Source organism: Musca autumnalis, unplaced genomic scaffold (assembly GCF_047663935.1).
Source record: "Musca autumnalis isolate F117 unplaced genomic scaffold, ASM4766393v1 scaffold_2, whole genome shotgun sequence".
NCBI lineage: Eukaryota > Metazoa > Arthropoda > Insecta > Diptera > Muscidae > Musca > Musca autumnalis.
The window spans coordinates 269714911-269786999 of NW_027411755.1; the positions used below are offsets into that span (position 1 = coordinate 269714911).

At 34.8% G+C, this 72089-nt stretch overlaps 1 protein-coding gene across 2 annotated transcripts; it reads left to right on the plus strand.

The window, feature by feature from the left end:
- Positions 1-16018: 16018 nt before the first annotated feature.
- Positions 16019-51129, plus strand: LOC141392048 (T-box protein H15-like). Of its 2 annotated transcripts, none has more exons than XM_073964983.1 (6): positions 16019-18430; positions 35811-36094; positions 36165-36295; positions 45935-46220; positions 46327-46571; positions 49925-51129. In XM_073964983.1, exons 1-6 carry the CDS (start codon positions 18034-18036, stop codon positions 50454-50456), a joined length of 1875 nt encoding a protein of 624 aa, XP_073821084.1. In that variant the 5' UTR covers positions 16019-18033; the 3' UTR covers positions 50457-51129. The 2 variants fall into 2 exon arrangements, with proteins under 2 accessions (XP_073821084.1, XP_073821083.1); XM_073964982.1 differs by having other exon boundaries at positions 16994-18430; positions 35811-36106.
- The last annotated feature ends 20960 nt before the right edge of the window (positions 51130-72089 follow it).

A 72089-nucleotide genomic window follows, 5' to 3' on the forward strand; every position in this document is an offset into this window, starting at 1 on the left:
GAATTAATTACAAATTTTTTGTAGTTTCTTTGAAAAAAAAATCGTAAAAAATAGTTTTATTTGGTCTGCAGTTTTAGTTTTGGTGTGCACAACTAGGGATTAATTGAGCTATCATAAACTAAGGGGGGTTCTATAAAAAACGATATCTACCGAAATTCGTCCAAACATATTTTACACGATTATTTCTATCAAAGTGTATATATCCCTAAATGACACAAATTGTGCTTTACATACTTTCTTGATCATTTACGCCTTTCCTATGCCTTGAAGGTCCACGATATAAATGAAATGATCAATTTCTTCACCGATTGTATTCAAAGTGTTGACAACAAAAGTGGTGACGTGTCAGCGATAAATTCTGTGTCGATCTAGCCAAATCCGGTTGTCAGTTGAAGACAGTGCATATAACAATGCCACCTAATTTAAGATTAAGATTTAAGCCATCATTATAAAATCGAACTGGATGTAATTGGCAATTTTGACTTACTATTGGGAAAATTACGTCATGTATTTTCACACTGGTATAAATTTTGGTAAAGGCATAAACAGTTCGGACCAGATGAAATTAACGTAATCTTTTGCTTGTTATATTTTAGGGAATAAATACAAATAGAAGTAAAGCTGTCCCTATATTCCCGCAGGCATTTTTCCAAAGTCAAAGATTATGGCGTGAAGGCTTTACTATGCTTTCATTCCTGTACACAACCTCTGGATTTCTTACACCATAGGGCTGTCTACTTCCTGCTCTAATATTTCAATATTCGCTAACTGATACCCCACAACACTTACACATATTCTTGTAATTTAAGGCTACGAATATGCTCCCTGATGATTTTGAAAATAACCATATTAATTCAGGTCTTAAAGTTATTTGTATTTTTAGTATTGCACAATTCATTCATACAAAAGACAATACAATTACTAACGGATAGGACCACACATTTTGATAATGTTATTTAAGGAATAAACATATTCAGCGAGTAGGCGATACCCTCAAACTCAACACACCATCTAAGAGTTTATTACAAATTAATAATCATTTAACTCAACAAAATTCAATGTTACCAACGAAACAAAACAGTTAAGGGTCTCTCTATTTGGCCAAGTGACAAAATTCCGGTTAAATTTCAAAACGAATAGATGGTTCTCCCGTTCAATACCATTAGGTACGATTGACGGGAACAATAGGTTAATTGTCAGAAACCAAAAGTTAACGACAACGTAAATAAAACCCCAATAAAATCATAATTTATGGCCATCTTTTAATAACCAAGTTACAAACGAAAGAAAACAGGTTGAATGTTTATCGCTTATTGTTTGTTTTGATAGAGGTAAGAAATGTCACAACTCACAATCCCTCAAAAATAATCACACCTTTCTCGATTCATTCTTTTCGGGAAATCATTGTCAATTACACTGAATTTGTTGCCTCTTCACCATTGTCCGACCATCAACGAATCGGATGATTAATGCGATTTGTATCTAATTTCTCAAAAAAAAAAATCAAGGACTCCCAGAAGAGAGTGAGAGTTATTCACCAAACAAAAGGACACATTTTCTTTGTCTTATAAACAATGGCAGACTGCGAGGAATCGTTTGGTAAGCGAGTGTCGAACAAGCTGATGTGTCCACGGACAAGTGCCCGGTAAGGTGGTTTTGATTTTACATGACTTTATCATAAAAACGAAATCTCCGCCTAGACATGACTTGGGTTTGAAATGCAAGTGGGAAAAGTCTTTTTGTCTGGTGTTTGTCTAAGAGTTTGCTGAAATCGAAAGGTAAACGTGAACTGCTAGACAAACAGACATTCTTCGTCATAAAAGAGAATTCTCAGATTTGAAGACATTTCTAAAATAAAATAATATTTATTCAAAGGAAGCTGAAACTTAACGGTTGTGTCAAACAAACATTTTAATCTTTTCAAATATTTTGGAATATAGAATAATTCTAATGTTTGAATGTCTTCAAATGAGAAACAACAATATAATTCATTTTTATTTTTGAATATGAGAAGATTAATTAAATTGATATATTTTATAAACTAAATAAAATTAATAGGCCGATTGCCTCGTATTCCTATCATCCTTTCATACAATAACATAACAACTCTTACAGCGCAAATACGAGTATTTTCTGTTTGTGGAACCAGGTAATTTTTTGTATGAATATCAGAAAGAACCATTGACGAAATGTGATCATGCATAAAACACATCTGTTCAGACAGTGAACAGACAAGTTGTCTCCAAATCGACAAAGAATGAAACCGTTTAATACACATGAGCAGCAGAAGCTTTTGTTGCACTTAAAATGTTTTCCTTAATGAGAGGTGTGTCTGAGCGATCAGCATCTTCATCGCTCAGTCTTCACCACAACAATGGAATGATTCTGTGTAGAAGGGTATGACGTTTGCATTCAAGGATACCTTCAATGTCCATCTGTAGAAGATAATGCTTTAGAGATCAGCCGCCACCACCTCCTTATTTGCACACTCAACACTGGAATAGGATTATTCAAGCTTTTGGTTTGTAGCCTACCAAAGAAACATGAAAACTCAAAAGCGTTGCCGCCTTATATGTTTTCAACGATTTTCGCTATTTTACCACACGCTCAATCGGTTTAAAGAAGGTGGAGGCTGTTGGTGAATGAGTCGGCAGGCGAAGGCGTTAACATACATTTTGAAGAAAGAAAAAAAGACAATATTTAAACCTCTACAGTGTAGCGTATGTCTGCTTCCAAAGATTCTAGATCATTTTGCAGAAACTCAAAGATCTTAACTATCTGGATTCGATTAATTTGTGCCATAACGTTACGTCGTCCTCTCTCGCAGGCTGCAAACAAGAAAATGTGTCTTGGCGCGGAAGATTAAAAAGGGAGAATAATCGCAAACAACTCCTCCTTTTGTGGTTTGTTAATGCCATCGCTATTCCACCGCTGTACATTACAAATACATTCCGGTCTTACATGTGTGCATTTGCGCCGATCCGCCCGCACAGCATCTACTCTAAGCTCTGACCAAGTGTGTCTTGTTGCGATTTCTCTGGTGGGCGCGGTAATGAAATCAAATTAAGCAAGTGCAACCTGCCCACATCTTCTTATTTTTCTTAGTGTTTATTACTTGCAAAGCGATGAACATTGTTGAACACATGATGATGGGCTAAATAAGTATTTGTATACCCGGTGTTGTTCAAAGACGTAGACATACATACATATATACCACCAACGTATGTAGAAATTTGTTTCGGGGGCGCACTAGAAAACGGTCTTTTTAAAAGGAAATGTGCAAAAGCGTGTGAAAATGATAATTTCGATGGGTGAGCCAGTCCCCTGTGTGATTCCTCAGGGTACGTCCCTGATACATGGGTATGTACATTAGGGGTTATGATTTTTTAACTTTTTTACAAAAATGATTTACTGATGAGAGGAAGAATGGACTTTTGCCTATAAATGATTAAATAACTTTATGTGTGTTCGTTTACTCAAAATTTGTACAAATCGTTACTGGATGTTGTTCGTTTACTCTACAGTACAATGCAAAAGACCTTTTTCTCAACATTTCGTTTTATGGAGTTAATCGATGTGTGCACTGGGCGGCTCATATCGCTCATTTACTCAAAGAGTGACACATTTCAAAAAATCCAGTTTCGAGAAAAACGCATTTTAAGTTCGCGATTGGAATTTGACTTCCCAACTTAAAAAGATTATTACACAAAAATTAAAATAACTACTCGGACCATATTTCTGCAAACAGCTAGCCAGATATCAGTGCTAAATTTCTGTGCAAGATCAAGCGTGATTTGATTTGTTTTAGTGCTTCATAAACTCAAAAAACTGTTGTGATGAATTATGCGAAGCTTGTAGTAAATGAGCTGTAACTCGTTGAGTTTTTGAGATATCAGCATGAAAATTTGACACAAGATAAAGTAGAAGCTTTAGAAATTGCTAACTCAGAAATCGCATTTTTTGGGTTATGCCACTCTTTGAATAAATGAGCGTTATGTATATATGCTTACAGTGACTTCAACAAACTGAACAAACTGTACATCTGCTTACAGTGAATTCAACAAACTGTACAAAGTGCTGATAAATAAAAGTTTAAAAATATTTTTTTTTAAATCATTTTTATCGAATCTTTCTTTTTAGTTTTTTTACAAAACAAATAATTTTCGTAAAGTCCGTGATTTCTGCTGTGAAAAATAATAAGGACAGTTTTTCGTTTTAGTAAAAATAAATTGATATTATTTTTTTGTGACTCTTTCCTGTCAGTAAAAGTTTAAAATGAATTAATTTATATTCATTAAATGTTAAATCTACCAGTATTTTTTAGTTTTTCTTTGCAAATATGGGTAAAAATACGCATTGTTATCACGCTACTCGAGAAATCATTAAATGTTTACATAAAGAAGGAAATTCATACAGAAAAATTACAGAAAAAGCTTAGAATCTTTAAAAACAATGGTGGAGGATGCAGCTAAGTGAACTTCAAAGATAAAAGTCGTAGCAGAAATTCAAAAATTGCACCTGTAATAATTATTCGATGATTAAAAAAGATCCTTTTACCACATCTTTACAAATTAAAAACTACTTAAATATTAATTTTGACGCATCAACAACTCCTAAAACACTCTGTGATGGCCACATTAGAGCTTACAGTGTCAGAAAAGTATTATTTTAATCGAAAAATTACACACTTCCCACGTAGCGGTGTAGGGTATTAAAATATTCAGCAAATAACACAGGTTGCTAGAAATCACATCGCTTGGTCTAAGAAAAATTGCGTACCATTCTTTGGTCTGATGAAACCAAATATATTTTTTTGTTCCGATAGAGGAGTTTATCAGGGTTGAAGACCTAAAAATCAATAATATAACCCAAAATATACTCTGAAGTCGGCTAAATATGACAGAGGTAACATAATGGTGTGGGGCTCATTTTCTTACTATGCTGTGGGGTCTCAATACAGTATTCAAAGTGTTTTTGAAATCACCAGATTACATTGAAATTTTGAAAAATATAATTCTGCTGTATGCTGAAGGGGGTGTGCCTCTCAAATGTATCTTCAGCAAGGTTAATGACCCAAAAATGACGGCAAAATGACAAAAGGTGTTCCAGGATAATTAAGTTAAGTTGTTAGAATGGCCCATACAATCCCTTGATTTGAACCCGATTAAAAAATGTTGTGGAATGAAGTTAAAAAATCAAGCAGGGGAAAGTGTCCATCAAATTATGGCGAGCTTTGGCAACTTATACAGGTTGCGTAGGACGCGATACCAGTAGAGAAGTGCCAAAATTTGGTCGACTCGATGCCCAGACGATGCGCTTCCGTTTTAGAAAACAAAGGATTGTCTACAAAGAATTAATGACACTGAAACACTTTATCTACCATTATTTAGTAAAAACTTGCATTAATTTCTTTCAAGTTTGGTCCTTATTAAAAGATGTCATGAAGTGTCCTTATTATTTTTCACACACCAAACTACGACAATTCGCATAAAATATAAAAGATAAATAAAATATGGTTACAAGCAATCAAAATATTTGTATAATACTTTTCTTAACATTTTAAGAAAACAATAAATTTTATAAACTAATGTAATTTTCACTTTTTTAGTCAGTTTTCAATGTAATCTTGGTTATGGATTGAAGTGTCCTTATTATTTTTCACACCACTGTATTTAAATATTTTTAATACTACAGTGTGCTAAGGATTATGAGTGAACGGTGGATTACACTTCTCAACAAAATTGAAAAAGTTGAATGTTTCAACCGAAGTTGTTGTTGTTTCTGAATGAAATCGGCGAGTTATTTTCAAATCCGGTCTCGGTTTTTCTCCATCAGCTCTTGTTCTTGAGATATAGCTCAAAATCGGTTTTTACGAGTTTTACCCAGAATTTCGTTATTTCCGGATACAAACAAATATTTTTTGTGGGCTTTTCGGCACAAATATATTAAGTAGATGTTGTACGTTCGATACAAACAGTTGTTGAAATAAATATTGTGAACATATATCAAGAAAATACAGAAAACATACGACGGACCTTGTAAAAATTTTATATTTTGAGTACTTTAAGCTGTAATTACGTCATCGGGGGAAGTCATAGGATCTTCATATGGCATTCCGGACATGCTTTGGGTGTCTACTATATAGTCCAGTATTCAAATATTTAATATAAAGTTCATAGCGCCCATGATTCGGTCATTACCTAAAAATCGTCATGAAGACTGCTAAAGAGAAATCATTTGCCAGTCATATCACTACCACATAAGCCATTTCCTTTTCAATGACAGTCTTCATGCTGATTTTTAGGTAATGGCCGAATAGTGTGCGCTATGAACTATATAGTAGACACCCTAAGCATATCCGGTATGCCATATGAAGATCCTATGACTTCCCCCGATGACGTAATCACAGCGTAAAGTACTCAAAATATGTAATTTTTACAAGGTCCGTCGTATGTTTTCTATATTTTCTTGATACATATTCACAATAATTATTTCAAAAACTGTTTGTATCGTACGTACAACATCTCCTTAATATATTTGTGCCGAAAAACCCACAAAAATATATGTTTGTATCCGGAAATGACGAAATTCTGGGTAAAACTCGTAAAACCCGATTTTGAGCTATATCTCAAGAACAAGAGCTGATGGAGAAAAACCGCGACCGGATTTGAAAATAACTCGCCGATTTCATTTAGAAACAATTACAACTTCGGTTGAAACAAATGTCGTGTTGACCAGTGTTATTGGTTAAATTTGTCTGGTAAGATCATTTTAATAGTGAGAATGGGAATCATATGCTGAGTTAATATAAATTAAGATTCAGCACAATTCTAAATAAAGAACATATTAACACGAAAGTTGTCACCTAATCTTAGGATTTATCGTGCGCTAATAAAATTATTCAGCTGTTTTGTAGATCGTTTTCGATACATCCTACTTCAGTGATATGCAATTACTTTGGCGACGTGTTATAAAACGCATCGCCCAGTAAGATTTCAACTGAAACGCAGCTGATGAAATGACATCGTAGACCTCCATCATGCATTTCCGCGGCTCGTAATGCCTTTTGAAGGATATTCTGCAACACAAACGCACACACACACAACAAGCCGTGCCCTCGTTGTGTGTGTGTGTGAACAGTGTACCAGTGCAAAGCTATTTATTCAGTTGGGTTTTTAATTGGTTTCCTTTCACACGCCATTGTGACAACGTTGACTGCTTTGTCGTCTTACCAACCAACAATTTATCCATGTTTCCAGTTCTTGTTCTCAGTATATTATTCCTTTGTGCAACATTTACAACACAGCGACAATAATACAAACAACAACAACGACAACACCAAAATGAATACTTTTAATATCAGTCTTGACATAGAAGAAGTATTTGCATATTTCGTAAGTGCCCGTGTAAGTGTACCAGTGTGCGTAAAGTACGTGCCCCAGCAGCAACAAGGACGGTGGTTTTTTCCGCCTTCGTTATGACGATAGTGGTTGAATGTCACTGTCTGCAACATTGCTTGCTGCTGTTTTTGTAACATTGTTTGTCGGTATGCCTTATTCCGCCGAGCATGACAATAATGGTGCTGGTGTGATGGTGTTGTGGTGGTTGGCGGTGGTGATATTAATGTTTGTGGTTGTGCACACGCCTCAATCATTATGTTGTAATTGTATTTGTTTTCTCGTCAATTGAGACACTTTTCTTTTTTATGTTTCTCTTTGGGCTTTTTCGGGCTGTCGTTCTGTTCTACTGTTGGCGGTATGCAAGTTCAATTGCTGTGTGTGTGTGTGCAGAATGTGTATGGATTTTTGTATTTTCATCGTTTAATTTAATTGAATTTGGGAAAAATATCAGAAAATTGGAAAAATATTGTTTGTGTTATAAAACATCAGATGAAGCAACAACGGCAGCGACAAGGACATATGTACATACTCGTATAAAGTTGTTTGTAAGAGTGTGAGTTTTATTTGTATTGGACCAACATGAAATGTTGCCTTCTTGTAGCTGACACTTCGCTACAGATGTATGTAAATATGTATGTATGTACTTAGGTATGCTGATGACTCTGTACTAGCATGTACATATGTTTGTACGTCTGTATGCTTAACTTTCAGTCGATCTATCTGTCTGTATGTCCATGTGAAATGTCTGCATTTATTAATGGTTGGGGTGGTACGGGGTGTTTGGTTTGATGGCATTGATTGTGGTTGAAATTAATATGAGGGGAGTGAGAACTTTACCATGGCATTGTAATAAATTTGTTATGTCGCATTGACAGTTTATGTGATTGTATGTAAATGAGGTTCCAGAAGTTTTTTATTGTTTCGCTTCTGTTTGTTTTATTTTTTTAATGTACGTTATTGAAATATGGAAGCAGGTTTGTTTGTTTTTCAAGCTCTGTATTTAATTCAGGACTGACAATATTTTTGTACCATTTAAGAGGGGTTTGTTCAAGTCATATATTAGGTGTATGTACAAGGATATGCCGCTGTTATATGTATTTAAGTTGGGGGTCAATGTAAAAGGCAAACGTTTTTATTTTCAATTTTATTCAACAATATCAGTACCGCGTTTTATATTAATATTCCTTTTCAATATTAGAATTAAAATAAAAAATAATTGCAATTGGTTTATTTACTTTTCTAACAAACATATACACAAAACACTAAATAATTGTCCCTTATTGCCGCTGTTGTTTGGCAGACTTTTCCTTTGCAAAAGCCCAGAAGAAACACGAGAAATATATCTCATGTGAGATCAGTCCAATTATATTGAAAAAACTGTGGTATAGGCGGTCAAACAACTTTTATAGATGTATGATAAGTGATTTAAAAAATTTCGATTCAAATATCTTACCATGTATAATAAAAATTTGACGCGTCAAAATAAAGTTTACACTTTTGCCAAACTTATTCCTTTATTAAAACAAAGGCATAGTTTGCTTTTTAAACTTCTTTTCTGTAATCCGGTGATATTTCCCCATTGGACCCGTGTAATTTTGGCATAAAATAGGACTCTATTTAACTTCTTGTCAAATATTTTCTTTAAGTACTCAATGGATTGAAGTCTAGAGACTGTATTGATTGGAGTCAAATATAGCAACATGTTATTCATAAATATTGGCGAACTCTTCATAACCCTGCCCATATATTACATATACCTTTGACATTAGCCTCATTCCTCTACACTATATAATTGTTCCAAAAACATCCCGGAAGGGACAAGGGAGACTACACTTGGGTCTTTAATATCGTGTCATTAAGATATTGTTCTCATATCCCTGAATCTATAAAAAGCCATTTATCCGTTACATTCTTGCACGCCCTGAACATATAGGAGACATAATAATATGTCAAATTAAATTTTAATTAATTGGCTATAAACTACTTGGAGATAATTTAATTAGATGTTGTATTCAGAATAAAGCGTATTATATAATTAACAAAAATGTAGCAAATATAAGTATGTATAATGATATCTAGTTTACAACATAGAAAAAACTTGGATAATCCGTAAACAATTTTACATAGGTTTTTTTTCAACTCCCCAATTTATTTTTTACTTTTTTTACATTTTACCAAAATTTTAAACATTTAACATTCATACTTCATGTAAGTTAAAAAAACACTTCCTACTAAAAATATGAACAGTTAGGTCAAATTTTCGATTGACTCCATAGAAGGGGTTCACCGCTTTCAGTAAATTTTGACGGGATTTTTATGGGATGTTTTTGTTTCTAAAAAGTTTTGGTTTCAAACCTTGGAATTGAAACCCTAATCTAGAAATCCCGGTTGAATATGAGTGAGTTTCAGACAAGGAAGCTTTCTAATTTACAATAATTAGCGAAAATAACAAATCTATTTGTTTTTTATTAACGACAATATTTTAACTCCTCTTTATTTGCAACATAATATCAGAATTATGAAAGTGGAATTTATGTAGTGTGAAGTGACAGACACCTCAAGAAAAATTCCTCATATAGGAAAAATCCGACCCCGGAATGAGAGTTGATTCTGGCTAAAAGTCAATGAATTTAAAACAGGCGACCTTTGGTTCAATTTGAAGTTAAAGGAATATGGTAATAGGAATGAGTTATCAATGCTTGGAATAATTTCGATACATAATGTACCTATTCGTAATTGGTATGATATTTTAGATACTCGCACATGTGTATCTTTTAAATTGGGTTTATTTTCAATAAAGTCGAATGTCTTATATTTACTGCTATATACACTTTTTCCTATGCAATCAAGGCAGGTTGACTTAAAATGGCAAATTATACAAATACTCGTACATATGTATTTACATACATTTGTATTATATATCGACATGCAACATACATACATTCATTCATAGTTTGAACCTTAACCGCAACACGCCAAAACTATTATAGCAAAATATTTACAAAATTACATTCTTGAAGATACACATGTGTTTCTAATGGCCAATACTAATATCCTGCCCGCCTCCCATTTCGTACCAAGGATGTTAAATGTCGAATAACAAAAACAAGTCGTATCTCATAAGTATTCGCCATATGAGTATACCCCCGCTGTCAAATGTTTCACATAACGTCAATTTAGCACAAAAAGGATTTGTCTATCGTTCTCCTATGACACGACATCCATCGCATGATGCATTTCAGTTTCAGTTTTTCCCTATTCCACGGTTTGACAGGATTAAAAATACCTTCTGCGGTACTATTTTTTACTACAACAATGCTGCAATTTATTCTCGCTGGCATCTGTGTATGTGTCTGCTTCTAATCCAATGTCGAACAAACAAATTCAACTATCATGCCTTAGTTGTTTTCCATTATTGGTTTTTCAAAGTATGGTTTTCATTCTTTTTTTTACTATTTGTTATCAAATTTATTGTTATGTGCGTATTTTTGTAAATTTCAAATTGCTGTCGTTTGAGTATTGTACACCAATACTGTACATGTGTTGTCAAATAGATGTATACATACATTTATATATGTACATGGCTATATGAACGTAGGTGCATACATATTTATATACATTTTTTTGTTTGTTATTTTTAAGTTGTGAAACTCTATCTCAGTACAGAGTTTATTTAAAGTTCAGTTTTAAAATTGAAGCTCGTTGTAGTGCGATCTTTCGCTATGACGATTTCTGAATTTTCAAACAAAAATTGTGTTAAATAACGAAGCTCTTAACTTCTTAAATCATAGGTACATATTTTATTTTGTAATTAGAAATCAGTTGTTTTGTCATAGTGTCCAGTCTATTGGTTCATTTCACCTTTGACATATTTATATTTGGACATTTTAGTAACACCTTTATCATATTTTTCAAAATGCGTAATATGACCTTGACGACAATCAAAAATGTCCTAACATCTTTTTACTAAATTTTCTCAATGCCGTATGTTTAAAATAATGTTAATATTAACAGTTTGTTTTGATTATTGTTTGGAAACAGGAAATGTGACACACTTCTGACCTGATGTAAACATGCCACTAACTAGTTTCCTCACTTGTTCGTCAAGGACTTTCTTTAATCACAAGGAATGGGTGACCGTGCACTATCGATTACCTGACAAATGTGTAGTCAAAAAATACAATGAATTAGGCGTATATAATTTAGTCAATGTCATTATGACAATGAAAGACATTGCCAACTGAAGGTGCACTGTTCAGTTTCGTGCCATGGTCAAATGCTTTGGCACACTTTTAGCATCACTTTAAATCAAGAGAATAAATGGAGAGCAGATACTATGTTTTTCGTATTGTAGTCTGTGTTCAAATTATCTTCGATATATTTATTATATCCTTTGGTTAGTTCAAAATTGGGAGAACGGATTTTTTACTGGTTTAACTTCCCGACAAAATTGAATTTATTCAGAAACGTCTTTACGCCTATATTTCAAAAACATGGGAATAATTGTAGCTAAAGATTAATTGAATATGAATAATCTCATTTCATCTGGATGCAAACATTAATAGATCTCTAGTCTACCACATTATCTTCTTTGAAAGTGTGAGAGCTCTTTCTAATATTTGGGAGATTATAACACCAAATAGGTGGTAGTCGGCACGTTTACATTTAAAATTAAGTAATAAAAATATATCTACAAAGTTATGTGATATCTACAAAGTTATAATTACACTGTGCAACATTTTTGAGCCAATCGCGTGCAAACAACTTCTGTCCAGAATTTTATGAATAGGCAAAAACAATATTTGGGTTTTGTTTTCTTAGATCGGGTTCGGTTTTTATGGACTCATCTAAACATGGTTAAATATCGAATTTTTAAAACAAATCGGGGCTGTAACTCTGAAACCAATCCGAATCTTGTTTTGACATCTGCAGCAAACTTGTAGATAAGAGCAAGAAGAAAATATTTGGAGGAATAGTGAACTAGAAAAAATGCATTTATTGCCTAATTCTATAATTTGTGTATATTTCGCAGCGTATCTCTCAAAATGTTAAATTGTTCTTAATGTTAGCTTTTGAGAAAATATTCTCTGGAATGTAATACACAACTCTTCAGTACATTATGTTGTTCTAAAATGCCTCTATCGCCTTGTTTATAGCAAACTTTTCAACAACAATTTGGTAAATATATCAATAATTAATTGAAATCCCCAACATGAGAATAAACAGCCTGTATGAACATTGTTTGAAATAAGTTTTGTAAAAGGTTTGTTATGAAATACCCCTTAAACAACGTGAAATAACCATTTTAGAGTTTCAGAATGTTCTGAAGAATTGATGGTCACATTATTTGGAAAACTTTTAGATTGGCTACTTGTTTCAACTTCCAACAGTTTAGTTTTTATTGACCAGAATTTCAGAAATTATGTAAACTTTTCTATATTTTAATGAGTTTGATGCGCTATATGCAGCTTTTCCTAGTTCATCTGTTTGACACATAAGCTCTACTACTTTATGTCTACAATATTGCTGAAGACTGCAAAGCAAAATTCTTATTAGTTTCGGAGATAATCGTCCGATCACGGGAAAAAGGCTCATTTTAGGTCGGTTTAGATGGGGCCATAAAATCTAAACCCGATCTAAGAACACAAAACCCAATTAAGGTTTTGGTAGTCTCAATGTGTACTTTGTCGAATGACAAAATTCCCATTAGAAGTTGTTTGCATTTCCAGTGTTGCACAGTGTTATTAAAAAAACAACTATTGGAGATGTCTACATAACAAGGTCTAATTATATTAAAATCGGAATAAGTTATAGAATAGTTACGAAAGGTAAAAATACCACATTGAACATAAAATGTATCATAACTCGAAGGTTTTGCTGTAGACAATATGGGGATTTTTATTTTAAAATTGAGCAGACAGTTAAATAAGACTTTAAAGTTTTAAAGATCATTTGTTGAGTTACCGACAAATGTCGGTAAAATTAAAATGCTTACAATTTCGGTAATTAACGATATTTGTGGGTAAGTTAGCGACCAATAAAGATTAGTTGTAATGTTCTAACGATAGCAACAGTGTTGTCAATTTTTAATCGAACTTTTCATTCATAATTTTGCGTTTTGATTTTACCAATTTTTTGTCAGTAACTCAAAAAATGAGTTACAGAATCGCACTATAGGTGTGGAAAATTTCAGACAATATAAATCTGGATTAAATGAGTTCGTTGCAATATGCCGACCGTAGGTTCATAGTGTTCCTTAAATCGGTATTTTTTATTTGCAATGACTAATTTTATTAAGGGAAATTATTTAACATTCTAAATTTGGGGTTTTTTGGTTACGGAATTAACCCGGGAAATCGGGAAATATTAATTAGATATTTCTCGATTTCTCGGTAAATAGTATTATTACAATTATTGAGTAATGAATAAACAATGTAATAAGCTAAGAACCTATGATGAGGATTTATATGTACGTCCCTTTTATACCATAGAATCAGAAATTGATTAGATTTTACAGGACCAAGAAATGACAATAGATTTAGAAATAACTTTAATCCACAAAAGTTTCTTTTCAGGGAAAAAATTATAATTGCCGCACCAAACGACAATTTTGTCCTGCTTCACATGTAAGTGCGAAAGGATATTTTTCTATTTTAAAATCTCATTTTTTGAAGCAATCTTAAACATAAAATCGTATTTTTCAAAACTTGCGACATTGTGATTCCCGTTTTACGGGAATGATAAAAAACGGGAGAACCCAAAACCCTCATTCTAATTTTCCTACATTCATGAAATTAGAAATTAGTGTGATGGATGGACAGAAATCTGAAGTTGCCTACCATTTTAATGATTATTATATTGTTCTGTACCACTCCTTAGTATATACGATCACTAACCGTTGGCTCCTGACTTCAAGCCCATTATGTTCTTACAGCAAAAGTTGGACCAACGCCGAAATAAGGGCCTATTTCATGCCAAAACAAGCAGTATGACGCGACCAATGGAGACAATATTATCGGACTTCACCGAAATTCTTGAGGAGTTATTGATTAGACACACGATAAGATGGAAAAAGAGTTGGAAAGTTTAAAGAAATGCGTCCCAAATATTAAACAAGAAACATACATACATATTGTACACTTAATTTTGACATGTAAATATTCCTTCAAATATTTACACGTCAATTAATATTTTCAATCATCCTATTCATATTTCAGTCCAAAAATAAAATTTAAAAATCAGTGTAAATTGCACACTTTATTTTCTCGCTCACATTATTTTTTTATAATGTTATACATATTGGAATGTAATGTACTTTCGATGAAGAGTACCTATTGGGTAAGAAGGTATCTTACGGTATCTTACTACTTGAATCGTTTACTATAGATGGAACTGTAGGAACAAGAGTTTTATATTTTTACAATGTATTATTTAATTTATTTTTAAAAGTGATTATTTAATAATAAGATTTTATCGAATGACGTACAATTTAAAATTAAAGTTGGGTACACATTGTCAGTTCTGAATGACAGCTTTGTTGTTGCTAGCAAGCCGCTCATTTTTGTCATTCATCATGCAGCCACAAAATATTTTGTGGTTGCTGGACGGTTGGACAGTTATCGATAATTGCAAAAAATCGTCCTGTACTTAACAAACCAGGAAAATTCAATATAATTATTGAAAGCTAACTTAGTGAAACTACAGTGTTCCAAGGAATTGTTTTCACAATAAGAAATTAATTATTGAAAAATGAAAAGTTGTGACAAAAATGTCTGATTTTTTGCCAAAATTGGTTGGTCGACTTCTTTAATATAAGAAGCAGTTCAACAAAAATAACAAAAACCAATAATTACATGTAATGCAATGAGCCAAACAAATGTTTTAAAAGTGTAGTGGATGTTCCTTAATACCACGTGTTTCAGTAAATATTTGAAAATCGTTTCATTTTATGTGTTTTATTGTTAATGCGAATCAAATACCATCAACTAACAAGAGCATTAGCTACATGATAGCCCCACTAATATGATTACCATGTGCACTGGGAATATCTGAAAAACTAAGCCTTCTTATTAGTTTTTTAGTTCTCGAAGAAGGACTACTATAAATTATAATAAATATTAGCAGTAGAATAACTCGATAAGAAGGCCTGCTATATTGACTAAAACAAGTAGGTACCTACCTACCAGTTTATATTTACAATAAACAAGGCAATCTAGGTCTATAACCAGGGCCCAAAAGTGGTTTATTCAACAATTACAATTTTAAAGTATGTATGTATGTACATATTTATCAAAGTACAATCGTATGTATTTTGTCCTTACAGATGAATTTCCACATGGGAGAACATGCCAATCGTATTAAGGATAAAATTCACAATAATAAATAATATGCATGATAAATAAAGGAAAAAATAAGCAACTTGTAAATTTGACAAATATAGAATATTTTTATATTCGTATTTATGGTACATAGTTTACGTTTAAACCCTAGTCCTGAATTAGAAACACACACGAATTCAGGAGTGTGGTGAATTCCTCATTTATGAGGAACGATGTGGCATGAAACATATAGACTTTTCCCAAAACAAGAAATTGAATGAAGCGAAAACACACAAACTCATTGCACAAATAAATAAAAAAGACACAGCTGTCAACGCAAAAACAAAATGACGAATTTATGAAGTAAAACAACTGCCTTGCCTTGCCTTCCAATTCGAAGGAGGAATTGAGTAGTCTCGGCCATCTGTCGTGGATGAGGGAAAGAGAAAGGCCTAGTCCACAGCAGCAGACATTTTTAAAATACATTTCCTATTAGATTATTCGAATGAGTCCAACCAATTGAGTGGATTTTGAGTGAGAGATGACAGAGAGATAGAAATAAAATTGAGAAGACGGAATACCATATAGTTTGCTCTTTCTTTCATGGGCTAAACTAAGTCCACTGACTTAAAACGAGAGAGCGGGTGCAAGAGTGATAATAAGTTTTGCTGTTGACGAGTGGTGTGTCGACAACGATGATTTGGATATTCTGCGGTTACCTTTTAATGCTCATATTTCTCATATCGCGTCAGCCGTTGTTTTGTTGTTGGTGCTGTTTCTTTTGGATGGTTTTGTTTGGTTGTTTGTGCCCAAAACGTTTATCATTCGCTAACAATGCCACCTTTTAATCTAAGGCATCTTGTTATAAACACACACAAACGCTGCAACCTTATAAATCATCATCACTCCATTGGACTTTTTGACGACGCCTTCGAAACAACACATAGCTTTGGTGAATGAAACGAGCGCTCATGTGGACGGACAGGCGAACGATGATTATGAATTGTGAATGGGCATTGAGGTATTGATGGATGCTTGGAGGCACTATTTGTCTGAATGCAAGTCTCCCACATTTTGTGGAGTCTCTGTCAAATCGCTCTCTTTCACTTTCTTAGTTTTTGTTTATTGGCCTTACAAAAGTTCCGTGATGTGTGTATGTATGTATGTTTGTTGCCCTGTTCTGGTTTGCTTGCCAACGCAGTCCACAGAGCACAGCAGCTATTATTGCTCACGATGGCATTTAACTTTCAAACAATGTTTTGAAATGCTTTTGCCATCAGTTAGGTTCCGTATGCGGTTGCTAAAAACGTCAAAAGAGAAAACGGATTTGTCTTTGGTGTGTGAACAATTGAGGGAAACAACAACGGCCTGTTGTACAATGCAATAAAGTCAAAGGTGCTCTTGAGTAGAAGTAAAGAAAACGAACTACGTGTGCCTTGCTCTATAGCCCTTTCTCCGAAACGGGTCTGTTCCATTCAAATTCTACTTTGCAATTTTCCGACCTCTGCCACTGAGAAAAGTTTCGCTGCCTTTTAAACGTTTTTCTTCGTCGCTCTGGTTTTGTTTTGTTGTTGTAGTAGGTCGATGATGAAGTGTTGAAAAGACGGATTTCTTTTCACCAAAGCAATGAGTGCGATTGTCGTGTAGGCAATTGTCGACCTGCACACATACACATGCATCCTAACACACGGACATACATACCTACAACGACAACATATCACAGAACCGTAAAAAGCTCTCAGTCACAAAGATCAGCTGTTTAGCTGACCATTACACCATCGGAGTAGCTCCTTCTGCTGGATTTCCATGCGTAACATCAGACCGATGCGCATTCCATTACAAAGCGAACGCTGGCCTCCCCCAACCAAAGCCACAAGCAAGACAACAGCAGCACCCCACTTGGTTGCCCCCTAACTACCAACTGAATGCACAAACATCTGATTGTGTACGAATTACGAAGCAAATAACAAACAAACAACAAAGTTGGCAACTTTACGCGTTCACATAGGGGCGCCGCCACCTGACATTCTGATAACTGCCGTCGCTTAGCATCTTCATTCAATGGTCAGCCAGACAATGGAACGGTTGTCGCAATAATAACGGAAGAATAGAAACCCCCAAAACGCGACCGATTGTAAAAGCCCGTGCTCTAGCCGGTAAATTTTCGAATTACGTAAATTTGTACAAAGTGTGTAAATCGATTCGATCAGCGCGAAAATTTAATACAGTAATGAACAAACATAAATAATAGAAGAGATGCTCATATTAATTGTATTTGTGTTCCAATAACTGTGTTTTATGTAGATTTCTAAAAAATGCTTTTGAGTCACATGAATATCAAGCAAGAATTAAAAACGGACGAAACGCAACAAGCCCAACATCATTACCAATTTCAATCAAGTCAATACAAAAAATCAGATTTCGATAGCGTCTCAAAAGTTGCTCATATCAACAACAACTGCAATTTATCTTCAATTCACTTGAAACGTGAAAGCCCCACAACAGTTACAAGTTTAAACCAAAGCCTCGACAATAAAATTTATACCATACTTAATAACAGGACCGGCGATAAAATCAACTGTCCTTTTGTCCTCGATACAACTAACACGACCACCAGTTCCTGCATCGGCGCCGCCACGGATTTCTCAATAGCAGCGATAATGGCGAGAGGCGGAAATGCCTCGAGCCGCGAACCATCAGAGAGGAGTTTGAGTGAGTAATGTGATGTGTACTTAATCGTTCTTACAACAAATAAACGCAAACACACACGTATCCATATATCCATAGAACTAGACACACATTTTTTTTCACGCTCATTTGAATATCCATCCGAAGAATCCTTTCGTTTATAGCCTGAATGCTTCCTTTGAAAACTGCCATTGCTAGTGTATGTATGTATGTGTTTCTCTTGTTGTTATGTTTGCCGGCAGCCATCCCTTCCTTTTCCGCTTTTACGACATTCAGCACACCAACACGTAGTCAGTCAGTCGTCCTCGTTTCGGACCAAATTCCATTATCTGTGATTAAATGCGATGTGATTTTTTTGTGTAAAGTGTGTGTAAAATGCGTACCAATAGTCAATTTCCCTCTAAACTTTTCCGTTTCCTTTTCCTATTGTTGCGAGGGTGTTAGACCATATACATATGTATGTATCTTCTGTTTGCCATTTTAAAGTAATAAATTTCGCAGATATTGGTCGTTGCATATTACACGAAGTAATATAAAACATTAATTCATACATTAATCAATGGATAATGTATTCGAAATCCTCGATGTTAGAAGAAATATATGCTGATAGATTTAACAATTTTCCCATGGCTTCTATGAGTACAGGTCCATACATTGCGTGGTACACCTACCATTCATACACACTCTTTGACTTAAAAAAATTATCGCAGATTTCAAACATTTTATTACAAAGCCGCAATTTAAAATCTGTCTTTTTTCATTTTACAAATTATTCGACAGGTAATCTACAGATGATTCAGAGAACAAATTCGATCCAAAAATAAATATATAGTCAGACGGAACCAATCTTATTATACGATAAATATGTTACTGCACTTGTTGTTGTCTGTACAAAAATATTTTCCAAACTGCCAGAAGCTACTATTTTTACTACGATAACATTTTTTCCTTTATGTTATCGGAAAAAATAGTAGATTCTTGCAGTTCTGAAACAGACAATACATCTACAGTTTCAGTTCAATAAAAAAAGAACATACATAGGTATATTAATTTATTGATTAATAACTAATAACTTTAGTATCTTCCTAATTTAAAGAAGACATATGTATGTATAGTAAGGTTATAACTTTTCTGCATTTTTACAAATATTGAAAATACCACCACATAGCCGTATAGAGCATAGAAACATATTAAGAAATACATTATCACTTTTCCCCCTAAAAAGTTTCCTCACCGATTGCGTACAAGTATTTCATTTCAGTGTTTTCTTATATGTTTTCCATTATACGAAGGGCACTAAAATCCTTCTGGCCTAGGCAACACGCAGTGTCTCCAGGAGTCATTTGACAATGTTTTTGGAAAGTTTGACAGTTTTTAACCTAAGCGTACTCAGGACAGTTTGACATACGACCATGCGTTGGGTTGTTTACAGTGGCTTGATTGAGACACCTACAAAACATGTTTTTGAATGCTTTTAAAACATCTTTTGGTGATTGCTGCTGTCAATACAGGATCCGAGGAGAAAACCCCATTCTTGGCACCAAGTGTTCATGCCCAAGGATGCCTCTATCTCACGGTACATAAAATGTCGATCTTGCATTATCCGTTCACGTAGTATACGTCCAATATATAGATTTCAAATTGCGATATTTTATGCGTTTATTTTAAAATAAATAAACCAAAAAAGTTTTACCAGCGATGAATCCGAGTATAACCCTCTCAGAATTCGCGAACTGTTGACATATTCTATATAACATGAATGAATCTTTAAAATGAAGTGTTTTAGGAGGGTCTCATAATACGTGCTGGAAAAATGGGTACAAATGGGTTGAAGGCAACAAGTTTGTTTATATTCCTTACCGATTCCTAACTAAAACGAAGCCTGACATTTTGAAGCCTAAAATTCGAGGTTTTTTGAATTTGTTTAATAATCCGGTCGCGCAACAAGATAATATTCAAAACTGGCAAGAGGATTATGGAACTCGTGATTTTACGTCGTTTAATGTATATCTCATGAGTGTTCTCTGTGCAGCATCCTAGCAATTGGAGTCCAAAGGCCAAAATTTGATGCGTACATTAAAAAAAACTGTTTTTTGCATATAAAATTTACAAGTGTCATTTAATTTCCGATAAAATACACGAATCCAACGCTTAGATTAATTAGAGAAGATGTGAAAGTATTATCTAAAAATATATACACCAAGACCTCGCTTTGCGTCGTAGATACGTTCCAAAAAACACGACTCAAAGTGAAACGGCGCAAAGCGAATTAAGATTTTCTAGGGAAAGCCATGTAAAGTTCGGAGATATGTTCCAGGGTACAAAAAACACTATTTTTTCTTATGCACACAATTTTAGGTGGAGAAATTAATTGAACAAATAGGAACCCTAAATGCTCAATTGGAGGTATTTTGGTCTATTTCGGCCAGAAAATGTAGCTAATACAAAATAACTGAAATCTGGCGATACCGCTATATGAGGGCTATAACAAAACGTTTACCTATGTTCTTCATTTTTGGTGGAGAAGTTTCTGCATCACTGGGAACAATAAATACCAAATTATAGCTAATTCTGAAAATGTAGCTAAAAAGGCCAAAATATCTGAAATCGGGCGGTACCGTTATATGAGGGCAATACTTAAACGTGGGCTGTATAACACAGCAAAGTCAGCTGTACTTTTAAACGGACAGTGTCAAAATCCACTGCCGTACATTTGTATGGGAAATTGGTGTTTTTTGCAATTGTGGATAAAGTAAACATACATTTTAATAATGTGTACGAAAATATCTCATAAAATGGGAGGGTTAGAGACTATTTTTAAAAATATAAAACATTTGTCTTTCTGTGTACGACTAAAACTAAAGTTTACTTTATCCATAATTGTAAAAAACAGCAATTTCCTATACAACAATTTCCCAAATTCCGGGAAAACTAAAAGTTAAGAAAGTATATGTGTATATACATACATATCAAATTGGGACAATGCACTGACTCCGCCTGCTTATAAAACAATGTCATAGCAGCATTTTCAGGAAGCAGCCGATGTCCCAAATTTAACTTTTATATTTCAAAAATGGTAAAAATTTGGAATAAAACCACAAAGGTTAATCTTGTAGAGAGTTTCCACAGCTACAACATTAGATCTAGTCCCATTCCGACAGAACTTGTCGTTTTCAAAATCCTGAAAACTTTAATAACTCTACAAAATGTGACGCTTTACCTCGATTTATTTACAAATCACTCACTCCTGCGATTTGTTTTTATTTTTCTCTTTATGAACATTGTAGTTTTATAATCCGCAATAACTTTCGATGTGTAAAACGGCGTTTGCACTAGAGCTTTTTGCCGGATTAACCTTCTTTATGAGGATTTATTTAATGTTTACGCTATGGAATTTACATTTGAAACTCAAACTCACTGGGTTAATCCGATTAAGGGGGTATAAAAGGGGTATAAGTACTTCTTATTTAAAGTTAACTAAGGTGATAATACTAAATAACTTTTTATATTACGCATAAGTTATATAATACTAAATAACTTTTTATATTACGCATAAGTTATATAATACATGATAAGGTTATGTCTTCATACAGTACGGATAATTCAGGAAGTTAAAATACAACATGGAATAAGTAACAGAGGCACCGAAATAGACTTCATTCAGTGATAAATAATAAAAAATATAATAACACCGCTTGATTTAAGGCAAACTTAACCAAAATATTTAGAGTCACACTTTCTAAATCACCGTATTTCCATAAATATGAATAAATTAATTGGTTATGTTTTACAGAAAATTTGAAGAACTAGGACAGCAGTATGGACACAAGCCATATTAACTTAAGTATTACACTTACACAAAATTTGAACTTTTAATTACAATTATAGGCCTTATCCACTATTTGGTACAGGTTTAAAGCTATGGAGTTTATATTATTCGAATATACATTTTAGGAGCAGAGATACATATTTATCTCTACAATAAAAATTTCAAAATATTGAATAATTCATCGTCTTTTGCAAAAACTCTCATCTTTGTCCGTTAATGTCAATATATTTGGTATTGATTTAATTCTAGGTCTTATCAAGATTTTCCCTTGAAATGGGTTCAATGAATGTCGACATACTTCCGTCATCAAAATAAATATTTCGAAAATGTCGATATTTGACCACATTCAGTAACATAAATTTAGGTTCAGGAGATATTTAATATTGGTTACTTTTATTCGAAATCCTCTAACTAATCTTTATTGCAATCCTCATTAACTAAATTGCAATTAAAAAAATATGTATATTAAGCCCATTACGAAACAACGGAGAGTTTCCACTTATGGAAACATTATTAGCATTATTGTAAAGGTGAGATGTGAGATAATAGAAGCGGATAACACTATGCAACACTGAAAATGCAAACAGCTTCTAGTATGCATTTTTTGAATGTACATATTTAGACTACAAAAACCCTAGTAGGGTTTTGTCCTGTGAGATCCAGTTCGGATTTTATGGCCACATTTAAACCGGGCTAAATCTACACTTTTTTGCATTTATCAGGCCTTTATCTCAGAAACGAATAGGAATTTGGCTTTGCTGTCTTCAGCAATATTGTAGCCCTAAACTAGTAGAACTTATAAAAAACCACATAAGAAAAACACTATCTAGGGTATCAACATTTATAAAATACTAGCTGAACCCGGCGCGCTTTGCTGCCCCGACTATGATAAAATATAATGGAATGCCATAATTATATTAACGTTTTTAATATTTTAACTAATAAATATAGGAGATATGAAGGAGTTATATACCTATTCAGGGTTGTTATGGAGCTACTATGGTACTTTTTTAAGTTTCAGGAGGTAACACTCCTTCGAAAGCCTATAAGTATTCCTAATGATTTAGATATATCATAATAAAACATAAATCTTAAGAAGTCTCTCAAAGATATGAAACTTAACAGCCTTGGTCAATTCCTTCCCAACTATAAGTATTTTCTGTAAATAATGATGACTTTTACTGACTGCTAAGTCTTCAAAATTTCATTGAAATTGAACATACGTAACAAAAACATTAAATCGACCGAAAATATATGTGGGTAGCTATATTCCTATATGAACCGCTCTCGATATAATTTGTCATATTTATTTTTAAACCAAATCCCGTCTTACATTCACATTTTGTGCATAAAATACGGAAAATCAGCCTGAATCAGTCTGAACCGATTTCGGTATAATTTGTCCCATTTATTTCTAGAACGAATTGCGTCACGCTTTCCAAATTTCAGTGAAATTGGACATATGTAGTGTGTCCAAATCTGAACCGGTCTCGATAGAATTTGGCACATTTATATTTAGAACAAATTCCGTCAGACATCCCAAATTTCAGCGACATTGGACACATATAGCGTGTTTAGAGCATCAAATACAGAAAATCGGCCTAAAATATAGATAGGAGCAATATCCAAATCTGAACCGATTTCGATATAATTTGGCACATTTATGTCTAGACCAAATCCCGTTACGCATTCCAAATTTCACAGAAATTGGACATAAATAGCGAGTTTGGTTCATAAAATACAGGAAATCGGCCGAAAATATATATGGGAGCTATATTCAAATCTGAACCGATCTCTATATATATTAGCACATTTATTTCTGGAACAAATTCCGTCAGATCCTCCAAATTTCAGCGAAATTGAACATATACAGCGTGTTTGGTGCATAAAATGTGGAAAATCGGGCGAAAATATATATTGGAGCTATATCCAAATCTGAACCGTTTTCGACATAATTCGGCACATTTATGCCTAGACCAAATTCCGTTACACATTCCAAATTTCAGCGAAATTGGACGTATATAGCGTGTTTGGTGCATCAAATGCGGAAAATCGGCCGAAAATATATATGGGAGCTATATCCAAATCTGAACCGATTTCGATAAAATTCGGCACATTTATGTCTAGACCAGAGTGAGGCAGAGAACATTTTTGGGTCTCTCTTGTGCTCTCAATGAGCGTAAATTTGTTGTTGTTCACAACGTGTTAGCATCTACACAGGCTGTGAGCGATAACAAATTTACGCTCACTTAGAGCACATGGGCTCTCTTGTGAGTCACAATGCCTACTCCTGGTCTAGACCAAATTCCATTACACATTTCAAATTTCAGCGAAATTGGACATATATAGCGTGCTTGGTGCATAAAATACAGGAAATCGGCGAAAATATATATGGGAGCTTTATTCAAATCTGAACCGATATCTATATAATATAGCACGTTTATTTCTAGAACAAATTCCGTCAGACCCCCCAAATTTAAGCGAAAATTGGACATATGTAGCGTGTTTGGTGCATAAAATAAGGAAATCGGCCGAAAATATATGTGTATGGGAGCTATATCAAAATCTGAACCGATTTTGATATAAATTGGCACGTTTATTTCCAGACCAAGTTCCGTCATACATTCCAAATTTCATCGAAATTGGACATAAATAGCATGTTTGGTACATAAAATAAGGAAATCGGCCGAAAATATATGTATGTGGGAGCTATATCCAAATCTGAACCGATTTGAATATTATTTGGTAAATTTATTTCTACATCAGACTTCGTCACGCATACAAAATTTGGAGATTGTATCTGTAACAGTTCTAAAGATATTTGCATACAAAATCAAAAATTTTTGAGGGTACCTCCGGTTTTGATGCCAGATCAACGCGAAATTTCAAAAAATGATATAGCCTATTTTCATTCCAGGCCATGTAGCAATGTACCCTAAACATTTACGTAAGATCTGTTCAGCGGTTTTCGAGTCTATAAGGCACAAACAAACAAACAGATCGATGGAATGGGTTCAAATGCAGATGAAAAGATCGGATCATTCACGACTTCCTTTGCATGGGTTCAAATGTTAATGAAAATATCAGATCATTCACGACTTCCTTTGCATTGGTTCAAATGCTAATGAAAAGATCGGATCTTTCACGACTTCGTTTGAACCCATGCAAAAGATGACATGAAATCACGTCATCGCATGGAACCCCTTTCTTCAAATTTTGCTGGGTTATAATAGCGTCCTCACATCCTGAAGGAGATATTTCTAGCATACGTTTCGATTGTATTCGATGATTTAGTCAGTATGCCTGAAAAGAATTTCTTGAAAGTATAAAAAACATTTTTTAAAATTATGTTTTACGACCAAAACCAAAAAATGGATTGCTCCGGATTGCCTGAAAATGATTTTGATTTGTGGTCTAAAAATCCTTCTCAGGCAATCCAGATTGCTGGGCGCACGATAACTTCCGAACGGATCAACTGATTCGGGCCGCAAAATGGCCTTCGTAATATTTTGTCCAAGCTTAGATCAAGTTCAAAGATATGTCATATTGGTACACTTCTTCTGGTACCTTCTCCACTCCCGAAGGAGTAGCCGAATTGGTTCAAACTTAGAATATGGACAATATCGGTGCGGTCCTTCAGGTCAGCATCAATTAAAATGTCTGATGGCCACGATAACTTATGAAACTTTGACCAAAACATTGTCCCTTTCTTCCAAATGTACGTCAACATCAAAGATGTTCGATATCGGACAACATATTCTGATACGTAGGTACTCCATTTTTCCTGACTTATCATCGTGTATAAGTCCTGCGGTGATCAATTAATATGTCTGATGGGCGCGATAAAAAAGAAGAAAATTAATTCCCAAATAAGATCCACTTCCAAAATGGACTATGTCGGTCCTTTCCTTCAGGTACCTACACCAGAAAAGATCAACATTTTTGTGCATTAATCCAAATCACATTTATTAGCAGAACGTAAGGATTTATTCACAACGTACCCAATCGTTAAGATAAATACATATGTACGTCCGGACAAGGTCATACAATTCCGAGAGCTCCCCTAAACACATAATTTTCGGGAAAAGGATTTCGGTGGTGCAGCTGGTTTTCGATCTGTCCATAGATGTCGCAATTCGCATTGGATAAAAAAAACAAATGAACTATTTTTTGAAAAATTTCTAGTATTGCAGTTTTCTGCATTTTCCCGGTGATTTACTAATACGATACCAACATTTTTCGTTTGTTTAATTTTTCTCTAACATATTTTCGTATAGTACCATCTACATGTACATAAGTTGTACTCTCATTCTCTATGCGCGATATTAATCCTTCAGTTTGTAAAATTTCTCAATCCGCTTTCGAAATTTCAAATTTCACATAATCTGCCAACAAATCATCAAGAATGTACCTAAATACAAGATTAATAGATTTTCCTAAGCCTGAATTCATCTCATAGCTTTTCTTGCAAACTTGGCTTCAATTTGTATAAACTAAACTGTTGTTGTTTTTTATTTATTGAAATAATAAAAAGTGTTCATAGTGCTGCTACTGCTTTTCACAACTGTATTTACGAACGCATACATACATGCATATGTGTATGTTAATATGTATATTGCTATTTCCATACTAACCAGCAATTTGGTCTTACTTAGTTCAATTAAATTCACATGAACATGCAGATTCGAAATTGTTGAAAACAGAGTTTCTTCAATAATTGAATGTGGCATTCATTAATTACAAACAAATTAACAAGTGAAACCAGACGGGAGCGATAGAAAATAATTAATACATTTTTGAAATGCATTAATGTTTTATCTTTCTGATGTGTTTTGTTAATAACATTTGCAATTATACGATGCGGCTGCATTTATCACCGGCCGACCGTTCATTTGTCGGATTCGCTCTGTCAGTATTTGGAAACATGCACATTTGAAAAATGTCTGATATTTGCATAATAATGCCATTCATTTGGAAATGTTGAAAGTTTTCTAATCGCTTGCTACCGCTGTTGTAGCAGTTGTGTCTTCTGCTACAGCATCAACGAATCTTGGTTGCATGTTAGTTCTTTTTTATTTACATCTGTGAATTGCATTTTGTTTATATTTAATTGTGACTTAAAAGTTCACGAGAAATAAATATGTCACGGCTTCCATATATATGTAGGTCTGTTATTTAAGCCAGAAATAATAATTTGCACGTTATGAAACGTCAACAATTTCATTTATTTTTGATATGAAGGAACAGGATAAACGAAGTCCTGAAAACCGATATTTATATAGGAAAATGTGAATAACATTAAGAGTTTTGTTAAGAAACACATTTTAAACTAACTAAAGTCCAATGTCAGAGAAGCCACTCCCACAGCCGATATATCAGATGAGCTTCCTAACTAACAGTGATACCGTTCACATAATTTGGCGATTGTGTGGGTTCGAATCTTCGGCTTACCTTTTTCACATGCAAACAAATCTTCGATCATTAAGCTCAACTCCAACGAGAAAATTAATAATAAATTTAAACAATATTCATAGGTGTTAAATCTTACAGAATATGTCTAAAGATGGTATAAGTAGTCATTGGGGATTATATACATATATTTAGGCAAGTCATCCATTTTCCCATCATATTCTTTTTGTACCCACCACCATACTGGAGGGTATATTATGTTTGTCATTCCGTTTGTAACTCTTCGAAATAAAGATTCTAGAACGTACAAGGTATATATATTCTTGATCAGCCATGTCCGTCCGTCTGTCTGTCTGTTGAAATCACACTAACATGTTGGTGAAATCTGTTGTAGCGCCCTAAAACCACGTTTTGGTATAGCCCCTATACAAAGGGACGCGTCCCATTTTGAAGGTTTTTTGAAGGTATTAGTCTCAATTGACCACCAAATTGGTTGTAATTTAGAATTTTGTGTATATATCATATAACGTACGCGTCATTTTAAGGAATATTGAATGTATCAGTCCTATTTGACTACCGAATGGTTGTAATTCCGTGTTTTGTGTTTCCAGAGGCTAAAGAGCATTTCTACCCAAAAAAAAAAAATTAGGTTCTCGTTTTGATTTAGCACCATGATACGGTAGGTTTTTGCCGCCTTATCCTACAGAAATGAGTACAATTCGTTATATAGTCTGCATAGAATTGTTGGTATAGGTTCACCTTTTGACATATTCCCAGTATAATGTATGTCCCGATTTTCGGTATTTTGAAGGTTTTAGCCAGATTATCTAACCGAAATGGCTGAAATTGGATATTTACTCTTCGTTGTGGGTACAAAATTTTCTTCTTGTGAATGGTCGGCATTGATACACGTTTGGATGTAGCCCCCATAGAACATATCTCCCGATTTTCTGTATTTTGATGTTTTTTGAAACATTATCCTACCGAGACGACTGAAATTTATTTAGTATACGATGTGGGCATAAAACATGGCTATTGTGGGTATAAATGCAAATTTTGGCATTTTTTAAGGTTTTAATTTACTAGATCCTAAAACGGGAATATCTGAAAACAAATACGTTTTTTAGTTCCCGAGGATGGACTACCATCAATTACAATAAATATTACCTATCTCTATCACGAGAAATTTGTTGTTTTACTCAAAATTAATGAAGATATAATGATATTTCACGAAACAATCGGAAATATCGCAGTAGGAGACCAATAGTCCTTAGAATACTTTGAATTTCGACAATTTCCAGAAATACTTACCTACTGACGTGACTTATTGGACAAATTTCGCGTACTCTGCAGTAGTACTGTGGCATATTTTTCTAAGTTGCGGAAAAATAATAATAGGTAGAAATTATTTGTTAAACTTTTAGACTCTTAATTAAAATTTATTCCATACTGAGTCAAAATCTCCTAAAATACTTCACTTTTTGGGGATTGTGTCAAAAATAGAAATGTTCCAAATCAAATTTCATTATGAGTTTCTGAACAAAAGAAATTAGTAGCTATAATATTTAACATCTCCCGAAGCTTTCACTTTTTATATATGATTTAGGACCATATTCTACCGTTTTTGTTCACATTTTCGTTATCTGCGGTCAATAAATTCTTTCAGAAGATTATGTATGCTCGATCCAAACTGTTTTTGAAATATCTATGGTGAATATATATAGGGAAAATATTGACAACCCAGATCGGGCTTTGTAAAATTACGTATTTTAGTACTATAAACTAAAATAAAGTAATCAGGATAAGTCGTAGGTTCCTGATATTGTTTTTGAAAATTCGGGGATAGTCTACGGCTATTGTCCAGTGAATATATATCTGACATACGAGTCCTAACATCCATGATTTTGGCATGGTACTAAATACTATAATGATGACAGCTACTCTTGCTCTGATAAAATTGGTTGAATTAACCCTAGAAACTGACATACATGTGTGTATAATGAACGATCATAACAAATTTAGTTAAGATATGACTAGTTACTTCGATTTCAAGGGTTTATTCAGTCAATTTTATCAGAGCAGGAGTAGCTGCCATCATTATAGTATTAAGGACCATGCCAAAATCATGGATGTTAGGACTTGTATGTCAGATATATATTCACTGGACAATAGCCGTAGACTATCCCCGAATTTTCACATACAATATCAGGAACCTACGACTTATCCTGATTACTTTATTTTAGTTTATAGTACTAAAATACGTAATTTTACAAAGCCCGATCTGGGTTGCCAATATTTTCCCTATATATATTCACCATAGATATTTCAAAACAGTTTGGATCGAGCACACGTAATCTTTTGAAAGAATTTATTATGAAAAACATCAATAAAATATATTTTGTGACCGCAGATAACGAAAATGTGAATAAAAACGGTAGAATATGGTCCTAAATCATATATAAAATGCGAAAGCTTCGGGAGATGTTAAATATTATAGCTACTAATTTCTTTTGTTCAGAGACTCATAATGAAATTTGATTTGGAATATTTCTTCTTTTGACACAATCACCAAAAAGTGAAGTATTTTAGGAGATTTTGACTCAGTACGGAATACATTTTAATTAAGAGTCTAAAAGTTTAACAAATAATTTCTACCTATAATATCTAATTTTGTAACGTCATTTTCTTAACAAAGTGATTTACTTAGATATATAGTTTGTTCTAGGACTTATAGTGAAATTTTGTGTAGAATATTTCTTCTTTTAACGACTTTCGTCTAAAACTAAATGTCATGTTACTTTCATGCATCAACCCGAAAAAAGAACAGAATTAATTTATTCAAAAAATATTTGGGTGTTTTGTTGGCAAACTTGATGTATATATTTTCTTGATATATATTGCAAATACATATATCATTTATTCGGCGACTTATATTAAAATTTGATGGAGAATATTTTTGTCTTTGTGGGACAAAACTTAATAAAATCAGATAAAGTACATTAATACTAAAACGTGATTTTACTTTGGCAGATTCCTGACGTTTAGGTACGATTTAGAGTTTTGGTGTATTCGGGGACCTATAGTAAAATTTTATGACAAATAATTTTGTAGAATATTTTGATCTGATACGATCTCATTTTAAAGGAGGTTTTAAACGTTTTTGAAAAAATGGACCAAAAAGACCCCTTTAGTGACTCGCATGAGGGTTATTTTTTTCATAAAAAAATACCCCGCATTGTTGTCAGTAATATTGCCAAAGACACTTTATACCTAAAATGCAAGGATTCAAAGGAATCTGATGTCGAATATTTCAAAACCTGTAAAAATGGGCGAAGCTTGCCACGCCGATACACGTGTCTTCTTTTTTCGGTCCTCTTTCATAATCTGTGCGGGGTTTCTTGCAATTTAAAAAAAATAAATTTTGTTGTACAGTGTTATTTGCACGTAAATTGCAAGTTGTACTCACTACAAAAAGTATTTGGTTTGGTTTTTGCTTAAATGTTTGTAAATCATCGAAATAATGGTCGTAGACCCATACTTGTATATACCAAAATGATTGTCTCGAGCTGAGTCGATCTGGCTATGTATGTCCGTCCGTCTGTCCATCTAAACCTTGGAATCACGCTACAGGTCGCAATTTTGATCGAATCGTCACCAAATTTGCATGTTGATGCGGGTCCCGGAGGTGAAGAAGCCTATTGATTTTGGTGATGGTCGGATATATATTCAGGGTCAACGTTTTATTCCAAAGCGAATATCTGCGCTTCTATAGGTGGTATTCCAAAAGCACGCTAATGGATGAAGAGAATGTCACCTTTATAATGATGCAAAGTAGGTTGATGTGGGTGGTCAAACAACGGAGATATCGCAATAGTCGTCAATCCTAACAATTTTGGCGACATTTGAAAAAAAGTCTGACAATAAAAGTTGAACATCTTACTATTACAATGAAGAAAAGTAGATTCGTGTAGGGGGTCAAACAACGGAGATATGGCAGTAACCGCTAATAGGTATGTCCCATTTTTAATTTTTTGTGTAATCGCGCTACAGGTCGCAATTTTGATCGGATCGTCACGAAATTTTGGGTGCTGATGGGGGTTTCCACTTTTTATTTGAAATGTACTGACGAATATCAAAGTGTTTCAACAAAAGGAACCTATGTTTATGACCATCTTAGCGGTAAATTAATGCAAAATGCGGTATTGATGGTAATATATCAGATTTATCGTAAATAATATTATAATTGTTATTTTAATGACAAATACCTTTGACTCTATTTTGTGTATTAAAAACATGTAAAATGCAAATCAAGAATACCGGCAAAGCTTTCAATCAGTACTAAGTATATTGTCGATAGTAGTCAAAAAAAAAAAATAATTATTAATTGTCTTGGTTCTTCTGTTATCCTAAAATCCCTGTGGAGCATAGGGCCTCAACCATTCTTTTATATCGAACTCTGTGGTGAGATGCTTAATTGACGACGTTCCGTGTTTTGGTTCGCCCAAAGTCATTTGATAGTATATTTCTAAAAGGAATGTTTATTAGGGAAAAGCTTATGTAGGGTATCAACCAGTCGGCCCCGACCCGACTATAGTCTTTGCTCACTTTTTTGTAAGATGCATGTTTTGGCACCCAGAACCATAAATACTAATGTGCAGTCAAGACCCTCAAAAATTAAATCGAGATATACCGTTGTGTGGAAGCTACACTAAAACATTGATCTAACTTTACATTTTTTAAACATACATGTATTTTTTACCAATCCCACTTTTTTATTCCTTAATACGTATGTACAAAAACTGTTTTTCGCCTTATTGAATAAGGAGTACACATTCGGAAAATATTACATTTATTTTGTACTGTTATGCCAACTGACATTTGCTAAGAAAACCAAAAAAATACATACAAAACAATTAGAAATGTTAGATGTGTTATATGTACCTAATATAATAAATTTAAAAAGATCCCAATAAATTTGCGTATTTTTGGTGCATTAATGAAAAATAAGGCTTAAAGCACATTATTAGGGATTATTGAAATACTTCGGTACCTTAATAGGCTTGCAGTGGGGGTAAAGCATGAAATTCGAGCAATTCCTGTATAAAATGTGCATAAATTAACGTTAAAGTTGATTTTACTACTAATGTCCCTAATTAGCTGGCTAATATGGACCATTTTTACAAAAGTGGATGCCCTTCCCCCCAGATGGGTGTCTCAGTATATTTTGACATCACTCGATAGTACTTATACCAATGTCTTATATACAAAGTGTATTCCAAAAAATTTTCACATCTTTAAATGAAATGGAGTAATTTATTAAACTGAATAATTGACCCCACTCTATATACTAGCTGACCCGCGTTGCTGGCCCTTTTTTTTTTGGTTCTCCATGTAAATCTTAGTTAATTATATGTAATTATATATCTGTCTGTCTATCTTTCTCTTTTTCTTTCAATAGGCGTAATACTAGCGCTCTCAATAGTGGCCCTATACTGGAACAATCACTCCGGAACCGCTGTCTTCATTACTTTAAAGGGGAGTTCATAGACTACACTTTTCACCTTTCTTAGTTATCTCTCATCATCCCAAATTTTGCACTGAAGAAGTGTGTGAGCTGAATTCTCGAGTCAAATGAAATGCAAACTCAGCTATTTTATTTTTTGTCTATTCAAGGTTTTACGTGTGGATTTATTTTTAAAGTCCATCTACCCTGAACACCCTTATATCATGAGTACTGAAATTCTTAAAACAGCAAAATTGGACGTGCCTTGTGTTAACGTGCATGTTAACTCCCTTTTTGTTTGTTGGTCCATTTGGAAATTACTTTCGTTGATCGTATATATAACCCGGCCAGCACAGATGCTTACACAATTGATTGCTTCTTGCAATGTTCTCGCTGAAGACAGGAGCCTAGTAAGTCACTTGCACATAAGCTACTGTAGCTAGTAACCTCAGTAGGCAAAAGTTCCCTGAAAAATTCACCTTATTTTAAAAAGGCGATACTTGAATTTTTTCTCTAATTATGAAATTTAAATTCTATGCAAATGCGCAAATGCATATACGGTTAGGGTGGTCGTAGAGAAAATCTGTTTAGGCAGAAATTCGTTTTATCACAAAACAAAACGAATTAGGCCCAGAAATTTTTGCACATTTTGCATATCGTGCATATTTTTACATATTTGCATAAAGTGAGCATATACAAAAATATACACAAGGATTTGTGGTCTAAATATCCCACCGAAATGGCTGACATTTGGTATTAAGTCTTCATTAGGGGTATAAAACTTTACACCTGAAATTTGTCCGCATACGTCCACGTCTTCGTATAGGCCCCATAGAACGGTACCTCCCGATTTCCGGTATTTCGAAGGTTGTGGCCTCAATATCACGTCGAAATGTCTGAAATGTGGCATTTAGTCTTTGTTGGGGGCAAAAAACTTTCCACCTTTGTGGCTGTGGTTATACATTTCTCTATTTTAATGACATGTCTGAAGAGGATTTTAGACAGAAAAATTGAACACACAAACATATGCATAAATTTTGCATATGCACATATTTTTTGCATATGCAAAATTTATGCATTTTGCATATGTCATATGTTTCGATTGAAATTTAATCAGAAGCCAGAAATATGCCTACTCCCAAAATTTGACATGAATCGCACCAAAAATAGGGGTTGCATAAAATTCCGCTCTCTGTTAATGATATAATAGGAAATAACATGCCAAAGCATTGGTGAAAATGACATGTCAAAGCTTTGGTGGAAATGACATGCTTTGGATAAAAAATTAATTGCATCTTTTGGGGTCCACGCTCATATAAAATTCATCGATGAAGATGCTAAAAAGATGACATGCCAGATCACTTGCACCCATGATCGAATGACATCTTTGGCATCGAACATTTTGCTGGGGTAAGCAAACGGCTTTGGAATTTACGTTGTTGTATGTCTGGGAATTTTTTGCAGATTCTGAAACTACAATATTTATAGATGAGAAAAATAAAGAAATCGCCGGAGCGCTTTTTAAATAAATCGGGGTCAAAGTTCACATTTTTAGGATTCTTCGTCTCATTCCAAAGCAAAATTCGAAAACCTAAAATAAACCTTAAAAAACTTTGCAGGTGTAAGCGATTTTTGTTCAAAATTAGTTAAGGCGCACCGTCCAGTCCATTGTCCCAACTTGAACTTCTATATCTCAAAAATGGTAAGAGCAACGAAAATATCATAAAGGTCAATCTTGTAGAGAACTTTAACTGTTAAAGCATTTTTTAGTCCTATTTCGACAGTGCTCCGACGATATTTTTGTTTTTTGATTTTTGTCATTTATGAACATTGTAGTTTCGGAATCCGCAACAACTTTCCAAGTGCAAGCCCCTCTCATTTAAAGTTAGTTCAGCCTCACCGTGCACTTTTATTATAGTCTTTTTCGGAGTACATCTTACCGAAACATAAATATTTACCTAAGAAGAAAAACGTTTTTGTTCCGGGACAATTTCTTCCAAAAAAAATATTCGCACTTTTTCACACACTATTTATTGTTTACTAGAATTCAGTTCATATGAGGTTATTTTATCCTAGTACCCAGATACAACTGTGCAGGAGATAGTAAATAGACAGTGTTTCCTCATTTTTTTGCCTTTTCATTCTTCCTCTCAGACGTGGGCAACAAAAACATATGTACATCAACTGTACTATAATTATGTAGTTTTGAGGTTTGTTTAGTTTACAAAATAAATAAATCCTACTTTTGTTTTAATAACATCAACATGTCGTAGCATTTGTCATAAACAACTTTAATATTGGAAATGCAATATGAATTGTACTGATGTGGCGTGTCGAAATACTTAATTGTAAGTTGTTTCATTCAAAATGACATTGCTTTGCACTTTCGACTCCATGTTCAACAATGCACAGTTTTTGCTACACAACAACTGTGGACCAAACATTCCAGTTGAACAGATTGGCAATGATAGGTGCAATCAATACACATACATACATATTCAAATATATCAATCACAACAGATTCAACGCCCTGATGTGATGATGCTGATCGTGTATTTACGAAAACATTGCAATCAATTAAACATTTTCCCATTCAAACAATTCAATATAATTTTTCACACATGTATTTATATATATGTATACTTATGTGTATTTTGCAATAGGTCCATTGTCACTGGAACGCTTTCCCGACGGCGAAGATGACGGTGATGTCGATGTTGTTGATTGCAGTGATACTGAGTCAGCGGCGTCCGCAGTACGAGTATCGAGAAACAGTGGTCCAGCGCATATCCAAAAATCAACATTTAAACATAGACTAAACTACAGCAACGATAGCGGAAACGGAAGTAACAGTCATAACCACAGTTCCAGTAGCAGTCGAGGGAGAGCGTCACCTCAAAGCCCAACTCAGACGGAAGATGATCGTCTATCCCCAGAGCCAGCGAAGGTAAAACGCAAAGTTAGCAAATCCATTTAGAGCCCATAACGAACACAAATTAATGCCCGTCATTTTTTAGAGCTCTCCTAAGATAGTTGGTTCCTGCAACTGTGATGACTTGCTCCCCATACAATGTCATCTGGAGACCAAAGAGTTGTGGGACAAGTTTCACGAACTGGGCACTGAAATGATCATAACTAAAACGGGAAGGTAAGTTTCACAAACAAAAGTTCGTGTCACGACCACGATAAGTTCAACAAAATATTTCAAATAGGCCCACGAATGGATATGTTTCGTTCACAAGTATTGCGTTAAAATTAATTTAAGCAAATATAAAGCTAATAACTCAACATGATAATACAATTAAACAGCTACATTTACTCCCATCAACGCTTCACCTTTACCTTTAACTAAGAAAAACGCAATAGAACACAACAGAACCGGGCTGTCAAAGCCTTATCCCTTTGTTTGTTGTTTATGTGGAGTACACTTACACTCTCTAATCAGACATGAAAAATGATCACAAGCACGAATTTGATTATGCACTCCGAAGTTAAGTTTCTACACAAAACTACGTTGCTGACTAGAACATTGGCTCTAAATTCGAATCCCCAATCTTCGATGTCATTGTAGTTTACATTTCTTGACCTGCAAACGTAACATGCACTGCAATTCAATTAAAATACCCAGCAATTTATTTTTATAGTGGAGTTTAATTAATCCTATAATTTTTCAAAGTAAAATAAAAGAGTTTTTAAGACCTAAAAACTTTCCATATCTATCCACACAGACAATGCGAAGACCTAATTTCATTGCCTTTTTGTTGGTGTGAACGCAAAAAGTAAATGTCGTAAGGAAAATGCCAAACATGTCACATATATTAGCGATTCTGTAAGGATAAAATATTACAGCACATATGACATTGATGGCTCGTGTGTACTTGGCTTATGTAATTATCGTCAACTTAAGATTCATCACTAAGCCAGGTTTGTTAGCTAAACAACCAAAAACTAAGTTGGGTTTGTTAATCTATCTATAAAATATACAGTCGAAATCCCTTATAAAGACATCGTTTATAACAACATATCGGTTATAACGACGAAATTCAAAAGTCCCGAATTTCCACCAGGGTTTCAGAGTCGTAAAAAAAACTGGCCTGGAGTCGGAGCCGAAGGAAGAATGATTCGACTCCGAAACCCTAATTTACACACAAATAAATATCGCTTGTAACGACATCAATTATTACGACATATTCACTAGATGCGACACAAATGTGCACAATTTCAAATATTTTTTTGTTGAAATACGATTTTTACACATAAAATGTTCAAAATTTAGGCATTTATAGTTGTAGAACACTGTGCAACACTGGAAATGCAAACAACTTGAGACTACAAAAACCTTAATGGGGTTTTAATTAATTAATTGGGCCTCATCTAAACCGGCTTAAAATAAGCCTTTCTCCAGTGATCGGACCTTTATCTTCGAAACTAATAAGAATTTTGCTTTGCAGTCTTCAGCTATATTGTAGCCCTAAAGTAGTAGACCTTATGTGTCAAACAGATGAACTAGGAAAAGCTGCATCTAGCGCATCAAACTCGTTAAAATATAGAAAAGTTCACATAATTTCTGAAATTCTGGTCAGTAACAACTAAACTGTTGGGAGTTGAAACAAGTAACCATTCTAAAAATTTCCAAATAATGTGACCATCAATTCTTCAGAACATTCTAAACTCTAAAATGGTTATTTCACGTTGTTTAAGGGGTATTTCATAACATACCTTTTACATAACTTATTTCAAACAATGTTCACACAGGCTGTTTATTCTCATGTTGGGGATTTCAATGAATTATTGAAATATTTGCCAAATTGTTGTTGACAAATTTGCTATAAACAAGGCGATAGAGGCATTTTACAACAATATAATGTTCTGAAGAGTTGTGTATAAAATTCCAGAGAATATTTTCCCAAAAGGTAACATTAAGAAGAATTTAACATTTTGGGAGATACGCTGCGAAATATACACAAATTATACAATTTTTAGATATATTATAAAACTGAGGCAATAAATGCAGTTTTTCGAGTTCACTATTCCTCCAAATATTTTCTTCTTGCTCTTATCTACAAGTTTGCTGCAGACGTCAAAACAAGATTCGTATTGGTTTCAGAGATACAGACCCGATTTGTTTTAAAAAATCGATCTTTAACCATGTTTAGATGTGGCCATAAAAACCGAACCCAATCTAAGAAAACAAAACCCAAATATGGTTTTGCCTATTGGTCCTCTACTTTCATAAAATTCTGGACAGAAGTTGTTTGCACGCGATTGTCTCAAGGATGTTGCACAGTGTAATCATTCACTTTAGATAAATGGGTTCACAACTTTAGCACACTTTATGCGTAAAAATCGTATTTCAAAAAAAAAAGTTAAAATTTTACACATTTTTGTCGTATATTGTTGCAGAAAGTTTAGCTAAAGTATACACAGACGGCTCACAGTGTCACGACCGTGGCCAAAAATGGTAAAAACTAAATACTTCGTTGAACAAATTTATTGATGGGGAGTGATAGAAAACATATTAATTAAGAAGAATCTGAATTTTGGTACTGATACGTGAAGTAGTTTTTGCTATATGAGGATTTAAATCCGATAATTTTAGTTAATACGTATTTTTGTGTGTTTTTTTTCTAAAATTAATAAATTATATTATGCGTTAATATTTAAAATTTAAAAGTAACGGTTGCTACAAAAATGGTTCCTAAGTTCTCTTGGGATGAAATAAACTTGGCTACACTTTTGTTTTCATGTAAATATTAATCATATGGTGTTTACATTTACCCAAACATGTATTACTAAGTTTATTACTTTTCTGAAGCAAATGTTAAATTGAGTGGAGTGGGAAAAAATTGTATAAAAGTGTATATCGATATTTTTTGCTGTATGAGTAGTAAAAAGTGAGTACTTCAAATATATCAAGGTGCCAGCTGCAGAGGTTTGCAGACGAATGTGTCATTTCTCTTTTTCAGCGACCACCTCACTGAGAGGATACCCCCTTTTTTAACAAATCGTTTTGCGGTGTTGGCTATAGCGTGAAAACGAATGAACCGATCATCATATATTTTTGTGGACTTATTAAGTACCTAATAATATTGCTTTAAAACGAGAGAAATTTTAAAAATTTAAATTTTTAAAAAAATTGTGAACGGCGAAAATCAAAATTCGATTTTTTACAAAAAATTTACCGATTTTTTAACCACTAATCGGTCAAAAAAAATTTTAAAGGAAAATTCTCATATATAAAGACAAGAGTTTGATATATTCAATATGCTTACAAACAATATGAAGATTATCCACCAAATTTCAGTCATATCGGGTGGACATTGAGGCCACAACACTCAAAATACCGAAAATGAGGAGGCACGGTTCTATGGGGGCTATAGGAAGACGAGGACCTATACCGTCATATTTCTGGTGGAAGGTTATAACTCCCCCAACGGAGACTTAATACCAATTTTCAGCCATTTCGGTGTGATAATCAGGCTAAAACCTCCAAAATACCGAAAATCGGGAGGTACCGTCCTATGGGGGCTATATGAAGGCGTGGACCTATGCAGACAAATTTCAAGGTGAAGGTATAATGCCCCCTACGAAGACTAAATACCAAATTTCAGCAATTTCGGTGTAATAATGAGGCTAAAATCTTCAAAATACCGATAATCGGGAGGTACCGTTGTATGGGGGCTAAATCAAAACGTGGACCGAAGCCCACAATTCTCTGTTGGAATGTTTGATACCTCTGCCGAAGACTAACCACAAAATTTGAATACTTTCGGTTGGTCATTGTGTCTAAAACATTCAAAATACCGAAAATCGGGAGGTACGGTTCTATGGGGGCTATATATAAACGTGGGCCGACCAACCCAATTTTTTGTCCTGAAGATTGTAAGTCAATAATAGGTACTTGTACCAAAATTGATGCACCTACGACAACTCCTTCTATTTTTGGCCACAGTTAATATGAACTCGCGACATTGTGCGGCTCCAAGATGAAATGTGGAGTCGGTTCTGGCGTTTTCTCGGAAGAGGAAAACATGTCTACATCCACTAAGATACCTGAGGATTACAGTGTTTTTTTCAAGCGGAAATACTGACCATAAAGGAAGCCTGTACTGAAGTCTTACAGCATCACACAACTAACTCAATAGGAATCTTCGTCGACATTCAAGCGACGCTCCTTGCACTAAAATCTACGTCTGTCACATCAAAGCTAGTGAAAGACTGTAAAGAGTAGTTCTCACTTGGATTCCAGGCCATGTTGGGAACGAAAAACAGAAGAGCTAGCCTGCCTCTAACGAACTCCCAAAGGCCTGAGTCGCATTACCAATGGGAGTAGTTAAAGGGGACATCTTCAAATGCTATCTATCAATGGCTGAAAATAGATGGGACAAAACTGTAACATGCCAAATTTCAAAATCTACATGGCCTCAATACAACGCCAAACGCACAATGTTCCTAATCACCCAAAATCCAGGGAACCTGGCAAGACTTATTGCAGTGTTACCCGGTCACTGGGCAATTGGCAACCATGCAAAACGCTTAAATCGACCAAACAATGACCATTGCCGTAGCTGCGTGAATGAAGAAGAGGGGGAAACTGTTGAGCACCTCCTCGGTTCCTGCCCTGCACAAATGCAATGATATCACCGAGATAGCCGAAGTAGGTCTGAGAGACCTTCTGCGATTCGTAAACTCTTCAGGGTGGATTTAACTGCCAACATGTTACAATGAAATATCAATCTCTATACGAGTGGTGTGGTTTTCAAAACGGTATTTCTTACATACTAAATGAGGCTATAAAGTATAGCCACCATCTAAACCAACCATCAGTCAGCTGTTCCGACAGAGATATACCCTCAGTCTAGGGTCTAAAGAAAAGGAACCAGCACAATACTTCTGACGTCTATAGGCCAATTTCGCAGGAAGTATGGATTTGTCCCCGAAAAAATTGAACCGCCTTAACTAGGGCCACATATGCAACATGTTGACAAAAATTTAACAACGATCCCACACGAATCCATAAACTAAACTCTTTCCAAATTTTGTGTGGGAGGTACCAAAAAGAGTGGTCCGACGTAATTAATTTTCGGACACAATTCGAGCCTGTAAGAAATAATACGATATAAAACGTTTGGACCAAATCGGTTTCTCCATTAGACGGTTATCTTACGTATTACCGAGTTAACATGGTGCCGGTAGTGATTTTTAATATGTTGACCCATTATTTCAGGATGTATGAACTTGCCCCCGAAAACATGTACCGTCGAAAAGGAGAGCGCAAGGACAACCTGCTGAACAAATTTTCTTAAAATTTTAAACTTCACATTTTCTATATTTTTTGTGAGAAGTACCCGAAGTAATCGACCGATATAGTCTATATTCGAAACCGATGTATGCTTGGAAGCGATATTTCAATATGCAAAGTTATGACCAATTCGGTTACTCCTTTATCGCGCACACAATTATAGCGAAAAATTGGCGATATGGCCCATCGTTGAACTTAAACTAAGTTTGGCCAAAATATTACGAATGCAAAATTTTGGACCGAATCGGTTGCTTCGTTCGAGAGTTATCGTGCGCACCAGACAGACGGACGGACATGGCTAAATCGAATCCAAATTGTCTGAAACAGATGTCGTCCAGACATTCTTGGGGTTTAAAACTATTATTTCTATGAGGCACATTTTCCCCATATGAAAGGTTATATACCCTCGTTAGAATAAATGCTGAGGGTATAAAAATATGTTTGATGTCTTTTTTACGCTTGTGTATACAATTTATAAAAGTTAAATATACAATAAATCTGGGGTACAAATCGAATGCTCTTGAAATATAAAAAACAGTTTGCGGCTCTCATGACACTGTGGAAAGCTTGAGAAGGAAGTAGTGGAAGTACTATTTCAGTCCGAACTAGTTCAATTGTATATTGCTGGGATGTAGGTAGGGGGTACGTTAATTTTTACCGACGTTTTTTAACCCTCATCATGAAAGGCCCTATGTTCAGTTCGGATATAACTTCATACTAACAATTCGAATTTCCACAACATCCCTGAATCAAGAGTGAAATTTATTTTCGAATACATATTTTTAGGTGAAACAAATTCCTCACCATGCTTTTGCGGTTTTATAAGTATATGTGTAGAAATTCATAATATCCTTTATATATAATAAATTTGATGATATGATTGGATAAAAATATGCTGCTAGATTTTTTGACTACCTTAGTTATGGGTTTTCTGTGCATTAGGTTAGTGTACTTTTTGACTTTGATATAAATAATTAAAATTTATTACCGAATTAATGAAATTGGGATTCCAATGGCCGCATTTGATTGAATTTAATACGACCCAAGACCGGGAGAAGATACATACTAGTTATCGTATTCAGGTGACTGTCTTGCTATTAGATATACAGTTATACATGCCCGTAAATTGGAAGTTGTTCAATGTCTATAATTGGCCAAATATGCATATTGGAGCAATATCAATATCTGACCCGATTTTCATAGCTTTTTTGCAAGATTTTCTTTTTAAATTTTTTATGGATTGGGTAATGAATGTGGCCTGTAAAGCAATTTTTTCGAAAATTCACCTTTGGTCGCAATACAAATTATAATATATATATAATTGTTCCACAAACATCCCAGATGGGACAAGGGAGACTTCTCAATACAATTACTATGGAAAAAAGATCGATCAAGGGGCACGGGTTAATGTTAACCAATCGTCAAAAAAAATTCATATTTAAAAAACATTTTTCTTTTTTGGGTCACCGTACATATATATATATATGATACATATTTCTCTACAGTTCATACTAGATAATCCGAGATGGTAGGGAACGACACTTAACATGGTTTCTGTATTTCGGTTTATAGATTTCATTGGAAGCTCCTGGTTTTCAGGTTTTTAGTTTATTATTGAATTTAAAAAGCAATGATTAGAGAGGGCGCAAAAGCCCATAACAAATGAGTACATTCTTTTTGCAATTATAACACCATAAACATACAAAATACAGAAATGAAAATATTTCCATATACCTGTACAATAGCTGTTGGGAAGTTTATTTTCATGTTGAAGACACTGTAATTTTGTGATTGTTAATCCTCCCGACATTTTAAGGGTGTCATCCATTGTATTTTTTGTTCCTATATAATTGAATATGCGTAATAAAATTATTAATTAATTAATGGACTAAACGTTATACAATATGATATGTTAATTTGGTGACCAATACCCTTAACATCTGCGGTGTGAAATACATTGCGTTTGTCTGCAAACCGCAGGGAAGGACAAAAAAGGCAGTAGACAGACTAGCAGGTAGGTACACAACGACGTGAAAAAATGTGTTCGGTTGCATTTCAATTTTGAAAAATGACCTCTTGTCTTGGGCTTTGCCAACATTCATCAGGGTGTCTTTTTGTGTTTGGGTCATATAAGACAAAACAAAGGAGAAGAATACCATCCGTTTTGTTCTTCCTTGTGCATTGCAAACCATATTTGCGGTCATTGAGATAAAATATCACGTGGTCAACGGGCTTGTTACGCTGTTACTTGTCAGTGTAACGCTGCTGCTAATGCTTTACAATCTAGACTGTTTGACCTGCCTTTCTTTGTTGTTGTTGTTCGGTTGCTAACTGATGTTGTGAATGCAGCCTTTGACTTTAATTGATGCTGCTACGCTTGGCATGACTGTTTGCAAGCAGAAGCTGTAAATATTTGTCAACATTTGATTTTGGTCTGATAACAAAACCACACGACTTGGTATTTCTGGGAAATGTACCGAGAATACAAACCATTCTTCCTTCAATAGCATCGAGGGAAAACAAAGAACTGGTGCAACAATTCATTTTTGGTGGCAAGGCGAAGAAAATCATAATTTACACGCTTTCCACGCCGCAAATAAAATTAACATTTGTATTAGGACTAAATAAGGCGTCAATGGAGGTGTAGAACGGTCCCTCTTAAACCGTAATCCATTCAACATAACAAACTGCTGACCCACTAGGTGGACATATCACATTGAGGGCCGTTTTGTCAGTCTTTCTGTGCTATTCACCTACACACATAAACACATACAGACTAACAAGAAATGGTAATTAAAAAAAGAAAAACAACAAAAATAATTAACATAATCCTCTTCCGTTTTGTAGTGTAGTTTTTGCTTAGTTAATATTTTCTCAAATCAACACCAGACATTTCTTGGGCTGTAGTGCCATAATTTCTTTGGGGCTTAATTTGCCTAATTTTCCCATAAACAAACCCATAAAATCCACACTTGTACAACTCAGCCACCAGAACTCAAGCAAATGGGGTTTCCTGCAGACATAACGAACGACGACAGTGGGAAGCGTTGAGGCAGGGGGACAAAATGTACTGAAGTACATTTCTCCTACAAAGTGGGATCTAGACATTTCAGTTCTTTAATTTGAATCCCACCCTCGTTGTGCTTATGGTGGTGGACATCAATCTATTCAGTTGCCTCTAGCCAGGGTGGTAGACAAACAAACGTTTCTATTTTGTTGCCGACGGCCTTCCAATGTTATACATAAACAATTCTTATGTAAATTTGAAGGAAAATATGATTTACGATCTTCCGTTTTTATTATCCCCCCATTCTTTACGAACTGCCCATCCCCAATGAACACACTTTTATGGTCGCTTTTGTTTCGATATTTATGCAGACATAGAAATTTTAACACTTTTACTGTTTGCTCGAATATTGCCAACACATATTTTAGGACAAGTTAACACTTTAATAGAAAGCCGTAACTGGTGCCGACATGAATTCGGACTAGGAAATAACGTACTAATCATTCTAATAGGTATATGGTTGCCGCAACAATACATTCAAGGAAATGAGTTACAAATAAATACCTTTGAAAATCCCGGTTAAACACCCGATAAAATGTATTTGACAGATATAAACGAAATATGTATTGGACAAATGTTTCTATAATGTGTTTTTGGGATTTTTTCATAAGAAGTCCATGACAATTTCGGGCTTTCCGAATGTAACGTTTAAAACCCGCCCTGGAATTTGCATATAAGAAAAAAACTTTAATTGTTTCCTCAATATCCACAAAAGAGGTGAAGTAGCGCAAACGCGAAATTATTTCATTTGGATTCCCGAATGTTGTAGCAATTCTATGCCCTTTAAACGGTTAACAGTTACATTCTGTTTTCGTATACATATGCCAAAAAGAAGGAACGATTGCATTGCCAGAAATACCATCATCAGAATATAATGTATGGTTGTCTTGTAATTAAAGCAGACATACCGCGATATGGTATGATGGCATTCATTTCTGTCAAGAAAACAACAATAGCATTTGGAAATGAAAACAAACAAACAAACAAACGAACGAACAGTCGTCATTTGGAGTTGTTTTGATCCGCATGCAATTCGCCAAAGCATTGCGTTTCGATTTCAATCTATGTCAACACTTCATTTGCCAAGTTTTATGTGGTATAGGAATGTTGCTGGTAGCTACTGTTCTTGTATTGTGAACAAAAAAAAAAAACGTACATACATATCTATGTCGTTGTTAATTTTTTTAACATTGCACTTTGCAGTTATACCAAAGACATTTTTTTGTTATTTGAATGGTAACCGTCAGTTTTGTGAGTTTGTTTTGTTATTATATGTCCGTAAATGTAGGATAATTATAGGGACAGAATATGTTAGTTTCTGTTTGTTTTATATCTTATTCGTTGGGCCTTTATACTGAACTAGGGCGTTAAATCTGTAGTGACCTATTGAAAGTTAACAAAGCACATTTTTCATTTAGGCGAATGTTCCCGACTGTACGAGTCAGCTTTTCTGGACCTTTAAGACATATGCAACCTCCCGACCGTTATGCAGTACTTATCGATATTGTACCCATGGACTCTAGGCGATATCGTTACGCATATCATCGCTCCTCATGGTTGGTGGCTGGTAAGGCAGATCCTCCACCCCCAGCACGTTTATATGCTCATCCAGACAGCCCAATAAGCGTTGATGCACTAAGAAAACAGGTGGTTTCCTTCGAAAAAGTTAAATTAACAAATAATGAAATGGATAAAAGTGGACAAGTGAGTATACGATCAACATACATATGTATTAGGTTTCCATACAATGATTCATCGGATTGTCATGTAATTTGAAACTAAAAAAACAATAACTTTCTTCTTTTTGCAGATTGTCTTAAATTCAATGCATCGATATCAGCCACGTATACATCTGGTTCGGCTAAGCCATGGTCAGAGTATTCCAAATACCCCCAAGGATTTGCAGGAAATGGAGCACAAGACGTTCGTTTTTCCAGAGACTGTCTTTACGGCAGTTACGGCTTATCAGAATCAATTGATAACCAAATTGAAGATCGATTCAAATCCATTTGCCAAAGGTTTCCGAGATTCCTCCCGTCTTACGGATTTTGACAGGTTAGTGAGAAACGAATATGAACTACATTAGCTTTCTATGTACAAATACCAATAACCGCTTTGTACATTAATTTGTTATCCTTTTTTCCCAAATACTAAGATTGCTATCAAAAGCAATAATTATTTAGTAGAAGCTATGTTAATATGCCAACCACTGTTTGGTGTTAAAACACGAATGATTTACTCTCATAAGACCACATGATTACTTAGGTCTTGAAATGTTTGATAAATAAAGAGCTAAAAAAAGAGTCAGTTATTAATACCTCGTACAGTGGTGTTAAAATTCAAAATGTGTAAAGATATTTTATTTAAGTTGATTTTTAATCACTTGGCTCGTGTAAAAAATCTCCTTTTTTTCCAATTTAAAGTGAAAGTTTCCAACCGACTGACATGGTGAGAGTCTTCGACAAAACAACATAATCAGATAACATACAAATATATCTGATCATTAGACAGCGGAATTTTATGCAACCCCTATTTTTGGTCCGATTCATATGGGACTAGGCATTTTTTTGGCTTCTGATTAAACTGCAATCGAAACATATGTCATATGCAAAATTATGCATTTTACATATTTTCTTTAGCAACAAATATTTCAATTATAGGTACAAAAATGTACAATTTGTCTGTTTAAAATTCTTTTCAGACAAGTTAATAAAACAGAGAAATGTATAACGGCAGACTCAAACTTCAAAATACCGAAAATCGGGAGGTATCGTTCTATGGGGGCTATATGAAGGCCCGAACCTAAACCGAAAAATTTTAGGTGGAAACTGTTTACCCCTAAGAAAGACTTAATACCAAATTTCACCCATTTCGGAGGGATATTGAGGCCACAACCTAAATACCAGAAATCCGGAGGTACCGTTGTATGGGGGCTATATAAAGACGTGGACATATACCGACAAATTTCAGGTGGAAAGTTTTATACCCCCAAGGAAGACTTAATACCAAATTTCAGCCATTTCTGAGGGATATTGAGGCCACAACCTTCAAAATACCAGAAATCCGAAGGTACCGTTCTATGGGGGCGATAAGGACGTGGGCCTATATCACGAAATTTCAAGATGTTTTATAACCCCAACGAAGACTAAATACCAAATTTCAGTCATTTCAGTTGAATATTGAGGCTACAACCTTCAAAATATGGGAAATCAGGAGGTACCGTTCTATGGGGGCGATATGAAGACGTCGACCAATGCTGACAAATTTCAGGTGGACATTTTTTACTCCCAACGAAGACTAAATACCAAATTTCAGTCATTTCGGTGGGGTGTTGAGGCTGCAACTTTCAAAATACCGAAAATCGGGAGGTACCGTTCTATGGGGGCTATATGAAGGCGTGGACCCATGCGGACAAATTTCAGGTGTAAAATTTCATACCCGTAACGAAGACTAAATACCACATTTCAGCCATTTCGGTGGGATTTTTAGACCACAAATCCTTGTATATATTTTTGCATATGGTTTTGCATATGCTCATTTTCTGCAAATATGTAAAAATATGTCAAAATATGCAAAAATTTCTGGGCCTAATTCGTTTTATTTTGTGATAAAACGAGTTTGTGTCTAATCAGATTTTCTCTACGACCATCCTAACTATATATGTAATTGCATAGGATTCCGCTGTCTACTGTTCATATAGTTTTGTCGGACATTCAAACTACAAAAATCACTGCTAATTCCTGCAAATGAATCCGTGACATCAATGCGTCACATGGAACGACTATAATTAAATGTTGATGGGTACTTATCATACCTTCGACACGTCCCACAGAGGGGAAACATAGGCCTAAGGTTGCTCAAAACTCAAAATATGAAAATCGTTTTTTTTATGAAAAAATGTTGATAAACGGCAACCGGACTCTTTTCTACATTTGCTACAACCATCCTCGACTTTGTAAGATTAACCAATCCAATGCAGCAGTCGATTAAACTTAGCCATACTGAAAACAAAAAGTAAATTTTCGAAAACTAAGAAATTAGGTGAACATTAAAATTACATTATTTTCGCGAAAATTAATATTTTTCAAGATTTATTGTTTTTGTACAGTCTCCGAACAAGATTAGCATTTAAAATTTTCAGATTGATTGTACATCTTTGGTCTTTAATAATGGTGATACATATCCTCTTTATGAACATTTTTTATGATAATTTTTAAGATTACTACAATTTCAATAGTGAAAAAGTCTATTTCCCCGTCGTTTCCCGACCATAGTTTCTTCTAATCTTTTATGCGCTTGAGTCTCAAATATCAGATTCAATCATAAAAAATTGCGCATATTTGCGCCAATCCGAAAAAATCTAATTTTTCTTAAATAAAATATGAAATATATTTATATGGAATTGCAAGGTTTACTCACACTAAATTTTGCTCCGCCTTATAACCGGGGCTCTTATTTATCAGACTAAACCAACACCTATCAAATATATTTGCATTATTCAAAAACATTCACGGCTTTTCTCATGTGAATTGAGAAAAATTTAATTTAAATAAGTTTCAAAAAATAAAATTTGGAATAAAATATATGTATATGGGACTATATATACATCTGTACCGATTTGTTTGAAAATTGGCTCAATGGTTTTTTAGGCTAGGTAAGGTTGCATGTGTCAAATTTCAGTGATTTTGGTGCACTTTTATCTCATATCAGATGCGAATATATATGGAAGCTGCATCCAAATCTGGACCGATTTTCATTAGTTTCTATAGGATTAATCCTTGTACAGAAGATATGCTTTGTGCAAAATATTATATCAATCGGACTATAAATGAGCTTTCTAGGGCTTTTGATCAACTTTTAACATACATTTCCCCTCTGTGCGTCCTTTGAAACATGATTGAAGTCAGCAATTTTTGGAGTATTTTGTATATTATTCTAAACGATCAAAATAACGTCCTTGTAAACTTATTTGAGAGAAATCTATTCCAACATCATGTTCCACTGTCAAAAAGGCAACAATCTGCGTTTCTCCCATTCTTCCATGGACATTGTGGCACACAAATTTAGATGGTGGTGGTGTCAGTGTACAATGAAAGCAGTGGTGGCTGCGGCGGCAGTGTTTTAAGTGGCGTAAATTATAGGTCGGCACATTTAACTTTGAAGCTCATACGTACACGAAAACACGATAATAATGAGTGAATGTCGAATAACATTTACTGCCGCCGTTCTTATTCTTATGTCCGTTAATGTTGTTGCTGCCTTTGTTAATATTGCAGTTAGACTTTTCAATGCAATTATCAGAGAACATACGTAAAGGTAGTTTAGTTTTAACAGACAGAGAATTATAATTTCACCCAAAATAAAATAACGATTTTCTGTTGTTTTGTTCTTTTGCTTGTTTCTTGCAGAGATCCAATGGATTCATATTTGTTTGAACAGCATTTCCGATCACCTTTAAGATTCTTCCCGGATCCGTTAATGCAGCAAATGTCAGCACAGGATGCCGATGCAGCGTCCTTGGCATTTCTGGAAAAAGCCCGACAGCATTTGCAGATGTTCGGCCGATCTCCATATACGGAAATGCTATTACCTCATTTGTATCAACGTCCTCCAACTGCCGCCGCATTGAACGCATTTAACTTGGGCATGTGGCAACAACAGTGGCCCCAATTGACCGCAGGATTCCTAGCAAATCATCAGGCTGCAGCAGCTCAAGCAGCAGCAAATGCTGCAGCTGCAGCAGCTGCCGCATCTCGTCGAAGTCCTCCGCCTATAAATCCACCACCCCCGGCCAGCACACCCTCTTCATCGGGTTCGGCTTCTCCCGACTTGAGAACCAAAAACTTCCATCGATTCAGCCCCTATACAATTCCCCAACAGCATCAACAACAACAGCAGGCCACCCAGCCACCACCTCCAACAAGAAGTCCACCGAACTGATTTAAATCTACGCTGTCCATTCACCAACCAGTGCAATCTTAATCAACCTTAATATTAATTGCTAATGTAAAACGGGAGGCATTGTACACTATTGAAGAACTACCACCATTAGAGTATTTGTAAAAATATGTGTTATGTGATAATGTATAGACAAAAAAAAAATCAAAAACTACCGGCATGTATAAAGATGTAATTCCGTAGTCATAGTCAGTCCTCAGAATACGAATTAAGACCCGTTGGAAGACCAACATAACTTGATTCGTGGTAGGAAGTGCTTTCTTAGTGTTAAATTGAATACAAGGGCCAGCGATGGGCCCAATATGTAGTTGCTTTTGATTCCTGTATTGTATTATGTTGACTGTAATGACATTTTTGTTTGTATTTGCAAATGTGTATGTATGTATTATTGTTCCTAATTGTAATGAGTAGGCTAATCAAGTATTTTAGATAAATAAATGAATATAAAACAAATTGATGAAGTGTTTAGCAGCATAAATACATATGTAAGTGCGTATGTATGAATAGTATAAAATAGAAAACATACATACTATATATTTATTTATAATTTTATTTTACACTTTTTGTAATGTTTGCTTAAGATCAGTAAAATAAAATGTCAATACATTATTTAATGCTTAATTGAAAAATAATAAAAAAACTAAGAAAATATAAATATAATATGGTATTTATACTAACCTGGCACTTTTTAATTAATATGTATATTTGATTAGTTGCAATTTAAATGAAAAAGATAAAACTAGTTGACAATTTATTGATGAGTGTCGCTGCAGTGTAATGAATGCAATGTTTCAGTCGGCTTAGCAAGCCAGACAACATCACAAAAAAAGACACTTAGTTCCATAGTCCGTCCTTTCGGGGATGCCAGTGGGAAATATGTGTATATCAACAATCTTAAATATGAGACTTCGTAAGAGTGATTTCCCGATTTCTGATTTTGAAAGAAATCGTAAAGCAATGCCAGAGTCAAGTATTGATAACTAGATTTTTAAAAATGTTCAATTAACACCAGTAGTGCAATTCTCTAACTCATATTTTGGTAACATTAAAACGCAAAATTCTGAATGAAAAGTTCCATTAAAAGTTGACAACACTGTTGCTATCGGTAGAACAGTAATTCAAACAAGTAAAAAAGTGTCAGTCGGCTTGGCCGACAGAGAAATACCCTCAGCCTCAGACCTAAAGAAAAGAAGTAACACTCAATACTTCTGACGTCTATATAATACCATGTACAATGTTTGGATCAAATCGGTTTCTCCCTTCGAGGGTTATCTTACGTACTACCCAGTTCAGTTGGTGCCGCCAGCTTTTTGGAGCGTTTGGACCATTACCTCAAGAAGTAAGGACTTGCCACCGAAAAAAACGTGTGCCGTCGTAATGGGGAAAGCGAACACAAGTTGCTACACAAAAATCAAAGGGATTCGAAGCCCAAAGTTTGAAAAGATTCGGCTAATCCGTTCGAGAGTTATCGTGTGTTCCGGCCGCTACACATTACGCCATAGGGTTTTTTTACAGCGTTCGGACCATTTCTTCAGAAAGAATGAACTTGCCCCTGAAAAAATGTGTACTGTCGGAATGGGTGCAGCGAATGCAAGTTGTTACAAAAAGAAGCAAAACGATTCGAGGGCAGGCCTTAAACTGCACTTTTCCCAAATTTTGTGTGGGAGGTTCTGGAAGTAGGGAACCTATATAGTCCATATTCAAACCTGATCTATGTCCCATAGAGATATTACGATATGAAAAATATGGATCCAATCGGTTACTGCCTTTCGGAGTTGTCGTGCGCACCATTTAAGCGGAAAGTTTTGAGCTTTTGTGTGGGATGTACCTGAAGGAGTTGACCGATATGACCTATCTTCTAACTTATACTAAGATTGGACACAATTTTATGAACGCCAAATTTTTGATCGTAGCGGCCGATCATTTCGAAAGTTTTCGAGAGCTCCAACCACTACACATGGTGCCGTAGGGTTTTTTTTATAGCTTTCGGACTCTTTTCTCAGGAAGTATGGACTTGCCCTTGATGAAACTTTTTTTGTAGTAATGAAGGCAGTGAATACAAGTTGCTACAACAAAAATCAAATCGATCCGAGAGCAGGTCCTAAACTGAACTTTTCCGAAATTTTGTGTGGGAGGTACCCGAAGGAGCGAACCGTTAAAGTCCACATTGGAACCTCATCTATGTCTGGTAGAAATTTCACGATGTGCAAAGTATGGACCACATCAGTTGCTCCCTTCTTGAGTTATCGTGCACACAAATTTTCCGAACATTTTCGAACTTTTGTGGGGGAGGTACCTCTTCGAATTTAAATTAAGTTTGGACAAAATATTACGAAAGCCAAATTTTGGACCAAATCGGCTCATCCTTTCGAGAGTTATAGTGCGCACCAGCCAGACAGACGGAAGGACATTGCTAAACCGACTCTAAATTGTCTGAAACGGATTTTGTCAAAATATACTTGGGGTCTAAAACCATTATTTCGATGAGGCACATTTTGCCCGTAAGAAAGTGTATGTACCCTCGTTAGCATAAATGCTGAGGGTATAAAATGAGTTAATGAAACGCACTGCAGGGTACAATAAAGGAAAGGAAGAACACGTTCGGAAAAACAAAAGAAATGTAACCCGGTAGCTTTGTGATTTATTAGAATTACTAGTTTCTGTCATTTGTTAAATTTTTAAGTTATTTTTCAAAGCTAAGAAAAAGTTCACTTTGGCAGTTTTGTTGAGATATGTGTTTACTTATTATTTTTAATGTATGTCAGCTATATCTCATATTTGTTGTTTTCAAATTTAAGAAACAACTAGTTTTAAAAAAAGGGTGTAGGTAAAATTGATTTACTTTACATCAGTTCTCTTAGTTCTTTGCATTGAAGCAAAGAACTCTTCCTCCGTTGATAATTTGTCGAAAATAACAGCAAACTATCAACATAGTTATGATGATTCTCTGCATTGTGGAGACGCATAACAGTGGGAGTAGTTAATTTGGTTTGCATATGCGGCTACGAGAGTTTTTGAATGTTTCTGTTGAATTCGCATTTAAACGAATTCGTCGGTCACATTTATTCTTGAGCTCGAGTCGTCATAAAATTGAGGAAAAGTTCCTTGCTTCAATGCAAAGAACTAAGAGAACTGATGAGTCCAAGTGGCGTTGGACGAAACTAGTATTCTCTGCCCTTCCCTAAAGTAAATCAATTTTAACTACAAAAAAAAAAAAAAAAACATTGTTCCACAACATCCCATACGGGACAAGGGAGACTTCTCTCATATCAATGAGTGCACCCCGATTCATATTAGCTCAATGATATGGCGTTGGACGAAACTAGTATTCTCTGCCCTTCCCTAAAGTAAATCAATTTTAACTACACCCACTTTAAAAACTTGTTGTTTTTTAAAATTTGAAAACAACAAATATGTGATTAAAAATATAAATTATTTGTTGAAAATTGCGATGAAAATCACCGTGATTTTTTGTTGATTTTTTAGGAGGTGCGTAATAATTAACAAATTATAGTGCAATTTATGGAAATGCGTAATTTCAAACACAAATTATTGCAAAAACAGTAGTTTCAACAAAATATGCTTGAAATTAAACACAAACAGTAGCAAATTCATTTTCGCACAACAAAAAATGTGTGTTATCCAAGCAGAACCGCCACAAAAACCTCGTGTTAGTTGCTCGTGGTTCTTTGTTCGAAGCGGACAAAAAATTGTGAAGATATTGTTTTGTGCTTAAAAGTCCAAAAAATTTTAAAATATTTTTAGAGTCATAAATAATTTTAATTAAAGTTGAATTGAATTTTAAATTTTGAAAATTGAATGTTGTAAGTTTCATTTTAAGAAAATATTGTAGTTATTGGAGGGGTTTTCCTTGTTTTTTATACATTGATTGAATTGTAATATTTTTATATTCATTTACAGTTCGGAGGGTTGGCGTTTTTTGTTTGGGATGACGACTTCTATTTTGTTTTTCAAAATAGTCAGGCTTAATCCCATAGTCGTTGTTTTAATATTTTATTAAAACAACTTTAATTTATTAGTGGGAAAAAATTGGCGATGTTTACCAAGGGGTAAGGCAGGGAATACTACAACAACAACAAGAGCTAGCAATTGACACTTGGGTATAAAAAGTTTCTTGTTGAAAAACAAGAAATAAGGGAACTGATGAAGATCTGTGGCGAGATCTGAAACTATAGTACTCCCTGCCTTATTAAATATTAAAACAACGACTATGGGATTAAGCCTGACTATTTTGAAAAACAAAATATATTCATTTACTATATACTTAAAACCCGGCGACATTTTTCACCGCGAAAGCAAAACACTAAAATAAATAAAAGTAGATTTACAACAACCACATGAAAACTTCAATAACAAACTTGGTATCACTCACACTTTTTTCATGTGGTTGCTGTTTTCAACGCGTCGCACAACGGCCTTAAGGTCTGAATTCGACTTCTGTGTTGCTTGTTATACCCTACACCACCTTGTGGTAAGGGGTATTATGTCTTTGGGCATTAGTTTGTAACATGCAAAAGGAAACGAGATAGACCCATAGTTCCTTTTAGGGATATACATAGAATCACTTTCTGATTCGATTTACGCATGTCCGTCTGTCTGTCCATGTATTATTGTAAACAAACTACAGGTCGCATTTATTGTCCGATTCGCATGAAAATTGGAGAAGATAGTTTTTTTGGCCAAAGGACGAACGCTATTTATTTTGGTAAAAATCGGTTCAGATTTGGATATAGCCACCATATATATCTTCGTCCGATTAAAGGCATTTGGTGCACGAAACACGCTATATATGTCCGATTTCAATGAAATTTGGAATGTGGGACGGAATTTAGTCTAGCAATAAGTGTGCCAAATTATATAGAAATCGGTTCAAATTTGGATATAGCTCCCATATATATTCTCGGCCGATTTTAGGTATTTGATGCACGAAACGCGCTACATATGTCCGATTTCAATAAAATTTGGAATGTGTGACGGTGGTTAGTCTAGAAATAACTGTGCCAAATCATATCGATTCGATTCAGATTGGTTCAGATTTGGATATATGTAGCTCCCATACATATTTTCGACCGATTTGGGGTATTTGATGAACGAAACACGCTATATATGTCCAATTTTGATGAAATTTGGACTAAGTGACGGAATTTGGTCTACAAATAAATGTGAAAAATTATATCGAAATCTGTTCTGATTTGGATTTAGCTCCCATATATATTTTACATATTCACAGTGGCGTAGGGAATTATATAGTCGGCCCCGCCCGACTTTGATCCTTTCCTTACTGGTTTTAATTTTTCTTGATTATAACTAAAGTTTGCATTTTATGTTACAACATGAAATTGTCTGTCGAAAAAATTAGCCGATTTATCTACCAGTATTAATGCGGCCTCAGTCAGTTTCCAGTTGAAATGTTTCCAGCATTACAAAATCTTTGTTTTTGAAATCACAAACTGCCAAAGAGCAACTATATAATTTTAATTATTTTGCCGCTATAATGCACGTGCTTCTGTTAGCGAAGCAATTATTGCTTTACTGATAGCAAATCTAGCAAAAACGTCTCGCAAAGTTGTCTGTAGAACTACACTGAAAGAAAATTACGTTGTATCAATGAAATTTGTCATTGATTTTGAACCAAAGTAAGACTTCATTGTATGAATAAGTTTCATTTCATTTTTCTTTCAGTGTATATACTGAGATGCTGAGTTTTTCGGCATGTTAGGGATTCGACAATGAAAAGGAAGTCCAATGTTATTGGATTGGCTAATAGGATTTTTTTCATAGAAATGAAAGAAATGCATCTTTTAAACTTCTATTTACAATTTTTTTATTTCTTTCTGTAAAATTGCTTATTGGAAAGTCAAATATTAAACCATGAGTAAAATTTGTACAACCAAATAATTCCGAAATGTGTAAAACGTGTGAACGTTTAATGTTATTCCTCCTTCATTGGTAGGCCCGTTGTACATTATGCAAATTGAACAGAAAATTACATGTAAACATTATTTTCTCCCCGAACCTTTTGCCTTTTTAATGGCCTAATTATTCGCATCATATCAACATCGCACTTGTCTATTAGGTCCCAAGCAGCGGAAGGTAGAAAGATATGCTAAGAAAATTAGGCGGAATGAGTTTTTATACACAAATTACTTATCGTGGCAGTAAAACGCCTAATTTCAAACATAAATATCATTTGTCTGTTATCTCAAATGACCGATCTCTTCTCTTACATTTTCATTTGCATCCACCACCACAACCATGGTCTATGGCATACACCTGGGCAGGGGTATCATCTTCTAATGTCCCAACACACTCCCGCCCAAGAGACACTGGATGAGATGAGGAATACGAACTAATAATAATGGTCATAGACGTTAACGTCCCTTAGCAAGTGTACGACGTTTGGTATGGTCGTTATCGTTCTGAAAACGGCTTCATTTTCATCATCATCAGTGCCATTCAGGCAAGAAGCCACTTTTTTCGGTGGCATTCCATTTGTTAGCCAGTACGGTGTTTCGGTTCTTTGTTACCTTTTTTCGGGGATTCCTTATCTACACGCAATTCGCAGTTAAGTGTGAGCATTTAAAATTCTCGTTGATTCTGTTCTGACATTGGAAACACACGCACACACCCACACTCAGACCGAAAATGTATGGGGCACGTAGGATGTTGAAATGTTGTTTTGTTTGTGTGTTACTTTCAAAAATGTTTGGTATCCTCTCGACAAAATATGCGCGCGTTTATCTAAACAATAATTTGTTGGTTAGTTGGTTGTTGGCATTTAACAAATTATTTCACACCCTCTTGTGGCCAAAAGTGGACCGAAAAAAGGATGAAAGTTAGAAAATGAAATGAAATTTTTGTTCATGAATGATAATGGTAACAAAAAGAAATAATAACTGGTGATGTCCAGTTCACTTAAATTACATACATTTTTGTATGTTTTCAGATTATATGTTGAGACGTTTGGTATACTGCTCATGATGCCGAAGAAATGTTAAAATACATTCATTACTTTTATGAATTAATGTTAGTATATTTATTTGAATTGTGGGGCTAACATTACCTCTAGGTGACAATATCATAACGCTTTTAGGGCATATGTACTTATGTATGTATTCCTATTTTAATAACTTCATCATCATATATCTGCGTATCGATAATTCACTTTTAATAAACGTTTTTAATGAAAGCTTTGTCTGATTGCCGTTTGTTCATGTCAGCTGTAAAATGTCACACGCTTTACTCCCAAAAAAATTATGATGTCTTAATTAATGAAATCGTTTTTAAACAAAATTCTAGGTTTCCGTCAATATTAAATGTTTTTTTAATTATTAGATAGCTCTGAGATCCACAACAGAAGCCTTTTGTTTCCAATTCCTGTGTTAAACGCATTGGTCTGTGTGCCTACAAATAAAGTCATTATAATTCATAATATAATTTCAATAGAACAGACACATACAGATACAGTCTTAGTTAGGAAAAGTCTGTGCCTAAGTATGTCATTGTGTCATTAAGGTTGTGTCATTTTGTACTTTAATTACTCCTTCCTTTCTAATCGATTCATTATTTATATTTTATTGGTCTACCATGTGTTAAATGGGTTTAAGCCATTGCATCAGGCTCGCTACCAAACAGGCGTTAGTGAACTTCCGTTCCAGGACAACCGATGATTGACATTTCTGAGTTTGGCAATTGGAGCCTTCAATAAATTATGATTTGGCATTTGTAATGAAGGGGTTGGTCCGAATAGAGTGATAATTTCGAATAGCCTAGCTAGCCAACATAGTTGAACTAAATAGGTGAAGACTTTAAGCGACAATTCGAATGGTTACTATGGTATCACTATTTGAATAGAACGAACTGAACTCTTCAACAAACATAATGCTGGAATAGAAAGCCCACGTGTATATGTGTTACTTGCGTATATCAGCGAAATGCATGTCTAGGCGATTTCCTTCGTTTCCTTCATGGCCATGTTCCACTCGAGTAACTGCAATTAATTATTGCTGTTGGCCAGAGTTGAATTATCGCCGTTGAGGACATACAGAAATGCTCGTGTTACCTCGAGCATAATACTCGACAAGGGTATCCTTTACCCAGAAAGGGGAAGCAAACAGGGGGGGCAATCAGCACCATTCTTTTGTGAGTTGGTGTATGGCTGAGAACAACATGCTTATTATGTAGAACAAGCATGCAAAATGGGATATCCTTGGAACATGCAAATTTTTAATACACTCCAACGATATAATGAAAGAGAAGAGGCATGAACGATTATTCGGTCGATTGTAAGAAAGACGGAAGAACTACACTACACATTCATATGTCTGTATGTGAATCGTAGGTGAATCTGGTAGCAGCCCAGTGTTCCAAGTCTAGTCAATTGCTTGTCCTTCCGTACGATGAGGTCGATGAAAAACTCTTGATTGCTGATGAAGTGTAATGTAGGCTTCACTTGTTCCATCGTCGTGTGTGTTGTACTCAACAAGCACATACATACATACATATGTACAAAATAATGAGGATATACAACACACAGTCATGACAGTCATGTGTACAATGTGGCTGATAAAGTTTGTTCTACCCAGCAAACCAATCGTACCGACATCGTAACGAAATCGGAACAAAATTCGGACGATACGTCCGATATCTGATCCGAAATCGTAACGATATCTTAACGAAAGTTGTATGAAGTGGTTGACATAATTTCGGAACGAAATGTCGGAGCGACATCGGATCGATTTCGGTCCGATTTCGTAACGAAATCTGAAGAAAATCCTTGGGAAATTCGGAAAGGAAATTTCTTTCCGACATTCGTTCCGAAATCGGAACGAAATCGGTACAAAATCTGAACTATTTCCTCTCCGAAAAATCGGTTAGAAATCGGAACGAAATCTGAACGACACTTCTTCCGAAATTGTTCAGACATGTCGGACATCAGACATTTGGTTTGCTGGGTAGACACTGAATTTTTGAAACTTCTGGTTTACTAATGGCACAGTCTTAGAGATGCTTGAAACAACAGAGAAATTGCAATGAATTCGAATTCAATTCCTACCACAGCGGCACAAAAATCCGTCTCTTAAGGGGAAATTTAAATAGAATCAAACTATCAGACAGCGTACAGTTCTCCAAAAGTTGAATTTAGTAACTACACGGGTAAATATGTGTATAGTACTTGCAAAGTACCTAATTGGTCCAGACTAATATTTACCCTCCCTGTCAGCTGTCCATTCAGTTGATGGTTTCGTTTTCTTCTTCTTTATTTGCCTATTCGTTTTACGAATTTATGGCGATCACTGCAATTACATAAAATATATTACATTATATTAAGTGATTATATGTATTTATAAGTTGTTTATTATTTCAGCAAAAGATTGTCGATTTCTGCACCTGCTGAGTAGAGTTGAGGCATCATTTATGCCGGTCCATTCCTGAATATTGTTAATCCAAGACTTCTCTTTTCTTCCCCTGGACTGTCTGCCTTCTATTCTGCATCGGATGATGTTTTGGAGTAGTTTGTATTTGCTGTTTCGCATGATGTGTCCAAGATATGCTGTTTTTCGTTTCTTTATTGTACGTATAAGCTCTTTTTCTTGGTGTATTCTTCGCAGTACTTCATTGTTCGTTACAAACTTGGTCCATGGTATTTTTAGAATTCGCCTGTAAGTCCACATCTCGAAAGCTTCAAGTTTTTTCATGTCAACTGCCTTCAGGGTCCACATTTCGACTCCATATAGCAAAACAGACCATACATATGTTTTCAGATATCTTAGTTTTGACTTTATAGTAATATCATGACTTAAAAAAATTTTCTTGTATTTTACAAAAGCTTCTCTCGCCATTTCGATTCTGCTTCTTATTTCATTTGAAATGTTCCACTTGTCATTTATTGTGACGCCGAGGTATTTAAAGCTATGTACTCTTTCCACGTCCATATCTTTAATTTTTAATTGTGTTTGATTACTCATATTTTCTTTGGAAATAACCATGTACTTAGTCTTTTTAATATTTATCTTTAGACCATATCTTTCACTGTGCGTTGTTAGTCTAGTAAGTAGGTATTGCAGCCCTGCAATGCTATCGGCTAGTATGGTTGTGTCGTCGGCATATCTAATATTGTTGAGAAAAGTACCATTTACCAGTATTCCTTTTTTGACATCATTGATAGATTCTTGGAATATTCTTTCGGAGTATACATTGAACAATAAGGGGGATAATATACATCCTTGTCTGACACCTTTTGATATTACTATGTCTTCCGTGCATTCTCCGTTTACGTCGACATGTGCAGTCTGATGCCAATACAAGCTTTTTATACATCGAATTTCATTCTGCCCGATACCAATGGACGTAAGAATCTCTATTAACTTGTCGTGCTGTACTGTATCGAAAGCCTTTTCGTAATCAATAAAGCATATATATACATCTTTTTGAACAGCTTTGCATTTTTCAACTAGGATTTGTAGGGAAGAAAGAGCTTCGCGGGTTCCCATGCCTTCCTTAAAACCAAATTGGGAAGCACCCATAACTTTTTCACACTTCTCATATATTCGCCCATGAATTATTTTTAGGAAAATCTTCAATGCATGGCTCATTAGACTGATAAGTCTGTAGTCACTGCAGTGTTTCGGCTGTGTTTTCTTTGGTATAGTTATAAACTTTGATCTCAGCCAGTCATTTGGGTATTCCCCGGTCTCATATATGTAATTAAATAGCTTGTTCAGGATATTAATGTTATCTCCGTCTATTAACTTCAATATTTCCGATGGAATCTCATCAGGACCACATGCTTTTTTAAGTTTTAAGGATTTTACTGCTGACTCAATTTCTTGTTTGGTTATAGATGTTCCTTCTGGCGGTTCATTCGTCATCATCACATATGTTGATCGGTTCTGGTCGGCAAAAAGGAGCTTTATGTACTCCTTCCATATTATCATCTTTTCTGATATATCAAAAATAGGTTCATTTTCTTTATTGTATAGAAATTTAGGTATTGATTTGCGGTATACACCTGCCATTTCTTTGATCTTTTTGTGAAGATTGAAATCGTCATTTAATTGTTGCAATCTTTCAATCTCCTGGCATTGCCTGTTTATGAGATTATTTTTCGCAATTCTGATTGCGGATTGTATTTCTCTATTTAATTCGTAATATAATTCGTAGTTTCGATTTTTATGTCTTCGACGTTCCTCCATCAGATCTAGTATCTCCTTTGTCATCCATTCATTCTTTTGTGGTTTTGTTGTGATTCCTAGATTATTGTCCGCTATGGATTTTAGCGTATTTTTAACAGAGTTCCACATCTGTTCACTATCTGCAGCTTCAATTTTTCTAAATTCTTGATCAATGATCTCCTTCATTCTTGTCCTTACCCTTGGTTCCTCCAGTTTTCCAGTATTGAGTTTTCCACGTGTTATTCTCTTTGCGTTTCTCTTCAATTTTGCTCTTATTTTTGTCATTAACAGGATATGATCCGATGGAACATCTGCCCCTGGATATGTGGATGTCTTCATTACACATGAAGAATAGCGTTTATTGATCAAAATATAATCTATCTGGTTCCGTATTATATTTGTTGGTTTGTCCTGAGGGGATTTCCACGTATACAATCTTCTTTTTGGCAAGCAGAACATTGTATTTGTAATTTTCAGTCCATATTCTTGACAGAATTGAATAAGTCTGTCACCTCTATCATTTCTCTCGCCTAGTCCAAATTTGCCTGTTATGCCTGGTACAATATCTTGTCCAACTTTGGCATTAAAGTCTCCTTGGATGATAGTTATATCATGGGGTTTTGTCATATTTATTAGGTATTTTACATCTTCGTAAAAATCTTCCACTTCTTCTTTGCTCTTGTCTGCAGTGGGCGCATATACTTGTATAATATTTAGTTTTAAGGGTTTTGTTTCTAACTTTATAAGCATTGCTCTGTCAGATTTTGGTACAAATCCTGTTACGCATTGTGCTATGTGGTTTTTTAAAATGACACCTACTCCGTTTCTATGAGTTCTATTCAGGTTTCCTGAGTAAAATATTTTGACATTTTGAGATGCAAATTCTCCATTATCAGGCCACCATGTTTCGCAAACTCCAAGTATATCAATATTCAGTTTATTCATCTCATTAATGGTGTTAGCTAATTTTCCAGATTCATATAGGCTTCGTACGTTCCAGGTACCAATATTCAGGTTATTTTTTGTTTTACCTCCGGGGATTCTTAGCACCCTCGTTTGGCCGGAGACTGAGGGCCGTTCATTATTTATATTCATAAATTGCATGATTTTCATGGGATAGTACTCCAGGGGTTTCCCGTTGCCTTCTGAAGGGTTTACAGTTTTCCATCTAGTTTTCAGCCGCTCCTCATGGAGTTCAGACGCTGTTTGCTGCCGCTTTACTTAAGGACAGACGCAGCAACCTGTTGGTCCGCGGGACGTATTTGATTTCCGTCCTACCACCCATATCTGGGAAGCATTCCCCTATCCGCCACCTGGGGACGCGCCCTATAGGGGTTACAGGTTCCCCGAAGGTAACGTTTTGGTAACTTATTTTTTCTTTTTTATTTTTCATCATAAAACCCGTAATTAGTGTCGAAAAATATAAACGTACCGACACATAAACATTTTGTGCAAAATAAGCTCACCGTAATGGAGAATAATTATCATGTACTAATTTTAATATTTTTATTAAAAGCGTAAAACCAAAACGAACTCTTTCCAAACACTTGTGAACCTTAAAGCAGAATTTTAATTACAAGGTTTGGTTTTCGTGAATCGGCAAAAGCGTTACTACTACAATCCCTTATTAAAGAAGTTACAAGGTAGCTACTAAACGTCCACTGTGGGAATTTTGCTGGCTTAATCAAATAAAATGTTTGACCAAGTATGCAACCATAAATCATGTGGTTACACCAACACATACACATGTATTTAGGTTCCATGATCCAAAGATAAATCCACGCCACATTATTAACCAAATCTGTTACAAAATAATATCGTTAGTATCCTCGGATATCTGACTGACAAGTGTTTGCCAAAAGTTTGGTTCCATATGATCATTTGCGATCTTAGGGCTACATAATGAAACACCGTGAGAAAATAATTTTATAAATAGACACAATCGGAAGATGAATGAATCGATGTACGACTTTGGTGCTAAGATGTGGAAATGATTGATTATATTTTCTTACTTGTACGGTTGTGAGATATTCAATTCGATTTTATATTACTGAATCGATGATAAACATTTGAATAATTGAGGTATATAATATTCATCGGACAACATGTAATTCGATATTCTTCCCTTTCGAGTGAAGCTAGGGATATCCAAACTTTCATAATCGATTATGCATAATTATATGCAAAAACTTGTTGTTTAATTGCGACAAAATGTGGGCATTTGAAATGATTATGCTCTGTTCCAGAACTTGCAAACATCTTTAATTTCCAAGTTCCAAATATGCAACAATCGATTCACTCGGTTTATCGACTCATCAGGCATATCAGAGGTGCTGGTTGGACTAAGATTTAGAAATAAGTGAAGAGTGAAGAAATCGCTTTCAATGTTATGTTTGGGCTATTTTTATTCAAATTTTTTTTGTCTTCCAGTTTAAAAAATGGCATAGTGATATTGGCTTAGAAATTTATGACTTCGCACAGTGACGTTAATAGAGCAAGCAAGCAAGCTAAAAAAGAAAACAAATAAAATATATAAACTATTCGTACTCCTCAGGGTGCAGATAGTGAAAAACTCTTGTTATATTAAGTATCTGTGAATAAAATAGACAATCACGGACAATTTGGCAGAACGGGAGGGTCTTGGAGCAAAGTTTGAGTGGTATGACCTTTATTAAAAATGTAATGCCACGTTCACATATGATAATATTTACATTTCTCAGGATGTATGTACTTGAAAAGTACTAAGACGATATTACTGCTATAAAATAACAAGTAAAAAAGTGTCAGTAGGGATTACCGACAGAGATATACACTAGCGGTCATCTGAATAGGTTTGATTTTTTTTTTATATGTTAAGGTATCTTCTGATGTGTTCGTATTGTAGATCCATACTAATTAGTTTTCGAGAGTCCTATACTATGCCAACATTCCCAAGAAAAAACTTGACGGTGTTGCCATATTTTCGGAAAATATCCCATTTATAATAAAAAATGTACAAGAAAGGGTCCAATTTTTGCGATCATCAGAATAGGTTTGAATCAAATAAAATTGAAAAATTGTACTACCCATTCAAATATTGCGCAGTTTTTTGGTTTAGTTTAGTAAAATGGAACATCCTGATAAATCCTACAACAAATTTTACCGGCTTTATTTGAAACGTCGGTTCAATTCTCAACATGGAAAAGCTACCAAGAACTTTCAGATAAAATCAAGAATAATTCAAACAAAAACGGTTTATAAACTTGCTTTAAATGACTTTTTGTTTCGCTGGATCTCTTCTGAGCTTCGGAAATTGTCTAAAAGCAAATACCAAGTGTAGCCATATTATTAGGTTCGATAAATTAGAAAGGTCATTGAAAATAGTTGGTATTTTAGTTCAAGTTTCATTTTTTAACTATCCTTGCAGTACAAATTTAAGTATTATCGTGCTCACAAATCCACCATATGTATCATAAATGTTCGAAAATTGGTCTGGAAGAATGTTTCTTCGACGACAATAAAGTAGAAAATTGTAATTCAATTTTAACTCAAAGGGGCATGTTATCGCCGACTTTTATAGTGCTGTAATACCTATATAGTCAGGACAAAAAGTTTTTTTCTGTTCACAAGTCATAAAACAAACACGAATAAGTACAAAAGAATGGACTACTGAGGTTATAAAGCACTATAAAAGTCGGCGGTATCATGCCCCTTTGAGTTAAATTTGAATTACAATTTTCTACTTTATTGTCGTCGAAGAAACATTCTTCCAGACCAATTTTCGAACATTTGATTCGATATTTTCCGAAAATATGGCAACAGCGTCAAGTTTTTTCTTGGGAATGTTGGCATAGTATAGGACTCTCAAAAACTAAATAGTATGGATCTACAATACGAACACTTCAGAAGATACCTTAACATATAACAAGAAAAAAAAAATCAAACCTATTCAGATGACCGCTAGTGTATATATACCCTCAGCTTATGTGAATTGAAACTTTCATCTACTTACAGATCGAATGTGTTGCGGAGGAGGTACTTAAAGGAATGGAACGACATAGTTCATTATGGAAGTGAATCTTATTTTGGGAGTCACAGAAAACATAATATCGCTGTAAACAGGATTACAACGAACAGCATCGGTATACACACCTGCTCAAAATAATAGATACACCATGTACATTTTTCTTGAAAGTTCAATATAACGGTTATATTTATTGGAAGAAATTGAGAATATGCTTTTTCTTATACCTCTACGTCATAAAGGTATAGCAATCAACAACCAACGTAAGTTTCATTAAGAATGAATTAAATGCAGATAGTCTTTCAACTGTTGAATCCTCTAAGGACTCCACATCCTTTTCCCTAAGAAAGTAGCATAAACCCGACAGGAACCATTTTAAATGAAAGTTTTATTAATTAACAATAATTTCAGAGTGGAAATAGGTGCAAAGGATGCATATTTTGCATCGTTGGAGTACTGGCCGGTAATTTTCTGATCCAGTAGATTACTGGCCAGTACTCCAACGCTCAATTCTTTTTACCTAAAATTTGTCAAATTGTTTATCTTTTCGCATTTGGATTCCTATTATTATACTCTCGGCATTTATGCTAACGAGGGTATATACACTTTCATACGGCAAAATGTGCCTCATCGAAATAATGGTTTTAGACTCCAAGTATGACGAAATGTGTTTCAGACAATTTGGAGTCGATTTAGCCATGTCCGTCTGTCTGTCTGGCTGGCTGGTGCGCACGACAACTCTCGAACGGATCAAGCTTTCGTTATATTTTGTCCAAACTTAGTTTAAGTTCGAAGATGGGTTATATCGGTCCACTCCTTCCGGTACCTCCCCCAAAAAAGTTTGAATATGTTCGGAAAATTTGGACGCACAATAACTCTTGAAGGGAGTAACCGATTTGGTCCATACTTTGCATATCGTGAATTTTCTACCAGACTTAGATGAGGTTCCAATATGGACTCAATCGGTTCACTCCTTCTGGTACCTTCCACACAAAATTTCGGAAAAGTTCAGTTAAGGACCTTCTCTCGAAACGCTTTGATTTTTGATGTAGCAACTTAAATTCACTGCCCTCATGCGACGGTACAAGTTTCATCAGGGGCAAGTTCATACTTCATGAGAAAATAGCCTGAAAGGTGTAAAACCCCCCTGGTGCGCAAGATAACTCTCGTACGGATCTGCCGATTCGGTCCAAAATGTGGCCTCCCCCAAAAAAGTTCAAAATGACCGATTTGGTCTATACTTTACATATCCTAATATAGCTACCAGATATAGATTAGGTTTGAATATGGACTATATTTGTCCACTTCTTCGTACACCTCCCACACAATATTTCGGATAAGTTCACTTTAAGACATTCTCTCGAATCACGTTGATTTATGTTAAAGCAACATGCGTTCGCTACCTCAATTACGACACCAACAGTTTTTTTCAGATGCAAGTCCATACTTCTTGAGAAAACAGGTCGAAAGTTGTACAAAATCCCTATGGCACCATATGTAGTGACTGGCCAGCTCGAACCGAATACTGCGTTCGTCCACAATTTGGGTATCGTAATATTTTTTCGAATATTAGATGAAATTCGAAGGTGGTGCTTATAGGTCAACTATTTCCGGTACCTCCCCCACAAAAATTTGAAAATCGATTTGGTCCAAACTTTGGATCTCTAAATATCGTCGAAACTTAGTTTATGTTCAAAATTGGGCCCTATCTGGCCAATTCATGGGGTACGACCCACACAAATGTTCAACAGTTTTGCATGGTTAAGAGTCTGTTCGAGCTTCCCTTGGACATTTTTACCAAAGGTGTTCCTAGAGGTCCTTTTTACGGCGATATGTATCGATATCCCCGCAAATTTTGGAGCTTTAATGCTATCCATATTTTTGTCAGTTTATACGCCCTATAAAATTTTGAAAACCCCACTAAATACATACGTTTTTTTTTTTTTTTTTTTTTGAGGAAAAAAAGTATTTTAATCCACACAGGCTGAGGGTATATCTCTGTCGGCAAAGCCGACTGATACTTTTTTACTTGTTTTTATTACATTTAATATTATTTCCCACCAGAATGGGAACATAAGTTAAGAAGTAAGGTCCTGTATTCCCAATTTTGTTAGGAAAGTTGTAGGGGTAAGATTCAAAAATACTAGCTACTACACCATTGAGTTATTTTCAACAGTATTTCTCATGTAAATTAATAAAAGTTTATTATTTCAGATTATGTTGTTTTTGATTATTGTTGACCTGTTGAATATTACTTTTGTTTGGCGATAGTTTGGCTGAAGGTCATTAAAAAGATTGTTGTTTTATTTTGGTTGATTAAATTTTATTTCCAATATTTCAATTGTCTTCGACAATCATCCTCAGGGATCTATTATTAAAAACACAATTTTATTATTACAAATTATAAAATACAAATGTAACACAGAATATTTTATTTACATTTATTTATGGAAGAAGAGCGACTGTTGTCTTTCTAATGTCAACGTCAACTAAGCTCGAATCGAAGAGATTATATCTGAAGTGTATCTATTATTATGAGTAGCAAATCTACTGCCCTTAGTTGAAAGATAACCTAAATTTAATTCATTAGTAATGAAATTTACATTGGTTGTTGATTGCTATACCTTCATGATGTAAAGCTATAAGAAAAAGCATATTAGATATATTAGGATGTGTAAAGTATGGACCAATCGGTCACTGTCTTCAAGAGTTATCGTGCGCACAATTTTTCCGAACATTTTTGAACTTTTGTGAGAGAGGTACTTAAAGGAGTGAACCGATATGTCTTATCTTAGAACTTATACTAAGTTTAGACCAAATATTACGAAGCCAAAATTTTGGACCGAATCGGCAGATCTTAAAAAGAGCTACTCATTATATTGATCAAACGTGTCAATAGTTGGTTTACTGCTTGCTATATGAGTACTGAGGACCCATGACTTTAGTGAAAAGTTGTAATTTTCGCGGAAAATAAGAACGAATTAAAAAATTCTTGTTTGTAACATGTTCTAAAAAAATTCAAGCTGTTTATGCATCTTAAAAATTAAAAAAATTGTGTATGTGCGTATTCTGTAAGATAAAATATTCTTTCGAATTTATTTTGTGAGCTAGTTGAAAAAAATGTAATACTGTAATCACTTCCCGAATACCCAGTAATATAATGCGGAAGATATGGAAGACGTTCAAACAAATTTTGGGTCCTTTTAAATGGGAAATAATTTTGAAGCAAAACTGTTTCAAAAATAGGTGGGGTCTGGCCAGACTCATGTGTTACGAATGTGATATGTATGTCAAAAAATCCTTGTAGCCCCTTTTCTGGTGATCCTTTTGACATCATATTTCTTTCGGTGAAAATGTAAGAAAATTTCATGAAGCTACCTGAAATCTCAGGCCTATAGCTTAATTGTAACCCAGTTTAAAATGCAAAATAAAATGAAAAAGGCCTGGCCAGACTCAGGTGTCCAACGAAGGGTTAATTGGATCCAGTTACTACTGGTTACTGGTAAACTACGATAGTTCACGTGTTATAATAGTGCAAACCTTGGCTTCATCATGGAATCTAAATGTTTTTGTCCTTTACTCATATACCCTCGTTAGCATAAATGCTGAGGGTATAAATATGAGGAATTGGGAAAGACGTCACAGCAATGGTGAAAGTTGCGCCATACATATGTCATGATATAAGACAAGGCTGCGATTTGTAGTTAGCTATATGTTAAAAAATATTTTCTCAAGTTGCACCTCGGTGGATGAAATACTGAAATTACGAATGAACGGCTTAAATCTACATTTATTTACTCGGAACACATAATTTATAACCATATTTGTATAGTTGGGTAATCCAGTGGTACCACAAGGATTGGACAGATAGGGCCCAATTTTGAAAATACACAAAGTTTCTACAATATTTAGAGATCCAAAGTTTGGACCAAATCGGTCGCTTTTACTATCATTGTGTCGTATTTTCCTGATCCTCATTTTCAACGCAGACATCCATAAACCAAATATTTGTTTAACCTTAGAGAAGGGGATGCAAGGTTGGGCTTATAGACTGCTACGATTATAAAATATGAATAGAAATTTTAGGAGGAGCTTAAAAGTTAGTCATGCGAGTAGATATGGCATAGTGCTCTTTGACAGAGAAGGTTCTAACTGTTGTGTCAAAGATTATGTTTAGTTATGCCATTACAATTCGGGAGACGATTATTAGATTTTCCTATCGAAGCATATTTATAGACGTTAAAAGAAGTGGGCATATAATAAAGTTCTATTGATTTGTATATTTTGTTGTGAAACGAATGCTCGATTAAATTTGCAGTTGATTTCGACAAATACTTTCTAAGCTTTGGAAGTGAAATTTGTTATTGATGTTATCCAAAAAACCTATAATTTCAGTTTTTTAATAAGAATAGCATCCTTAGAAGACATACTTGATCGCAATATGGAAATTTATGTCAAAACTATAATAGCTGCCTTGGTATCGCCATTAAACCTTAAGTAATCTGGAATACCAAGCATCCTGGTAATAAGTTACATAACACGAAAAGAGAACACTCAAGGTTTGTCTTGTGTTATTGCCAATTTGCGAACAGTATTGACGTGAATTAAAGGATAATATCAATAAATTTTTGAACCACTTACATTGGCGATTAATGTGAATATTTTATATTTTCATAATATTTATTGCAGAAGAGATTTTGTGTAGGCAGATGTTCGTTCTAAAAGAGCCAATTTATCGTTAAAATTATGGTTATAATTACTCAGAAATGTACTGTAAACTTTTGCTGTTTATTGTGTGTGTATGTGTGTGTGTGGGAGGCTATTGCACTTATTTGCAGTAATTGCATGTTGATAGTCCGGTCTCTGGATGGGCTGTCATTGCGTTGTTGTCTTTTCAAATTGGCACATTATTTTGTGTCGTTTTACTATTGTTGTTGTTTTATATTCATTAAGTAAATGTCGTCACTCACACGACCAATAGTCACATTGCTATATTTATATGACAAAAATATGTGAACATGTATGTAAATATATTTTCATATACATATACATGCCTGCGTATGTGTGTCTGTCTGTACACGGTTCTGAGTGCATAACATTTATTTCGTCATTCACACAAATTTATAGAGACAATTTATGAACTCATTCGTGCGATGATTTGCAAACGTATCCATCGAAATGGGACTGAACATGAACATTATCAAAGGCTTCCGAATAAACGATGAAAAACAAACAATTTAATTTAATGCGAGACGAGACGAGGCGCGAGCAAAATCTAGGTGACTACATTCAACAATATGTGTGAATTTTCACAATAAATTGTTGCAGGCTACTTCTTCGTTTGTGCCAAAATGGCCGTTGGATTTAATTAATCACGTGTGAAATAATTTTTAATTGAGTGTCACTTTTGTGAATATTTCCACAAAAATTCATATACAGTTTGATTTGTTTTCTGTTGTCTGTCTACCTTCTTGTGGAAATCTAATAAATGTTCCGATTTTCCGTTCATTCCATCACTTAATGCGAAAATAAAATAAAAGAAAATCAACAAAACTTGTTTTACGGCCAAACACCAGCAAGTTGGCTCACTTTCAAGTGGCTCAAACTGAAATATCTCAACTCTGCAAAGGTAGGCATGAGACGCAGGAAATCGAAGCAGCCATTTTGGCCAGAAAGTGTATTTTGTGAGGCGTGTTCACCCAACTAACGAGTGGTTAGTTTGCCATATCCGTCTCTTTGCAAAATCTCCATGCGCAAAGAGTACTTTACATTAAAGTGGTCTCAACTCAATGCCACTCCAGCCAGGTCTCACAAATTTTCACAAAACAAAAAAAGGCAAACAATCACAGCAAGGTATATAGCAAGAGTGAGAGAGGAGTCCGCTAACAAGGAATATTTCAGCAAAAGGCGTTCACTGGCAACAATGGCTGTCGTGTACATCTTTTGAGCCTGCAATTCTCAAAACAAAGGAGCTGCTGATGTTGACGCTGACGACGATAATGATTATGGTGATGAGTATGACGATGTTGCTGACGTTGTGGGCTCCAAGCACTTTAATCTCTAGACGGGAATTCATGTTTTTCTTCATCTCCGTGTGAGTGTATATATTTCTTTACAATTTCCATTAAATTGGCAACAAGTTTGTTTAATTGACAGCTTCCAACGAACTGTTTTGCCACATCGACACATTTACCAATAATGACAAATGCAGCAGTTAAAAGACACTTCAATGGAAAGGTAGGGTGCGATGTAAATATTCGACATTTTTTATCTATTTTTTGTTCTTTATACAAATAAATTCAAACCAAAGTCCATTTTTGTAGGAATTATATGTATATGCATAAGGATATTGACATGATTACACGTATCGACTTACAACAATTGTGTTCGTTAGGGCGTATGGAAATGGGTCATAGA

What these genes read in the sequence shown, in the direction of transcription:
- LOC141392048 (XM_073964982.1), top strand. Translation starts at nt 18,034, where the DNA reads ATGCTTTTGAGTCACATGAATATCAAGCAAGAATTAAAAACGGACGAA. An exon ending in AAATGGATAAAAGTGGACAA is followed by an intron (nt 46,221 to 46,326) that starts GTGAGTATACGA and finishes TTCTTTTTGCAG; the next exon opens with ATTGTCTTAAATTCAATGCA. An exon ending in CGTCTTACGGATTTTGACAG is followed by an intron (nt 46,572 to 49,924) that starts GTTAGTGAGAAA and finishes TGTTTCTTGCAG; the next exon opens with AGATCCAATGGATTCATATT.